The sequence below is a fragment of the Erpetoichthys calabaricus genome, chromosome 8 (genome assembly GCF_900747795.2).
Source record: "Erpetoichthys calabaricus chromosome 8, fErpCal1.3, whole genome shotgun sequence".
Classification (NCBI taxonomy): domain Eukaryota; kingdom Metazoa; phylum Chordata; class Cladistia; order Polypteriformes; family Polypteridae; genus Erpetoichthys; species Erpetoichthys calabaricus.
In genome coordinates, this window is record NC_041401.2 from 834,883 (window position 1) to 886,924 (window position 52,042).

Sequence of the window (52,042 nt, forward strand, 5' to 3'; positions counted from 1 at the left end):
AGCGCCCATCCCACCGCGGCCCCCCCAAAGACAGCTGTAGGTTGAGGGGGAGCCTTTGGGACCCTGAAGCTGCCCGTTAATGGTGACGGTGGGCCGTTCTCTGTGTAGTGTGGTGGTCCGTTGGTCACATATGCATTAGCATATGTGGGTGTCGCGGGGGGGCTGGCGTGGCGCATTAACGTGACACTTGTGATGGACAGAGGTGAGTCGTGTGCCAACAGGTGCCTGCCAGTCTTTAGACCCCGCGGGGGGGTATCCTGGTGCCCCCAGGGGTTGTTGGTTTTCTCCCTCACTTTTGAGCCCCTTGTGCCTTCACATGTGACGTTTAGATTCAGAACCCAAAAACTTTGTTGATCCCTTGGCCTTAATGACATTACGACTGTAGAAAGGGATGGTGGCACATGGCGCACTAAGGGCAAACGTCAAAAATGGGCATCTGAAATAAAAGAGAAGTTTTGAAGGTAAAGCCAAACACAGAATGTGGCATGCTGGGCACATTCTGTGAACACAGTCACTGGCATGGGGAGAACAACTGGGTACCTTGGCACCTCCATGTAGCGGAGAATGTTCTGGGATCTCATGAGGGGAGACCAGAGAGGAGTCCTGGCTGCCCAGTTTGTGCCAGTCCAACCAGGGCATGACAGAGTGGGTGACTGGATGCCCTTCTCTGGTCAGCCACAGTTTCCAAGCTGTCCACATCAGGGTGTTTAGCTGCATGATGTCTGCCACCTTCATGTTACGCCACAGCAAATAAAATGGCACAGGCAGGCACTCGCGTGCAGACCCTACAGACCCGAGCCTGCTTACATAGGGCCGCCGAGTCCTTGGACCAGTCCAGCTTACTGCCCACACAGACCCCCAGTCACTGGTGGTCCTTGGTCTTCACCTAACCCCTCCCCCCAAGTGTTAGACTGGCAGTAACTGCAGAGTGCCATCTTCTCAGTTCTTTAGCTGGACTGGTGTGGACCTGCAGCTGATTGAGCCACCACTGGACTGCCCACTACCTCCACTATGCCATCTCATCACCAGGCCTGCCACTCACCACTGCTGTGTCATCGGAAAATTGTAGCTGAAAGGAGAGGTGACAGAAGTGTCCCTTATGGAGCACCAGTGACGCACAGCCCTGTAGCCGCACATACTGTGGCCTTCCCTTCAGCTAGTCTATGATCCCCGCCACTAAGGGAGTGCCCACCTGCAGCGGCAACAGCTTACTGCACAGCCTGAGGGGCTGGATGGCATTAGCGGCACATGAGAAATGGCACAATGTAATCCGCAGAGCTCCTCCTGGCTTGTCTTGGTGGCAGTAGGCACGATGAGCAGGTAGACGGTGCCATCTTCAGATGGGGGCAGAATGTCTCCAAGCCTTTCACGATGAGCCCATTGAGTGGCACTGGCCTGTAGGCAGAGCGGGCACTAGGGGTGCCTTCTGTGGAATTCACAGGAATTTGTGCCCGTACTTTACACTTGTAGCCCTCTTATGTTGTTTCCTGTTAGGCGGGTCGATGCCAGCGCATTAAGTGTGAGGGAGGAGGGGCAGGGACAATGGAGGCCTTCTGACTCTCTGGAAGGGTGACACATGTGACACGGCGTACAGACACTGAGACACACACAAAAAACACTCGACTGAATTAAAATGCCAACGGTGAAGAGTGTGAGCCCACCTGGCAGTGCTCGGGACCACCTGAACTTTGACCTTCTTCAACAAATCCTAAAACTGCTTTGGGGACCTTTTATTTCAACTGAAATCTCAAAAGCCACCTTGGTGCTTAAAGGGGCCGTCATTTGACATTTTGTGTCCTTTTTGTGTCATCGGTGTACTGTAGACTGCGGCACTGGGACCCCCACGTGGAGGTCTTTATTGATCTGAGTCTGTGGGTGGGCAAAGCGGCCAGAGAAGGACAAATGAGCAGGAGAAGAGACGGGCAGGACCACCACAGCCTGGCCGACAGTCTCAAGTGACCTGAAGACCCCTGACGTTTGTCACCTGCGTGTTTTTATGTCCACTCCTGGCCTTTGCCCCCTCGGTCTTATTGTGATTTCGCTGTTTGGGTCGAGTGGCGAGGGCACCTACTGTGCACGACGGCCGAATTCCTATCAGGCTTAGCGGCTGGCCGGTAGTGAGTGGGCACGTGCTGTGGGTGACTGGCATGGGTGCAGGTGAGCCTTCTGGTCTGCTTGTGCCGAGCTGCTGTGGTTCCTGTCCACGTAAGGCGCTATATAAAGCGGCCACATTAAGGCAGACGTCCACAGCAGAAGACGGGGGGACGTCACGGCTGCTCCTGCGCGTTTGTTTCCTTTTTGTGTTTTTTTAAGACCCTCTTCTTTCTTATTTTTTTGTTTTATTTCCGAATGCCAGCCTGAGCACACAGCACTGCACCCTTGTCCCACCATGTCACCACCATGTCACCTCTGCCGTTTTTTTTTTTTTTTTTAATTTGTATTATTTTTTGGTGCCCCATGTTGTTGTGTTTTGAGCAGCAGACACAGCCGGACCCCCATGGCTGATGTCTGTGGTGGGTCCCTTGTAGCACTTTATTCTTTTTTTTTTCCTCACTCCATTTTCTGTCACAAATGAAGACGATTAGAATCCACGCCAAGCAGCGCATTTGGTGACACCACGCGTGTCCACTGCCATCTGTGACTTGGCACCAGACAGTAGGGTGGCCCGGGCAGGCCCAACACCTGCAGGTGGCACATCATGTCCTGACCATTTTTATGTTTAATGCCACTTGCCCCCACCGCTCCTTGTGTCCCTGCCCTTCAGCATTTGTCACCATTGTGACTCCTGGGGGTCTCTAAAAGCCCACCAGCTGCTGCTCCAGTGAGGTTCAGGGGTCATGAATCCCGTCACCCAACTGATTTGTGGAATTCAAAGTCAAAGCAGTTCACAGAAAACAAAGAGGGACAAATGGCACTTGTCACCCGTGCAGAGGGGTCCTCGTCTGTGATGTGGCTTCAGGCTGCCGCCCTCTGTTACGTTGCCTCAGGTTACCAGCTGTGGTCTGTCTGAGCACCTGTGCCAACTGCATGTTCTGAAGTGGTGCATCTTGGTATGGGTGGGCCACCCTCTTGTAGGGTTGTTGGAAACCAGAGGGACACCTCTGTGAATCTGGCCATGCCCAAAGTGCGGACTCAATAAGAATGGCAAGGAGACGTAGGGGCATTAGAGGGGGGGTAACGTGAACGTTTAGAAACATCCCCCCCCCCTCCGCCACGTGAGAGGGTAATGGGGGGCTTGGGACTGAAAACCAGTGAGCCAAGCGGCGCTGCTCCACCTGGCATGGCGCTATATGGGCCCCACCCTCCTCGTTTACCACTGTGACTAATGGAGCCCCCCTGATTTGGGGGCACAGGCCTTTGCCAAATGAGAGGAGGCCATTCGGTGCTCATGGGCTCACCAATGAGCTCAGCTGGCCATCGTCTCATGCCCAGGGTGCATTGAAGGGCCAGGCCCCGGTCCAGTTTGGGTGTGGTGCCAGGACAGGTGCCCATTGAACTGCCCACTTGAAGGAGCAAACTGATTTGCTGTTGAATTTTAATGGGCCTGCATTAGTGAACAATGACATCTATGCCGCTGGTGGGCTGAGCTGGCATGCTGTACTTGCCCAGCCAGCTCAGAGCACATGTGGAGGATTGGCAGCTCATCTTTGGGCACAGCGTGTGCCATAGCACAAGTTCAGTGTGTTCTGCACAAAGTGCCACAATAGTCCTAGGATGACGACAATGAAACTGAAAACCTTGCAGAGGTGACGTCACGTTTACCAGAATTGCTGGGCTGGACAGAAAGACACAGACAGACACAGTGGGCCCTGGTGCCAGGCGGGCAGACCCCTCCAGGCCGTCCTGCTGTCGCTGGCAGCCCAGTCTGTGCTTTGGGGACACCTGAAGGTCCCAAATGCTGAAATGTTTGGACAGGAAGGACAAGGTGACCTGCTTGCCATGGTGCCCGTCAGGACGCTGCCTTTGAGTAATGGGTGCCATGATGGTGTGAGCAGTAGAATGAGGAGCCCCTTGGAGGCATTTGGGGGTCCTATCATGGCAGGTTTGAGCTGCCCTGTGGTGTTCTGTGGCACACAGTAAAGGCGCTATATAACAGACAGTTGGTTATGTTTTGTGAATCGCTGGCACCTCCTTGGGCACCTGGGGTACTTTGTGTCGACTTTAAGCAAATGGAGATTAAGAGGTGGCAGGACTGAAGTGGTTAAAGTTATTCGAGTCCCACGGACCCCCACTGGCACTTGAAAACAAGCTTGACAAGAATGTGGGGACAAAAGGTGGGAACTTTAAGGGACATCTTAGACAAATGGTGGGACCAGTGTCCCCATACCCAACATCGTAGTGGACCACGTCATGTGGGCACAAAGAGGGGCCGATGCTCAGGTCCATGAGCCCCCAGGTGGGCTGAATGGCAGCTCGGCACGTTTTGGCTTCACGTTTCTCCTCGGTGGGCTCAGCTGGCCATCCGAGTTGCCATTAATGGTGGCACAGTGGTGATGGACATCAAGATGGACAGCAAAGGCGATGAGGTGCCCGCCAGTGGAATTCCACTCTGACTCGAGTCCTGATGCCAACGAGGACACACCAGAGGCGAGGTGCCCAAATGAAATCTGTGGGTTCAAACATATAAAATGGCCAGTCGGGGGGCCGGAGAGCAGGTCTGCACAGTGGGGCACCGGTGCCATTTAAGACATACAGTAGGTAAGTGGTCTCTGATCAGATCTGGAGGACCCCCCCCCCCCGTGACACTTCAAAAGGGATCCTGCATGGAAGAAACTGGCGGCATCTTTCTAGGCACACTTCCCATACGGTGGGCACAAAACTGCAGCTGCACCTTGAAACTCTGGGCCAGAGGAGCCTCAGCTGGTGCTGGTGCCACCCCGACAGTGGTGGTCACCGCCTTGGCGTAGATTCCGATTTTACCCTTTGTGACATTACGCATTGTCACTCATCTTTCTATGACATCACATTTAATGCAGCAGGGTAGGCCTGTAGGGGGCTCAGACAGTGGCATGGCTTGGCAACACTTGGGTCCAAATTGAAATCTCGGTTGGGTTTTCCTGAACTGCCGTATTGGTGTTCTACCTGGCCATAGCTTGTGGGGGGGGGGGGTACATGACTGACCCCCCCCAAGTTAGTTTCGTGATTGTAAACACAAACCGAGTGCAGAGCAGCATGGGGTCAGTTCAAAGTGCCAGCACACTCATGTTGGGGACCCTCAAAGCTCACAGGATGGGCCGGACACGGGGGGTGGGGGGGTGGCTGCACATTTGGCCCACACGGTTATCCAGACTCAAAGCCATGACTGGGTGCCACTTGTACAATGGGCCATAAAAGGTACATGGGCACTATTTCAGAGGGTCTCCCCCCCCACCCCAAAGACCCTCAGACAGCAGCAGGCATTTTGTTTTTTTGTAAAACTTTATTAAAAAGAATTTGTCCACAGTAGTAACATTTAGCAATTACAGTATAAAAAGGAGTTTAAAAAAACAAAACCAAAATTTCAAATTCCAAATTCAAGTCGCACCTCATCGTCACCCAAGTGAAGTGCAACACGGACAGACGCCACAGACAGACAGACGCGGGCGCAGACACACGCACACACAGACGGCACGACACCGGGGAGCGGGCCAGGCCAGGGTCCCAGTGCCAGTGCCAGCCCACTTCATCACACGTCCTCACGATCCTCTGCTGCCTGGACGGGCCAGCTGGCGAGCCCCCCTGCTCCGAGACGCTCGGGTACCCAGAGCCCCTGCCCAACACTGAGAAGGTAGCGCAGACACGCTGCAGGACAACTTGACACCATCCGCCGCTTCAAATAAAGTTAAAAATCAAATAAAAACCAAAAGGACAACAACGACGACAACGACAAGACAATGGCGCTCCGAAGAGCCGAGCCTGGCAGGAGAAGCAGCCGAAGAGAAAGGCACAGAGGTGTGAGCGAGCGAGCGAGCGAGTGAGCGAGCAGAGCTTCAGGTGAAGGGCAGCGGGCACCGCTCAGTTATGGGAACTGTGGGCTTCTGCATCAGCGAGGAGGTCGGGCCGTAGGCACTCGAGGGGGGCAGCTGAGACGCTGGAGGAGAAGAAGAAGGGTCCGTTAAACGGGCACGACCACCGCCACCCTCCCATGCCCGCGTGGACACGGGCAGCCCACTCACCAGCTTCTGCAGCGTGTTATCCTTGTAGACGTCCAGCGAATGCCCGGAGGGCTGGGAGGTCTCGGCGTGGACGTTCGGCCTGCGACAGTTCTCACAACGCCAGCCCTGCGGGGAGGACATGGAGAGAGGAAGTGAGCCCCCTGGCCCTGAGATGCCCATTTCTAGAGCTGGGCATTTCTACCCGAGTGCCGTTACCTGTTGGCCTCCAAAGCAGGTGCAGGTGCAGATGGCCCCCAGGTACTCTTTCTGCCACTGCTGGCCCACCCTGTACATCTTTCCGTCATCGTAGCAGGTGGCTTCATCTGAAAGGAGCGAGCAGATGGTTAGCGGCGGCGTGGCAGTACGCTGAGCCCCCGAGTCGCGCCGGCGGGCACCACTTACGTGGTTCACATTTGAATTCTCCTTTGCCGTTTCCCAAACACGTGCAGCTCATCATGTGTCCACTCTCCGTGCGGCGGTCCCATTTCTCTCCGATGCGGTAGTTATTGCCATTGTCGTGGCACCACTCTGCCCAGGAGAGATACATCTATAACATCTGACAGTTAAGTGGTCCCGGCCCCCCGACCATCACTGGGCACCGCGTTACTCACTGGACGAGTCGCACCGGAAGTGTCCGCTGCCGAATCCCAGGCAGGTGCACCAGAGTTTGAAGCCCGTCTCGGACATTCGCTCCCACTCGTCTCCGATCTCGTGCACGGTGCGCGTGGAGGAGTCGTAACACATGTCCTTGTGCGCCTCCGCTGGAACTGCACGGGCACAAAGCCGGGCAGAGGTCAGTGTGGCTGTAGCATGGGCAAAGGGCGACGGCGAGGAACAGAGCAGCGACTCACCGGAATCCCCGATCGTCAAGACTTCGTCGTACACCTTGTGCCGTGCGCTTCCTTTCACCGCTTCCACGATGATGTTGTAGGATGCCCCCGAGGTCAGGCCCGTCAGAGTTGCCATGGTGGAGGTGCCCGGTACGGAGAACTAGAACAAAAAAATGCAGCGTTAACTCTCAGTTGGGCAGGGGGTACAGCTCGGACCCCTCGCCACAGGATTGGCCAGCGGTGCTTACCTGCAGGGGGGTCTCGTTTGGATTCATGGGGTGGCAGGAGATGACGTATTCCGACGTCTGGATCTGGGGTTTCCAGGTGATGACCGTCTGGGACTGGGCCTCTTGGTTCAAGTCTGTGCCGTTGCCTGGAATAGCAAAGGGTTGAACCCGCACAGACGCTTCGTTAACCTGCACTAGTGTGTGACCGGGGTGCGGACCACCCACGTTTGTGACCCCAACACCAGGCACATAGGGGCGCTGCTCTACGCTATGCGGGAGACGCTGGTTCTGATACTCGGTGTAGATGTGCTGGCCTTGTTGCCCCGGATTAGTCTGACCGTTGGTTCCGGTGATTCGGACGCCGTTATCGTTAAAGGTGTGGCGCGGGAAGGGATTGGGCTCGATGGGCTCAGGTACGTCCAGGAAGGATGGGGACGGGCGCTCAGGCAGATCTCCTAGCGAAGGCAGCTGGGGCTCCAACTCTAGCAAAGGGAAAAGGTTAAGGAGCAAGCGGTTAGAGGCTCTAGCGGGCAACTAGCGAGGCAGCTAGGCAAGCAGGAGCGCGGGCGGGTGGGCGAAGACCCCAAAGGATGAATCGGACTTACGGGTTACGATGATGCCAGATAATGGCGGACTCCTCAGGCTGTTCTCCAGAGCAATGATCTTGATGACGTACCTCGTTCCTGGTTTCAGATCTGCAAGGGCACACGACAGGCGTTTCGTTACGCAGCCCCACTCTCGGCCACCCCCTCCCAGACTGGCACCATGCCGTAGTGGTGCGCTCTACCTTGAATGGTGGCCTTGTTGATGCCAGCGTGCGGCCGTGGCAGGAGCTCCTTTGGCTGCTGGTTGTCTTCCTGGTACGTGATAAAGTAGCCGGTGATGCGTGAGTGAGGCGGCTCCCACCTGAACGACACCGAGGTGGAGGTGACAGAAGTAAACTGCAGGTTGGTTGGGGACTCTACTGCTGGCTTAGCTGGGAGGACACAAGAATGCAATTACAACCCAAGGCCTCCAGGGGGAGCCCAATCATTCAGTGCAGGTGGCACACTGTACCTGTCACAGCAGACACCGTGTACGGGGCACTGCGGGCGTTTCCATTCAGTGTGTAGATGTTAATGGTATACTCCGTGCCAGGCCGCAGACCTGGAAGAAAAGCGTCAAATACGAGTTACGTCACAAGCAGGTGGCCTGAGCGACCCCCCCAACCCCAAGTTCTTGTGACGTGCGCTTACCGGTGACTGTGAAGGTGCGAGTGTCCTGACCCACGGTCTTCTGAATGGGAGTTTCGGAGCCAGCTGGGGTGGCTTCAATGAGGAAGCCAGTGATGGTCTCTGGTTTGGGGCGCCACGACAGCATGATGGCGGACTCCGTTACCTCAGTGATGCGCACTCGACGAGGAGGGCTGATGTCTGTAGGGAAACCACAAAGGAGCATTCAGAGAACGAACGTTCACAAGAGACACAAGCAGGACAAGCACCTTTGAACCCCAGCAAACTCACTGTCCAGTGTGGTGACCTCCCCAGTCAGTGGACGGCTGGTCAGAAAGTTCTGCAGCGAATAGACGGACACTTCGTACCGCGTCACGACCTACAATCGAGATGGCAGGCAGCCCTTTAGTGACTCTCTCTGCATTCGAGGGTTCCATTCAGGGCTCCGATCGGCTTGGCCAGCTAACCAGAGGCACACGAAAGGACGGCTGCTTACCATGAGTCCGGACACAACAGTGCTGGTGCTGTCCGGGGCGACGTTCATTTCCTTGATCGGACCGCTCTTATCCTTGGGATTGACTACAATACGGTAGCCTGTGAGCCGGCTGTTGGGAGCATCCCATTGGATCGTTAAGCTGGATGGGGCTACCTGAGTGAACTGCAGGTTAGTAGGCGATGGGACACCTGAAGGAAAGGCAAAGCACAACATCAGATGGCACTGTGGCGGCAGTCAGGACCCTAAAGACATCTACACTATGAAAAGAAACGGGCGCTAGCTTTGTGTCATTCAACAGGACGGGGACTGGAGTGACGTCACCAGTTCACGCCTTTCTGAAACTACTGCTAGGTTTCATACTGCAAACGCGCCCACATCACAAGACAGACAAATGAGACTGTGCCCCTTGGAGGTGTGCAGTCTGGGCTGCCAGACCACCCAACATTTCCTTACACCACGCAAGGCCTGCAGAGCCCAAGTGTTGAGGTTTGAAGCTTCAGAGGAGTGCAGCAAACCTCCAGGGGTCCCAGAGGCAGAATAGGAAGCTGCCCAGTAAGTTCATGTGGCAGGCAGCAAAATTTCCAGACACTCAGAATGGATGGCCAGACTACAGAAATCACCCTGCGATACCCACCTGTGGACTGGGTGCCAGTGAGTGGCTGACTTTCCAGGTCATCATGCACAGCAATCACTTTGATGGTGTAATCGCTGCCAGGGCGGAGGCCGGTGAGCTCAGCAGTGTCATCATCTCCACTGGGGGCGGGCGCAAGTTCCCTTTCTCCATCTTCTGGGCTGGAGTAGACGATCCTGTAGGAGGTCACAGTGCCATCTGGGATTTCCCACCCAAGTTTCATCGAAGTGGTACCAACCTCCGTGAAAGTGAGGGCTTTAGGACTGTCGGGGTCTGTCAAGAGATACGGCAGAAATGAGGAAGTCCCCCTGCAATCCGCAATACACGGGCATATGAGCCAATAAGCCCACCTGCAGTGAGAGCTGGCAAAGGCACTATATACTCTCACTGCCAGGCTCACCGATGCAGAGGTTTTTAGAGTGACGTCTGGAGAGATTAAAGCATGTCACCCGCATATGGTAGCTTCAAAGTGCCCCTCCCGGTCTAGCCTGACCACCCTGGCATGGGGCTGGAGATTGAACCCTTTTAAAAATCCACATACAACTACGCTCTATTCAATTTGTGACGCCATGCCATTTAATAATTCGAGGAGATGTGCTTGGTGGTGTCCGAGGGTCACATTTCTCCTGCGTCTGTGTGTCAGCTGTGTCTCCTGGGCACCGTACCAAAGATTAATTTAGCAATCTCCACTTCTGGGCCGAGACCCTGAAGCAGACAGGAAGAGGACTTGACCAGCTTCCTTATCTTCCAAAACAGCTCAACATTTCTGTCTGTGGTTCAAGTGAGGAGACCACCAGCTGGCCTTAGTCATCAGCAAACGGCCAGTTGCCAAGACATCAGTCGTACAGGAGCGTCTGTTCTTTTCAAACGTGCCGACTGCTTGCAGTTTATGAATGGCCTACTGGACTGGACTTTCACCATTTGGTGGTCTATTTAGACAGGAAGAGAAATGAAGGAAATTCTTATTCTAAGCCAATTTAGTGCAAAACACAGCTTGCCCAAGACGTGCAGAGGGATTGACTACGAGAAGTGACAACAGTGCATGAGCTGGCACAGGCCTACTCGTCCACCAAAGGGGAAGAGAATGGAGGCTCAGTGTGAGAGGAACAAAGTGAACCCAGGCCAAATCTCCATCGGCATTTAGTTAGGAATTCACTAACTGAACCTACTTGTGATAGCCGTCTCCACCAGAGGGGCACTCTCCCCACTCTGACCCAGGGTGTAAACACTGAGCACATACTCGACAGATGGCATCAGCCCAGAGATGGTGATTTCATTCTGATCTGAAATGAGATGATGTGTGGCACAGTTAGAGCACGTAGTACAACCACAAAGGTTTGGCCTCTTTAACAAAAAGCAGCTTACCCGCTGGGACCAGCTCAGACACAGTGGGCCCATGGCCACTCTTGGGAACTCCTGTAACTTTGTAGCCAGTTACTGAACCCGAAGAAGGAGACCACCGGACTTTGATCGTCCGGTCCTTGACGTCTGTTACCTCCATTTTTGTTGGTGTTCCTATCTCTGTGGATCACACACACACGTTAATAATGTCCCAGACAGAATCCCTCCCTGTCAACCGGACAACAGGTACCTGTTCGGTGACGGACTGTGATCGGGGTACTGGAGGCAGGGCTGTCTCCTCGTCCAGTCACGGCATACACAGTGATTGTGTAGTCTGTGCCAGGCTGAAGATTCTCAATCACCGTGGAAGACAGGGACCCAGGCACTGTGAAGTCCTTGATAGGGGAGTGGCCTCCTGTGAGGAAGACACAAAGCCTTATGTAGCCCACTTGAAGAAGAGCACACAGCTGGGTGGCCAGGGGCCTGCGAATAGTGCACTGTACCTGTCGTCCCATACGTGATCCTGTAGTAGCGCACGGTGACTGGAGGAGCCTCCCAGGAGATGGTCAGACTTGTAGGAGTGGAAGACGTTACCTCCAGGTCTGTTGGCATGTCAGAGACTAATGGCGAAAACACGAGAGACACATGTTATTACTGCCAAGGTTAGCAAATTGTGTGATCGGCCACAGCCGCACATGCTGTATACCCAGGATGCTTACTTGTAGACTGCCTGCCAGTCAGGGGCAGACTCTCCTCAGTGCCGCTGACGGCAAAGATGCTGAGGACGTATTCGGTGCCCGGGTTGAGACCAGTCAGTGTGAAGGAGGTGCGGGATGGAGGGAGTCGGTCATCCTTGAAACGGCCTCCACTGGCCATCTGATGTCGGACACGGTAACCAGTGATGACCGCTCGAGGGGCGAGCCAGTGCACAGTGATGGAGTTCGGGAAGACATCCGAGAAGTCTATGCCAGTGGGAGAGTCCAGGGCTGGAAGGCATTGAAAGGAGTGAATTCTCTGCGGGTACACACAGGTTTCCAGTTACTGGCAAGTCTGAATGTTTAAGAACACTTACCCGTTTTCTGAGTTCCAACAAGGGGTTTGCTTTCCTGCTCTTCGTACACACAAGAGACTCGCACGACGTATTGTGTATGAGGCAAGAGGTCTGAAAGACAACAGCAAAAGGTTCAAGAGCAGCCTCCAGCTGGGCGACGAGACTTTGTGACTAAGTCTGCCCCACAGCCTTCTTGTGCTTAGGAAGTGGAGAACGAGCTGAAAGCCAACACTGCCAGTGGGACTCTACCCCCCCAACACCCCCCTGAGCACTTACTAGACAGGGTCATCGAATTGCTGCTTCCTGGGATACGCCGCTCGGTCACATCCTCTTCCTTCTTTGCTGGAGCATAGCGCACAAAAAAGTGGGAAATATCTATGGATTCTGGGGCAGTCCAGGACACTTGCATGGAGTCTGGTCCGACCCCGGTAAACCGGAGGTTGGTTGGCGAGGGAACAGCTGAAAAGGAAGTGTTGCCAGTCATGAGCTTCAGAGATGGATTTCAATTTATTCTTCTATAGCAGTCTTGGCCGAGGACGGGCTCGGAGCACTTCCACATATTTAGAATGAGATGTTCAGTAACACCAAGTTAAACCTTACTATACGGTACGTACACAAACTATGGAGGGGTGAAGAGAAGTGAATTTTAGGGAGCAGCAAACTCATTATGCTGCTGTAAATTCATGTACACATAATAATTGCTGTGGCCAGTTAACCGTAAAGGAGAGGGAAACCAACTTCAGAAAAAAGCCTTCCTGGAGGTGATGTTATTCAGCTGGCCACCCACCCTTTTATCATGGAGTCCCCCCACCGTCCATCTCACTCCAAATACAGTAACGACCGTTGGCCAGCTGTCAACCCCCAATGTATGGATAACAAAGGCACTCAGAAGCTGCTCTTTTAGAACTTCTACAGGGTGTTGCATTCGAGGCCTGCACGTGGAGCACTTCCTGATGAAGTCAACTGAACTCTCAATCAGCCCACACAAGACTCCACTCCACTCCACTTCCAGTGGAGATCCTGCCGACTACACCAAGTGTGTGGAATCGCATCACAATCTGCTGGACTATACAGGACCTCAGAAGACTGATAGGAGAGAACCTACACTCGTGTGCTGGGACTGCCTCTAAAGCAGGGGGTCTCCAACTCCAGTCCTGGAGGGCCGCAGTGGCCCGAACCCTTTTCTTAATTAGTGACCAGATTTTGCTGCGAATGAACTCTTTGCCTTCATTTTAATTGATGCACAACTTAAGACTCGGGCCCCTTAATTATTTTGTTTTCCTTACTTAGCAACCAAACAATATTAAGACACAAAATGAACCAACAGATAAACAACAACAACAACCGCCTGCGTCCATCACACCAGAACTGAAAATACAGAAAGGTGAAGGCCACAGAAACGCTGATCTGTTCAGACCCACAAAACATTTTGACAGCCAGCACTCTTAAAAAAGATAAATCAGTTTTGGAAATGTCTGCCATGGGAGAATGAGCGCACGCCATGGAATTAAATAACGGGTTTAATGAGCAACGAGAATTGGGTTCAAATGAAGAAACTGAAGTTGGGGCCTCATACTCCAACCAACTTCAGTTGGTCGTCTGTGGTCTCACTTCACATCAAATTTGTGTTTAGGTGCCGTTTAAGGACAAAAAGAAAGAATTCAGTGGTCAGTCAATGAAAATAAAGGGAAATGTTGAATTATCTGCAAAAACTGGTCACAAATTAAGAAAAGATGAAAGCTTGCAGCCACTGTGGCCCTCCAGGACTGGAGTTGGAGACCCCTGAACTAAAGACAGCATGCAGCCCAGTGTCAGATGGTAAGCCGTTCCGAGTTGGGTGAAAAACAGGCCACTCATGGGACTGAACACAACATATTAATGGCTCTTCCATAGTTATGGTAAAGCAGGACAACTTTTAGGAAGTGTCTCAATGTACATTTCAAGAGGACCACCCATAGGGCAGACTCAAAACAGGTCTCCTCCCCAACCCCCCAGAGATGTTGGCCAGCAAATGGATGTAGCAGATGGACGTAGCCCTGAACAAAAGTCTCCAGAATCCCAGCTCCTACCTGTCTGCTGAGTTACAGTGGCAGGTTTGCTCTCACCACCGTCCACCAAGGTGATCACGCTGATGTCATAGTCTATGCCAGGCTCCAGACCGTACACTGTGTAGTAATTGGTAGAGGGTTCCACAAAGTCTTCAAAAACCGGAACGCTCTCCCCTGCCGCCAGAACTGTGACGCGATACCCTGTGATGGCGGTGTAGTTAAGTGGTGTCCACCGCAGGCCAATAGTTGTGTCAGTAACATCCACAAAGTCAAGGTCAGAGAGCCGTGGCACTTCTGAACAAGGACAAGAAAGCAGACAGACAAATCAGAAAAGCACGCAGGTAAGAAAGGCCTTCATTTTTTACCTCCAAGCTACAACTTACCTTGCATGACGGTGGTGGACACAGGACTACTCTCCATGTCATTCTTCACCGTGTAAACGCTGACATTGTACTCCACGCCTGGCCTCAGGTTCTCCAGAGTACAGGAAGTCTGGCCTGCCTTTACAAACTCCTCAATGGAATTGCCATGCTGACCATCGAGGGGAGTGCAAGTCACTCTGTAGCCTGTGGCATCTAAAATAAAACCCCACGTCTGGAGTTAAACACCGCTCCACACGCCACTGTGAAGAAACCTTCAACTTAAAGATCCTCATATGAGGAGAGGCAGTCCGCTTTTACCTGGCGTTTTGGTGGCATCCCATGACACTACTAGCTCTCCGGTCGATGGATTGGATTTTAGACTCAAGTCACTTGGAGGAGAGAGCGCTAAAAACAAACAAACAAACAAACATCGAGAAATCAAGAATCAGAGCAGAGAGCACCTTTTCCGGCTCCGTGTTTCTGTCCTTAATGCTTGATGTCAGACACCTCCTCTAATCAAATGTTAGATCCTCTGAGCTTGAAAAATACAATCAAGTACTCCGTAATACAACGGCAGCTTACGTGTGACCACATTTTTGGTGATGGGGGTCCCTCGCTCGTGTCCATTCACAATCGGCTGGATACTGTAGGTGTACTCCACTCCGGGAGTCAGCCCAGAAATATAAATGCTGCCTGAATCCGAGATGACCTCCCTTGGTGCTTCACCACCCTGGCTTGGTCGTACTGCCAGCTGGGGGGGGGTTGACAAAAATAAAATAAAAAAAAATCATATTTAATAATTATGTATAAAATGTACAGGAGTGACACAGTGGGGGTCTGCTACAGTCACCTGGTAAACCAGCACAAGTGAACGCTTTAGCCGTACCTTGTAGCTGAACCTTGGAGCTGGTGTCCAGGTGATGATGATCGAGGTGTCGGTCACTTCTGTGCTATAACGTGGGGAGCTTCCAGTTGCCTCCACTGCAGGAGAAGATAACAAATTGTAGTCGTTACACTTGGATAGAGTAAAGCCAACTCCTAGAGTGCCCACTCTCTGGTTAAAAGAGGATGGCGAGAGTCTCATAGGGTTACTTTCTGTCGAGGTGGAATGTAACACCTCCATAGCACATTCTAAGTACGTCTCTTTCAAAGCTTCACTGGCTTCAGTCAGCCTTACTATACAGCGTCTGAGAGCGCGAGCGTGAGCGTCGACGAGGACTTACGGGTGTTGAATATGCCGGCCAAGGCTTCACTCTGCTGGCTGCCCTTCACTGCGATTACAGAGACGGTGTACTCTGTATCCGGGTGCAGGTTCCTCAGAGTGTAATGGACCACTTTCGGAGCGACATTGAAGGACCTCGGTTGTCCTCCAGACGTGCTAAGTCGGAGCCTGTAGCCAGCTATTTTAGCTCGAGGGGCAGTCCAGGCTACCACAGCTGTGCTTTCGGAGATATTGTGGAACTGAATTCCTGTAGGTTTGTCCAGTTCTGTGGAAGGGGAGAAAAAAAAAAAAATCCATGTTATATAGCGCCATTCACAGAAAATAGCAAACCATAACACATGGTAGACATCGGAGGTCTGAACTATTAGACACTCCAGAAGTGAATGAGCATTTAGAGGAGCGCCACTGCTAAATGGCCGCACTGATTGTAGACCGTGTCAGTCAGGCTTCTATCCCAATTCAACACTTGCCATCTCTGATGAATCCCACCGGTCTAGCTCAGCAGGGCTGCTTCCCAAGAAAGCCAACATGAAACAAGTTTAGTAAAGAGGACCAAACCTTCTCTGTACGTACTCGTGGTGACATCGCCAACTAGGGGTGAACTCCTTGTGCTGTGGTAGATCGCATAAACCTGGACACGGTAAGTAGTTCCAGGCTGAAGTCCAGAAATTTCCTCCACGGACCGTCCACTGACTGGCAGCTGCAGGGCATCTTCTGTTCGGCCAGGGGGAGTGATGGGGAGAATGGTCACATGATACTCCGAGATGCCATTTGAAGGAGGAGTCCACGTGATGGTCACCTTGGTGTCAGTAACTTTTACAAACTGCAGGTCTGAAGGAGCAGGAACTACAGCTGGGGAAAAAAAAAAAAAAATGGCAAGAGCAGAAGGTTACGTACTGCCGCTCCCATCAGACACCCCGGACAGGACACAGAGATGATGGAGGAGAGGACAGAGACCGTAACATGGACAAATTGGTATTGGCTTTCCCAAAATTAACTTAATCACCAGCACAAGTACCAACGGGGAGTTGGTATGAAGGCACCCCTAGCTGGAGTCAGACGGTTACAAAGTCCAACCTCTGACGTGTGCCGCTTTCAGCGGAGTTTTAAACGGGAGAATGTGGGCCCCCTTCCTACACAATGTGATTCACTCCAGCTGTGCACACTCCGCTCTCAATAGTGAAGCCCAGCAACGCTGGACGGCTTTCTCCCTATATGGAGATGATTCGCCTTCCCTCCCCCATCTGTTCCTGGCATCACTTTCCAAGTAAACCCCAAGAGACTCCTCTCGGAGTCTTGCTCAACAGGCCTTGCTCCACTGTTGAACTGTTCCACATGGTGTGCTCTTTCCCAAAAATGGCAGACCATAGACATATGTGAGACAAACAAGTGGCAGCAGTAAAGTTCACCACAGCTGGACCTCACTTGTCACTTTGACATTGGCACAGCGTCGACAAGCTTGGCATAGCAACAGGCCTTTGGAGGCACAAAAAAATCAAGTGAAGAAGTATGCCGTCCCATAACCACCTCTGGCCCCCATTCATGTGCTCAGACCAGAGCAATCTGGGAAGAAGTCAGCTATGGCCAGCGCCTACCACACACACCAAAGTTACTGGGTACTAAACCAGGCTCACTAGCATGGTGCTCAGCACAGACTGGCTGGACAACAAGAAAGGCGCTTGTGCCAACCATACAGATGGAGATGTGCCACCCTCACCAAGTAAGGCCTCACCGCATCTTAAATCAGACAAGATGAGAAAAATCTCAGGCCAAGACAATTGTGATCTGTGGCCCATGGCGCTGCACTGGCTTTAAACAAATAAATTGCACCCCAAGTGGGTATGCAGGTGTGTATGTTAGTGGAAGATCGGGCTGGCTGGGCCGCATACACGTGAAGGGGCGGGTGGGTCAGTCAGGTGCCTCAATGACACCGTGGAGGGAGAGGCTCCTTGAACCTGCATCCAGTTAAGGCAGCAGGTTTAAAAATGGCCTGCATGAGTCAAGTAGAGGAAGACGAACAGGGCAGAAGTTAAAAAGACAAGAGAAGAAGCAGGCAGGCAAGAAAGAAAGCTGGTGAAGATAACGTGAGCAGGAGCTTGTGGCCATCGCTCAGGAGGGGGCTATGGGTCGACTCTGGAGCAGGAGGTGCTCTCGCTGGGTGGAGCCAGGATGGCAGCGGTTTGGGTGGAGCAGGGCTCGGTGGTTGCCCGCGGATTGGTGGCAGGGAGGTGGGTGTCTGTACCGGTTAGTTGGCATCTCTCTCTGGGCTACAAGATCTGAATAGAATAAGCCGGAAAGGCGTCAATTTTAAAGGAAGGCAGCAGGGCTTGTGGATCTTAAAGGAGTTTCCTGGACTGTGCGTTTTATTGATTACTTGACATTTTGAGCACTGCACCTGTGATTTTTGAAGTGCTTTTAATAAGTGCACAAGCGCACTTTGCGCCTATCCATTGCTTTTTGTACGTTTGTCCTCATCTGCCAAGCTCACCCAGTTATGTGATTGACGGCGTTTGGTTCCAGAGCTGCTGGTGGGACCTGGTAGTGTGTGGCCAATCCGCACCATCACATGATCATATAATAAAACTGGGCTGCCAACTCCTGCTGCAATCAGACAAGAGTGTAGCACATCTCATTAGCAGAAACTTGCTATGCCGTCAGCTGGACAAATGATCAAGTGTCTTCTGGGGCTGCTCACCATATCACATGCCACTCTGACACAAGCAGTGCTCTTTATGGCCGTACTTACTCTGTGTCCCCAACGCAGTGAAGAGGACCACCAGCTGCCACTACTCGACCTGCTGTGCTTCTCCCAATTCTGCCATCTCTAGGGCTTGTCAGAACAGTGAATCCTCCAGACAGCCCTCCTTCAAGGCAACAAGCACAGACGATTACCCACCTGGCTGTGGTTCCCCAGCAGTCGTCTGCTGGATGACTATAGGCTCGCTCTCCTGGTTCTCCTCCACAGCATAGATGCTAATGTTGTACTGCACTCCAGGTAACAGGTCACCCAGGGTCACAGAGGTGGCGGTATCAGGCAGGTTAATTTCGGTGCGGCTTCCTTCAACGGATGGCGTGTAAACCACTCGGTATCCTGGCCAAACAAAAAGAAAGAAAGCAAATCCAGTCAGACTCCACAAGTCTTTGACTAAAAGGCTTTAAAGGATCCTAACAGTTTAAAATTTTAGTGCTAAGGAACATCCAAGATGTAAATGTAGGGTGCATGAGCCTCTGTAATGGCTTCCTCAAGACAAGATCTAGACGTAACAGTACTGCACGGCCTTCTCGCTGTGACACACCTGTGATTGGAGCCTGAGGTTTCGACCAGCGAACAACAATGGAGGTTTCTCCTACTTCATCAATGGAGTGATCCTTTGGTGTATCAGGGGCTGAAAAAACAAAGCAAGCAGTTCACAAAACAGATGGGGTTGGGGGGGCAGATGATCCAGGCCTGAAGATAAGGGTTGAGCCTACCTGTGGTCTGAGTGGTGGTAAGAATGAGATTCTTCTCGCCTTCCTCTGTGATTTCAAAAACGTTTACGACGTACTTGCGTCCTGGAAGCAGGTCAGGGATGTTGACAGAAGTGGCTGATCCAGGGAGTTCTGAAATACAAAAGCCATAATTGGATTATAAAAAAAAACATTTTGCTCTGAACGCACGCGCCAAGTGCAGGAAAGCCAAGTCTACTCACCAAAGACCTCCGTCTTGGACCCCTCCTCACTAAGCTCATATTCAACCCGGAAGCCAGAAACCGTGTCAGAAGCAGAAACCCAGGAAATCACAAAGCTGCTGGAAGTGATCTCTGATATGGACTCGGACATGGTGACCACTGGAGGTGGCTGGGTTGTCTCTCCTTCAGAGGACTGCCCTGTAAGGTTAAAGAAAAGTGGGAAAATAAATAAATATAAAAACTGTCTGTCTATTAGTGTCTCATTCTTCTTCCTTCTTGTTTTGAAGGACTTGAGCCCCCAAACTGCTTGAGCCACCGTTTTCAGAATGGCAGCAATTAGGGTTAACATGCCCAGCTGCCTTCAGGCCTCCAGCAGAGGTTCAAGTCCAGTAAGGCTGAACAAAAGCATTACTTACTTGTGCCAAAGGTTGTAGTGAACTCAAAGTGAGTGACTTCTCTCTGTCCAAAGCGCAAAATGCTGATCAGCTGGCCCTCATAGGTGATTCCTGGCCGGAGGCCCTTGATTGTGTAAGAGTTAAGATGTCCAGGGACAGTCACCTCCTGCCACTGAATTCGGCTGTTTTTCTTTAAAATAAATAAATAAATTGTTAAATACACAAAGAAAGACCTCCTGTTTCCCCAGTCCATCTGTCACTCTGTTAAACCGCCCACCCCCATTAAAGTAAAGATCAAAAAGGACACCAGGCAGACCCGTCCACCTCACAGGCCATTAGACAAACATTCTGTTTACACGGAAAGAGACCTGAACAGAGTTCAACGAGCCTCGGCCCCCCGGAGAGTCAAACAACAGCACTGAACATCCTGTCCCATCACAGAGGGCAGGGCCTGCTTACCGGTCTCCACTTCAGGGTGTACTGGGCAATGTGGGCAGACTGAGGCGCATTCCACTGAATTGGGTGAGAGTCCGGCTGATTGCCAGTTTCTGTAATGAGGACCTCCACTGGCCTGCGGCCTGCAAACATTGAGGTGAAAAGAAAATGGTAAATAAACTCAAGACTCCAATCACAGAGAGGACTGTGGCAAAGTTGAGGACAAAAGGCAAAGCAACTGAAAATAAAAGGAGGAATAAAGGAACTTGACCACAGGAGTGATGCTGCAAAAGACCATTTTGTACTTTACGAGAGCTTTGGCTCACAGAGAATATCAAAATGCTTGCCTTGCTTTCTCTGCAGGGTTCAAAAGGCCAACTCTTGGCTGAGGTGTCAGAAAAAAAAAAAAAAAACCCTAAAGGCCACACTTTTTCTAAGATGTAGCACCTCAAAGGCAACAGGGCTAATTATCACCATTACTGGATGAGATGCAAGGCACCCAGCAGAGAGGAAGTAACAGCCAGCCGTTACACAGGAGTGACGAGAGAGGAGGTGTAATGATCCAAGAGAAGGACTTTACCTGGGTAGGTTTGAGTCGGCTCACAACTCAGCTCTCCAATTCCATTTCCATAACATACACAGCGATAGTGAACTCCATGGATAGCTTTGTCCCAAGTCTCACCAATCTGGTAAAACACCCGAGTCTCTGGCTCCTGGCACTGGTCTGTGGGGAAAATAAAAAAGGTGTCTCTCTCTCTCTCCTCACAAGCACAGCCTCGGCAGGACTATGAGCACTGAACTCTCAGAACGATATGCAGTGTGGCTCTCATGGATGAATGTTTCAGGAATGTATGGCACTCCACACCACCCTTGGAGAAATTGAAACCCTTATGAAGAAGAAGAGCGGGCATCCACTGACAGCAAGGCTAGAATTCAGTCCTGAAGACTCTTCAGGCCGAGTCCCAAATATATGGCTACAGGTGACAAGACTCATTTGGCCACCACAAGAAAAAACACATTTCTCTACGCATTCCAAACCCAGTTTGTTGGTTTAAAGGTAAATTACAAAATAATTTAAGGTTGTATTCACCTGCTCTGGGTTTTCTTGCAAGGGCCCAATTCATAGTCAGGCTGACGGCTAAATGCTAAAGGTGTGCCATGAAACGCATCAAAAGCTTAGAATGTACAAAGCTCCTCTCTTTTTAAAAAACGAGCCACAAGCTTGCAGGCCTGAACTTCTGTTCCTGCAGTTCTTTCATACTGGTGAAAGCAAAGAGGAGGTCTGCAGAAATGAGCAAGTGTTGTAGTCTTGGTGTTTCTGCCATCCCATTTAATCGTCACTCTTCTGCACAAGAAGCTTTCTAAAGTGAATGGAGTGTGCGGAGTGTACATCAATCCCATTGGAACTGGCCACAAGGCTATTACCAAGTCTGGTACCAGTCCAGCAAACCCCACCCCGGTTATTTTTTGAGCTCCACCTTAAGAGCCACAGCATGATGGCAACACTTTACTAAAAGCACCTTTTTTACTCCCCATAAACCCGGAACTCTGTGCACACTCCTGTGTATTTACAGATAAAGATGGGAGCATTTAAGGATAAGCCGAGCTAACGTTTGCATGCATTTTACATGGCGGCATGTCCGTCAGTTTTAGGGGTCCAAATGCCCGTCCAGCCACTGCCCGAGCAGAGTTTGTTCTGCTAGTGCATACATAGGTTATGAAACTGAGGGTTATGGCGACTCACCATTGTATAGAGGTTTACATTATACAAAAGTTAGTCAGTTTATACCTGCATTGTTATCACTCTAATTTAATATTGTTCTTTATCAGTATGCTGCTGCTGGAGTAGGAATTTCCCCTTGGGATTAATAAAGTATCTATCTAGAATGGCAAAAGGGCCGTGTACAGCTTTGTGACGTGTCCCGCTACGGGTAGCACTGGGCAGTTTCACACTGCTCCGCTACGACGCGATTCTCCATGATGATGAGGATGATGCATCACCGGCAAATCTCCAAGAGGGTCTGCTCCAAACCCTTACGAATGCACAGAGGGAATGCTGCACTGCGGCTCATGTTGGTTTTAAATGAATGGAGAGATTCCTCGTTTTAGTATAGATTTGACATTTTAACCTCTCACTTGATTTTATTCTGGATTATTTATGTATTGAAGAACTGGAATTCTTCACTGCCCTTTGGGACAGTTTTTTTGTAAATATCAAAGCACTATGCACTTGTACCAACCCTTGCAGACTGTGTGTGTGTGTGTGTGTGTGTGTGTGTGTATGTATGTGTGTGTGTGTCCTCTCTTGTCGTGGCTCATCCTCGGGTATCTTATCAGTATTAATGGTTACAGGGGCTCCATGGAGGGTCACAGTATTTCACTGGGTACTCCATTAAGCTCCTATATATTGTATGGGTACCAGATGTACTAGACCACAGAACGAACTTGGCTTGGAACGAGTTAGTGTGGACGGCCTCTTGATGGGTGGATTAACCACAGCTGGCACCTATCTTGTATTCAACAAAAAGGATGCTTGAATGAAGCAGGGGTGGCACAGTGGTAGCGCTGCTGCCTCGCAGGAAGGAGACCCGTCTGGGTTTGTTTCCTGGGTTCTCCCTGTGTGGAGTTTGCATGTTCTCCCCGTGTCTGTGTGAGTTTCCTCCCACAGTCCAAAGACATGCAGGTTAGGTGAATTGGTGATCCTAAATTGTCCCTGGTGTGTGTGTGCCCTGCCCGGGGATTTGTTCCTGCCTTGCGCCCTGTGTTGGCTGGGATTGGCTCCAGCAGACAGAACCATCATACCCCCCACCCCCCACCCCCGTGACCATGTGTTGGGATATAGGGGGTTGGGTAATGACTGACTGAAGCAGTACGTCACACAGCAAAATTACCAAGAACTGGTCAGATGGCAAGGACTATTTAATCTCTTAATTCGACACAGGCCTCAAATAAAGAATACCAAATGAGTATATATATTTTAAAATGTTCTGAACACTAACAGATGTTAAGAAAAGACGCCGTGTGGTTTGCCCTTTCCCCATTCCCAGAAGCACTCACTTCAGCTGAAAATGTAGGAAGCAGGAGAAGAAGAAGAAGTCAAGCTCTAGATCAATTTCCAAATAAAGAGACCCAGGTGAGTGCCTTTGGCTTGAGGCACCGTGTAGTGCATGCCAGGTTACCTCTCACCCCACCCAAACCCACCTACCTATAGCATCACATTTCCACCGGCCACGCCCCTGGCCATAGCAGGTACAATTCATCATGTAACCCTCATCATGACGCTTGGTGAAGGTCTGGTTCACTTCATACGTTAGTCCGTCAACGATGCACTGATCTGAAGGCAAAGGTGACAGCCGCGTCACTACAAAAAGGACTACCCACAAGAAACAACGGCAGGCTGCTCGCCAAGCCAAGGATACCCACCTTTCAGCTGAGAGTATGCAATGCAGTTCCACTCGCCACGCCCGTTCCCGACACAAGTACATCTCATCATGTGGCCCAGCACGTCATGCCGCTTGTCCCACTGGTCACCCACGTGGTACATGACACCTTCGCTTGTGGTGCACACTTCTTCATGAGCTGCAGACAGAAGCACACGACATGAACAAGAGCAGTTGCAGCTGTATGGACACTGACCTGACCGGTCATCAAGCTTAGAAAAGGACCAAGTTCAGCGTGTTCAGGACGATTCTTAACCTTGGGAGTTTTACACCCTAAAACTGATCACATGCTGTACTTTTAAATTCGAAGGAAAAAAAAAAGCCACAAACTAAACTTTGTGCACTCTGGATGGATGACACTACAAACCTGGAATGTACAGTATGTAACGGCTACCACTTATTTGCTTTCCTTTTTAATACACAAGGCCAACACAAACTGCTTTGGATCAAAAACAGCAGACAGCTCTTTGTGTGCGTCAAAGTCTGGAGTTGTGCTTACCAGCCATTGGACAGAACCCAAATTTCTGGTCCCCATCAAAGTTCAGAGTTGTTCCACACCATTTCATTCCATCACGGCGGCCGTCAGCTGTGCATTCTGTGTAATTGCGCCCACTGTACACAAAGGGGAAGTGGCAGAGGGCTCCATTAGAGTTGCCTCCTCGAGTAGAAATGTGTACTAAGATGGTGGGGGGGGAACAAAAAACAAACCTTGAGATATTCAGAACACGTCTGAGAAAAGAACATCCTAGAAACAGACTTCACTTTCACATACAGTAGTCAACTGGAACACTCCTCTTTCCTGCCTGTCTGGCTCCATATCCGAAACATAACCACCGCCACCCAGCAAAATAAACCATCAAGTAGACGGACTGGGCAGTTAATCCACATGACAGACACTCACCATTTTCAGTCACGCAGAAGGAGTACTTGTGGTCTTCTTCAAAGTTTGACGTGGTGCTGCACCATAACTGACCATCACTTCGTCCTGCCGAGGTGCAGGAATAGTAAGACTTGCCCATAAATGTGAATGGGAAGACGCATGGTTGTCCTTCGGAGGTGCCTCCATAGACCTGGGAAGAAACTGAACAGAAACGGATGAGGAGTTAAAAATCCCATCACCAGTTTTGTGCAAACAAGACCGTGTAGTGTGAACTCCAAGCGAAAGCACAAAACTCGGCTTCATGCCATATGCAGAACACAGCACTTGATTCTTAATGGGAAAGTGATAAGCTGCCCAAGAGACGGGTGGTGAGACAAGAACACCGATCATCTGACCACAGACAAACCGGTACTGGAGCCCTGAATACGAGGACCTAAACAATACAACAGAAGAGTAATCACTAGAACATTAATTCCGGATTCTTCTACATTTAGTGGAGATTTAAAATCCTGCTTGTGTGAAGAGCTACACTCAGATTTTAGGTTTACCTCACAGGGGTTGCTAGAAGACGGTATTTAACTGGTGTCTTGTGTTATTGGTAGAACTTCTACCGGCACGTTCCTCAACCTTTGCTATAAATCAAGTATGAAGGCTTGCTACCCAACCCAGCCCAACTGTTAGGGCTTGTTCTCAATTATTATTTAAGTGTGTTAAAATGCAGTTGTCTGTAGAACACAGACCTGCCCACCCACACACACAACCCGCAAAGAACCCAAACTTCACGTCGATTAGCTCGACTCCTTATTCGGAGGCCTGTTTTATGTTCACCTTCTCCAGTTCTCAAAGGCAGTTTTAATTACCACAAGTAGCAGCCACCCTTCAAACTAAAAACCTACTAAAAAGGAGGTCCCTGAACTCCAGCAGCTATCGGGTGGTTTAGTGCAACCTCAGAATTTCATGCAGTGTGGCAATGGAGAACTCAATTGTCAGGCAGTTTTTCCTATAAGGACTACTGGGCTCCAAAAGTAGATCTTCTCCAAATATGAGAGTGAACTTCAATTCTCCTTTCTCTGTTATTTTACCCTCAAACATGTCGTTAGAAGGTATTCTTGGGTTTCGCTACTCAGTCTTTTCAAAAGGGTCTTATAATGTGAAGACGTTGAATACTCCGTTCATGTAAAATAAAAATCCTTTAGGTCTCTGCACTGGCTGGCCTAAAGGTTACACTTACAGGATGGACGGACTTACCCATCTCCTCACAGCTGACCCCGTTGCCTAGGCAAGTGCACAACATCTGCTTGGTGCCCTGGGTCTTCACCCATCGCATGCCCTCAAAGTAGGAAACACCAGAGTCGGTTATGCAGGTTCCTTCAGTGGGTGGAGGAGGCTGTGGTTGTGGGATGTGTATAGCTGGATGAATGCTAGTGACCACCTGGGATCCAGAGCCTTAGTGAAGAGAGGGGCATAAAAAAAAGAAATGACCGTCGAGTCAGCTGAACAAACTGCTTTGTAGCAGAACGTAGGCAGTGTCGCCAAATCACCCACATCCAAGACTGAAAAGACAGACCACATGGCAGTTCATGATCTCATAATCTAATCGAGGTACAAGTTACCGCCATTGCCTTTTCCTTGAACAGGTCAACATCATCTCACTCTTGAAGGGGAGTATTAAAACAAATCGCTCACCATGACCCGTTGTCAGCAGAGAGCCATGTCGCTCACACTTCCACTCCCCACGTCCATTGCCCGTGCAGATACACTGCAGGTGGTGCCCGCGGTTATCGGTCTTGGTCCAGGTGTCTCCAATTCTATAAGATGTCCTGGTATCCTGATCATTACACCGATCTGAAAGAAGAAGAAACTTCATTCAGCAAGAAAGGGTTAAACGTAGCGCACGCACAGGAGAGGGCAGCACTGTTCCAACTCAATCCCCATCGTCAGTGCTGATGAATTTCTTGACCTTCCAACCTACAAACCCTCATTGCTTTCCTCAGCCAGTCCACACAAAGTGAAAAGGCTCAGTGCACCATCAGCAAAACGATTCATACAGGCAGACACAACAATTACGATGAAGACAGCAGAACAAACTTCTATTATGCAGTTGATTGTGGGACCAGGAGATTTAAAATGCACACACACACACACACACACACACACCCCACCCCAACCAAAGGAAGGACCCCACCGACTCCAGAGATCATGGGTCACTTACTACGAGATGTGCATGTGATGCGGCCGCTGCCCTCGCCCAGACAAGTGCAATCAACCATCATCCAAACCTGGTAAGATTTCTCCCAGGTCTCTCCAATCACGTAGGAGGTGCCAGCATTATTATCATAACACCTCTCCGCTGTGCCAAGAAAGAAAAAGAAAACAGTTATTGCCGAGCAGGAGACTCTTTGACTTCTGCTCTCTGGAGGCAGCCAAGCGATTCTTACCTACTGGTTTACACGTCCACTCCCCTTTGCCATTGCCCAGACACACACACTCCAACATGTAGCTTCCAGTCTCATGAGGACGTCGCCAGATGTCACCAATCTTGTAAGACTGACCAGACTCATGACAGCGGTCTGTGGAAGAGAAGGAAGGAGCTTACTAAACATCATCAGACTCTTTGTAAGATGCCTCTGGACTCTCGGAATTCCAACCGTCAACAGGGGGGGGGGTGGGTTGGGTGGCTATGCAATTGGAATCGTCCCCAACACAAAGTATGCTGCTGAAATTGTCTTGGGAAGGTTCCATGTGAATTCCCAAACCTTAGCTGTACATGTTTCAATAAATAATATACAAGACAAATTGATAGCACTGTTCCCTTGTCTAGACATCTGTGGGGTAAAGGGGCACACGGTGCGCCACACTAGCAGAACAAGTAGGCTTCATACATACTGTATAAATAAAATGGAGGCTACAACTCGACAACCTTGAAAAGGAGAAAAAGACGGGTCAATAAAATAAAAAGGTATGAATGGAGATAAATGATGCTGAACTTCAGGAGGTTCCTGTCCTTTCAAGTCTGCACTGTAATCCCCTTTAGCTCCCACAGTTCAGCCTCTCAATGCATGAATGGCAATAAATGACAGGGGAAGAAAAAAAAAATAAAACCCTAAATATACAGAAAGAGCTAACAAGTCCCACCTGCCCGTCACAATCTGTGATCAAACTCCTCATGTTTGAGTTTAAAGAACAAGTTCTACACTTAAAGCCCAGCCACGGTTGGTGTGATGTGTGCTGAGGTTCATCTTCTCCACCCAACACGCGCCATTTTTCTTACTTGTAATTGTGCAGCTGATCTTTCCTCTGCCATTCCCAAGGCAGGTACAGTCCCAGATCATTCCTTCCTTTGGCCGCTCATAGGTCTCCCCTACACGGTAGGAGCGAACATTGTACTTGTCAAAGCAGGTCTCTTCCGCTAATTAGAAACAAAATAAATACGAACATGAGATACAGAGAGAAGCACAAACATAAACTTTATTAATAGATGAAGGCTCTTCTAATCTAAACCTTATTCAAATACATACACTAAGTGCAAAGACCTCTTCCATTCATCATTTTCCTCACATTCTACCATCAGCAGGTCTCTGCCAGGTAATGTGTTCTGGAATTTTATCATCACAAGGAGATTTACAGAAAAAGACGAACCTCCTATGACCGTCAGTATGTAGAATGATTGGTTCAATGATTAAAACCAGCAGCTGATCAAGAACATTAACCACCCACTCATCCATCCATCCATCCATCTCCTAAACCAGGGTTGCAGGCAGACAAGACCTGGCACCGGTCTAAACCGGTCCTAGCAGATTACTAGGGGACTCTGCACAATACGATTGCCAGCTTACCTTCTTGCTTGCTTTCACAGTTTACTCCACTGTCTCCATAGCAGGTACAGATCAGGGTTTTACCAAGATAGTGCCTTTCCCACTGCTCATTAAATTTATAAAGTCGATTCCCATAATAGCAGCCATCTAGGGGGGGAAAAAAAAGGGGGGGGGGGGGGGAAATATGGCAGAACAACTGGTTCAGAACATCATTGTACAGGAAATTAGGAGACAGCAGCACTAAAGCCCAAAGCCCCCTTCTAGCCGAGGTGTAATCTACAGATATCAAACTGCAGACCACTTAGCCCACGCATACAAAGCCAAAGACCCACACCCAGCTTGTCACACCAACACAATTGACCTAAGCTGCGAATTGGACATGTGATGAAGCGAGGAGTTTCTCCACATGTGGTCCACTTTTAGCACACACTTGGGAATGAAGAAACGCTGCGGTTTCCTTTGTAATAAGTTGTGTTATCTTAGAACTTTCCTCATCATAAAATTCACAGGCATCAACAACTCCTCATCGTCTGGACTAACCAGTCCTTCGTTGAAGGTACATCAGTGGGCTTGTAGAGTAATTTGTTGGAGGATCTCGAAGTCATCATGAAACTCTCTGGCAAAGCCCACAAACGACTGCCATGTCTGCAGTGCAAATACTGTATCTTAACACACTGCTGTTGTCTTTCCCATTTTAAAGACGTTTATTTTCTAATGTGGCCTTTTGTAGTGGTGGTCTTGCTATCAAGCTGCCCCCTGTGTATGTTCCTTTTAATTTTGTGTCTAGACATCTGAAGCCTCCTTTCCTTGTTGTCAGGTAGTCGAGATCTCTCTTATTTTGCCTACAATCCTTTTTGAATTCGTGTGTGTGTGTTTTGCAAGGTGTGTTGCGATGGTGCGCTTAGCAGAAAGGCGCTATATGACGCTTTATGCACAAGCCCTACGCACAATAGCAATGGAGCCCAATGCGACGTGAAGGAAGTCCCGAGCGCCAATTGTAAGGCGGCTATGGAAAGTGGCTGCCCCCAATCCCCTCCTTCCCGACGGGGGTCCTGAAAAGCTCTGGAAAACACCCTCCCACGGGCCATTTTCATTGTGTGACTTCCCTCATCTTCACCTCTCGACCGCTTTATGCACGTCTGTCCAATTTTTACGTGAGCCCCCGCGGCTTCGTTTACGATGGCTGCCCTTTAATTATTTCCCCGGGGTTCGCTACGAAGCCTTCCGGACGCCTGCTACTTCTGTTACGCCCAACCTAAGATGACCTGTGCGAGTTGTTCGTGCGGGCTGCTCGCTCCTAAACTTTTCACCGTCGGGGTCTTTAACGCACGCGCCCGCGTTTTCCTTTCATTGCCTTGCAGTTTTCGTACCTGCGGGGCTGCTCCCCGCCCGGGGGTACTTATTCTCGGTTTAGGCTCTCTATGATCTTTATCCTGATAACCCATGGAGTTTAACGTCCTCCACCGCCCCCCCCATTTACTGGGACACTTCCTCCCACGCAGATCACTTGTGTTCTCACTTACCCGGATTGCGTTGAGGGGTCGAGATGGAAACCTGCCTTTTATTCCTCGGCAAGCAGCGGACTGTGCCAATTAGGCACAGAACCGCGAGCAAGACCACCAAGGGGCTGCGGGTCATCGTTCCCTGTTCCAGTGTCTGTCGCGAGCGGATCCTGCAGTGGTGCGCACTCGGTCTCGGGAGTGCCGTAAATCCTCTTGGCCGTCACTTCGCTGCCTGGCCACCCGTCTATCCAGTCCACCTCCCCTCTGGACGGAGGAGCGGGGAGAGCGCCTTAAATACGAGAGGAGGGTCTGCGTGACGTCAGGCTACAGCTATTCATCTCATTGTGTCCCGAAAAAATTCAGGGCGGACCGAGCAAGCGACCCTCCGCCCGGCCGACTACTTCTCTTTCGGGCTTTTGTCAGACTGGCAGGCACTTTTAGGGGCTCGGGAACTCCCCTGTGGTAAAACATGTCGCGCCGCCGCGCATTCCTGCGGCACACCTGGGGCACTTTAGTCAGCCTTCATTCCCGCACGGGGCGGGGATAGGCGGTCGGAGCCCCCGTCACTTGACGGTAGCCGCGAGCTGCGGGCCACGGACCACTTCCATCTAAGCTACGTGCGAAATATAACGGTGTATTGAAAAGTCGAGCCAAAACAGTAACTTAAAAGAGAAAAAGAAACGACCACCACATTACTCACAGGAAAAAGAAAAAGGGGGATGAATAAGGAAATGTCAAGACATGCGAGGTGGTGGGGAATCTAAATACGGGCACTGCCGTTGAGCTAAAGAGTTAAATCCCATAGCCCTCCCAAAAAACAGGAAGCATCTGCTCCTCCGGTTCCCTTACAATTGTGTAGATGCCGGGCAGGGTAAGTGAGGAGGCCACTGGATATTTGCCAGGCAGTGAGCCAAAAGATTATGCCAAGAGGTGTCCCGAGAGCCACAATAGAGTGGGCCTAAAGGCAGGGCAGACCCCTTCTAATTCAATGAGGTCGCGAGTGTCCAGATTTCTCCCAAAAGTTAATGTACACCACCCGACCCTTGAATCTATTATTACGACTCGAGGGTCAGGCTCTCCTCTAGCCAGATATTCTGCGACGGAGTTCTGCGCTCAAGTCCTGCCAGCATTGCTAAGGCACTGTGTCTGCGTGTGGGCCGCTGCCAGGCACTGCATGCACTCAGCAGATAAACTACAAATGCCCTGAACTGAAGCACTAGAGCCCATCATCTGCTCACCTAAAATGACACTCGCAATCACCGACTCCGGGCTAATCCCCCTGATGTCAGCTGTGCATGTACTGCACTTCCAACTGCATGGTCACTGAGCTGATCCTCTTCCTCATTTTTAAGTGATATTGACTCCTTATAACTGAGGCTGGATGTAAGCGGCTTAACTGCACATTGACTGGATAGCTCCCAGTTAAATGAACACTTGAAGCGTATTTAAGCACATGTGCTTTACCCGAATGCAGCACAGGCCTTTAATGGTCACTTGAGCACATGAAGAGTTCACTGCAGTTTCCTGCAGATATTTTATTTGTCGCATGTACAGTATTAATATAAACACAGAAAATACCTGAAGTATGTGGACTAGGAAACTTTAACGAGATTTCCTAACCACTAAGCCCTTCCAGTCATCCAGAATCAGAATTGGAATCTGAATTCCTTTTATTCCCTGGTACTTAGTGTACAGGAATTGAACTCGGTAGCTTTGGAGCTAACAGAACCCAACATCACCTACTGTATCATAAGCTACAGAACATACAGTATAGGCAGCTGCAGACAAAAGTGTGTGTGTGTGTGCACCTGTGGACACATACCTGCATTTATACACCTTCAAGTATACAGTACAGTGGAAGCTCGAGATAAGAACAGCTCTGTGTACGTGAAATTCAAGATACGAGGAAAGTATGAGCGAAAAAGTCAGATCTAAATACGAGCATTGGCTCACGTAACGAGCCACGAGCCAGGCTGTGGGTATGCGTGACACGTTTCCCGATCCGCCTCGAATAAGATCAATAAGATGCTGCAGATGTTCTATCAGACGGTTGTGGCGAGTGCCCTCTTCTACGCGGTGGTGAGCTGGGGAGGCAGCATTAAGAAGAAAGATGCCACACGCCTGGACAAACTGGTGAGGAAGGCAGGCTCTATTGTTGGCATGGAGCTGTATGAACAGCGGAGACCCTCACTGTCTTCAAACGTCGTCTGAAGACACACTTCTTTAAACAGCACTTGGGGGACTAAAGTCCCCATACTTTTTTTTTCTACCCTTTATCTCAAAAAAAAAAAAAAAAAAATTTTTGTACTAACAACTTACTATTTTCTTCTAGCATGGTTTTGTGTACAACTTGGTCAGCGGTAACTTGTTTAATGACAGTAGATTTAATCCTAGCCTTAAAGACTGAAGAACAGTCGTAGACTACTAAGCACTGTTGTAAGTCGCTCTGGATAAGAGCGTCTGCTAAATGATGTAAATGTAAATGTAAATGGACAGTTTAACATCTGAGGCAGAGCGACGGGCGACAGCAGGCTCCTCTCAATTATGGAGAATCCACTGCATCCACTAAATAGGATCATCTCCAGACAGAAGCGTGAGGATCTACGCGTTTGTGATTTCATTGTTTTTTTTGCATTTAATGTGAAAATAATTATTCCACAGTAACCCGTTTCCTCCTCCCCACCTCCCCATCGTCTCCCTCAAGCCAGCCAGGACTCTTCATAAAAATTAACTACAGTTATATTATTTACCAGTGTTATTTATTAAAGGTAGACTACAGTATATATTATTTATCAGTGTTATTTGTTAGGAAAATTGATTTTATGTTAATATTTTTGGGGCGCGGAACGGATTAACTGGATTTCCATTATTTTCAATGGGGAAGTTTGTTCTAGATACGAGAAATTCACTATAAGAGCTCAGTGCTGGAATGAATTAAACTCGTATTTCGAGGTTCCACTGTATATCCAAATGTTAACCATCAGATAAACTGTCACTGGGCCGGGCTCCTAACCAGTGAGTGAAGTTGGCCTTCAAGTCAAATGCTCCGTCATACACGGCTGCCTTTAATTTTGATTTGCAGTAGTCTTTTCCAGAGGTGGTTTCCTTGGCCATGTTTTTGGTGGAGATACATAATAATAATTTGCATTTCTATAGCGCTTTTCTCACTACTCAAAGCGCTCAGCAATTGCAGGTTAAGGGCCTTGCTGAAGGGCCCAACAGAGCAGAGTCCCTTTTGGCATTTACGGGATTCGAACCGGCAACCTTCCGATTGCCAGTGCAGATCTCTAACCTCAGAGCCACCACTCCATCATGTGCTTGGGACGTTGTGAACATGCGACTGGATGGCTTGATGTGTGAACTGTGGGGCACGAGTGGTATGAGATTACTTTCATGGACATGTTGATGCTGTTTGCTGTTGTCCAGAGTTGGTTACCATGAAAATGTATTCTATAGGAAACGTCTGTGATCTCCGCTCTGCGTGAGAAGACGGGATTTTTCCTGTTTATTGTTTCTTATTGTAAATCAGAACCTGGAGTTTATAACCGTGGTCCACCTCATTCTATCGACCTGACACAATGTATTGGACTTGTCCATCACACACCTACCTGCACATTACACTTGATACTTCTATTCTGGTTTTGTACTTTATGCTGTCTCTGCTACTTATTATTTTTGTTTATCTTTATATGTTGGTTTTGTCATTTGGTGTGGACAGCAAAGAAAGAATTTCACTGTACAGAGAAACGTGTTTCCTTACTGTGCAAGTGACAATGAACTTTGAACTTTCATGTATTTATATATTATTTAGTGTTTAATGTTTTATATTAGTTTACATTCTATTTATTAATACCATCTTTGCTTTCATTTCTATGAATATCTGTGAAGTGCTTTAAGCATGTGAAAGGTATTACATAAATAAACTATTATTATTATTACTACCAGTGGATGCAACCTAAAGATATTCTCAGGTGACTCCTTCATCATAGGCTGCATTAATAATGGAGACGAGTCAAGGGTACAGGAAGCTTGCGGAGGACTTCATCTTTTGGTGCAGGGAGAACCTCCTGCAACTCGACATTAACAAGACAAAAGAGCTGATGGTGGACATCTGGTGTGCCAAAGAGCCTCTGAGGCCAGCCACCATTCAGGGGGAGGACGTGGAAGCGGCACAGAGCTACAAGTACCAAAAACCTGGACCCTAACCCTAACCCCAGCCAGACTGGACTTCGTAAGGATTCTCAGGTCTTTTTGATGAGAGCAGCAAACTGTTGGAGATGTTCTACCAGCCCATAGTAGCCAGTGTGTTGTTCTACATTGTGGTCTCCTGGGGAAGCAAGTTGAGCTCAAAACACACACAATGCCTGGACAAGCTTATCGGGAAAGGCTGTGCCATCACACTGCAAACTCTGGACACACTGGAAGTTTTTCTGGAAAAGAGGATGGTGGCATAATTGGATGCCATCATGAAAAACCCCCACCAGGGGGCGCTGTCTAGAAGAACATTTAGCCACAGGCTCATTCCAACACGATGTGCTAAGAGGAGCCTCTTGGGGTCTCTTCTGCCCTTAGCTATCAGGCATTTCAATTCTTCCTCCCAATATCCTAAACTAAATTCTGATATTCTTTAAATTAATGTTGCAGTTTCAGCACAAGGTGCATTTCTTATTATTGATCGATTGGCTTGATCATTTGTCCGGTGAGTCGGTTTCTTTGTTTTTATGTTTCTGCTGCTGTATGCATCTGAAGTTCCCCTTTGGATTAATAAAGTTTATCTACGACTGGAAAGCGGAGGCTACTGCTCAGGGGACAAACCTGCTCCAGGGGTCTGCTGGTTTTGATTTGAATCGACCTAAAACGGAGTCTTTGGAACAAGAGCTGACCTGGTGAGATGAGTCTCTGGTGAGCTTCTCGACGTGCTTTACGTCACTAAACGCATTCAGGTCGGCACTAACCGTACATCAAGGTATAAAAACAATCTGTGCGGTTTATCTGAACTCCAATCCTGTACCTGCTTTTAATTTTTATTGGCTGCCAGTCGTGCTGGGACAAACAGATTGGGGTGGGGGGTGTTTGGCGGGTCTCGGACAAATGGACCCCTGCACCTAACTGGTGGCCTCCAGTCTTTCCGTTCTCGGGCACGCAGTCACGCAGAGGAGTTGGACTCCTCTTTTGGATCCTCTGCCCTCATCAGAAACACTTTTTTATTTTATTTAACGCGGTGCCTTTCCTTCATTTTCTAACCGCATTTCTCATGACGCTCACCCCATCCTCCGCAGCAATCCCCCCGACTCGGCTTCATGTCCCTGTCTGTCCCCGGGCCTCGTCTTTGTCTCGGGCGCCGTTCCTGGTGCACACCCTGTGGGAGGGGCCGGGTGCTCAACCCAGCTACTTGCCCATTTACCTGCTGCCTTGACGTGCTTTTAATTCTCCGCCCCTTCGTCTGTCACTGGGGGGCTCCGCGTTCGCGAGGCCCCTCTCATCCCCTGTGTGAAGTCTCTCCGTTCAGCACGAACACCCAGACGTTTTCGGGGGCCGCCGGCGTGTCGGCTTCTTGCTTCGCGCGCGCTTTGATTTCGAGGCACGTGATTTCTCCAACACGAGCGCCAAAACAGCAGCGGCAGCGCGGATTGGTGCATTGCCATGTCAATCGACCGCTGCTGGCCCGCGTCCTTTGAGTTGTAGACGCCCCTCGTGTTGCCTGCTGGTTCTCCGGAGTTGGCTGCGTGTTGGGTTATGAGATACAAACGCTACGAATGTGGAGGAGCGGCTTAGCCTTTCATGGCTCCGCAAAGTTTATCAACGATACAGCCCGGTGGACAATCGCGTGTGACCGTAGACGCAATCGAAGCGTCCCGCAGAAGTAATGTGCTGAAACAGACTCCGATTTAATTCTTAGTGTAGCATGGAAGCTGCTGAGGACCAGAAGGTATCTGAACGAACCTAAAGAGCCCCAGACATCTCGTGACGGGGACAGGCAATGAGGCACTGGAGTCCCCAAGTGTAAGGTGACCATCCGTCCCCGTTTTCCGGGGACAGACCCCTTTTTAGGACAACTGTCCCCACTCAGAAACATGTCCCCGTTTTGTCCCGGGTTTCAGCTGGTTCACTTTTTTGAATGTACTGTATCTCATCACCACGCTAATTTGAACTCGGCGCGCATGCGCTGTGTTTTGACGTCGGTTATGCTTTACCGCATCCTGCAACTTTGGCGAGAAATCACGTGATAAGCGTTCGCTTTGTAGTCTACGCTCCTCTATGCATCCATGTCCCCGGATTGGCCCAGAAAATTCAGGTCACCTTACCAAGTGCCACAGGTCAGTCACAGTGACAGAGGACATCCGTTGGGCCCAGCAGTGTGATTGGTGCATTCAGCACATCATTCATTTCTTAATTCTTTCAGGGCTGAATATTTTTTCCAAAAAATGATGCTTTCACACAGAAACCAACATAAAACGTCTGTCGCTGCATCCCGTGGCTGCCAGTTTGCCCCTGGGATTAATAAAGTATCTATCTATCTATCTATCTATCTATCTATCTATCTATCTATCTATCTATCTATCTATCTATCTATCTATCTATCTAATCCTGTCAACTACACTATCTATCTATCTAATCCTGCCAACTACGCTATCTATCTATCTATCTATCTATCTATCTATCTATCTATCTATCTATCTGTCTATCTATCTATCTATCTAAGAATGAGCCGCAGGCTTGCTGCCAGACTGTCTTCACGTGGCTGGGACAGCAGTGGCGGTCACAGCTGCAGTGCATTACAATCTGGTTTCTACCTCTTATCATTGTTAAGTGGGAGTCCTCCCTGGTGAACATTGTCAGTACCACAACAAGCTGGGGACCAATCAGTTGAAGCTGATTGTATCAAAATGTGAGTCCAACAAGCCACAGCCCAGTTCAGACGTTGTCCTCGGCATATTTTGCTTTTCGTATTCGCTTTGATCTCTCGCCAGATGTCGGTGCCATTTTTGCCATTGTGTGCTCCTTGCTACTCACGTGAGCGCAGGGAATCTCGGTCAATGAATCTGACTTTCCTTCTAGCAACAAGAGTCCAACGTAACAGTTGGTATTGTCACAGTTTACAGCTGATTACCAGTCAACACAGGACAGATAATGTTTTATTATGAACTTTATCTAAGTAATCGTAAACTAGTCCTAATATCTCTCTATTATCAAAGTAAATCCTGGGCCAGACGAGACTTGGGCCATGAGACTTCATCAAGCCCCGCCCACAGTCCTCTCACTGCTCATTGGTGTAAATCCTTTTGACAGACACACACACTTCCTGTGCTCTTAGCTCTTAGAAATGTTTACATTTTCCTCACTTTGAGTTCCCAATAAAAGAAGACGCATCATGTCCAAATCTTATTGAAGGATTGTTCCGGAGAGACACAGTACCAAAGGAGTCCAGTCTTCGTTGGTTTGACTTTGTGTTGCTCGTGGAGTCCCGAATGAGGCACATGACCTGCACTGTCACTACGGCCATGTGGCGCGCTCCCCTGAGGGTGATCCGGCTCATTAGATCCTCATTGTTGGGGACCCGAGTGGCTGGACCAGGCTAAGGGGTCAACCACGTAACACTTGGCTGCGGCAGATAGAGGGTCATTTCCAGAGGGTGGCACTGGACCGCGTGTCTGCCTGGGGGGTTGCAAACTGGGATCCCGAGTTGTTTCGTTGTGTAGTGGGTGCTGCAATGTGCTGTACCAGTGCAGGCTCACCAACTTGACTTGACTTGTTGAAGAATTTCATCCCAAAGGGTTATCAACAGAAAAAAATGAATACCCGGGCAATCCTAGCAGCGAGAAACGAGGAAGTCAAACGAATTTACACAAAAAATGTCGATTGGTTACACGTCAAATTGGTGAAATAGACTCTGCTGAAAGAGTTGGTGGTGATGGTGAGGAAGATGACAACATCAACTTACAATATCATGAAGAATATCGACAACCGTTAACACCGTCAGGTCTCCCACCGGCCCAATCACTGCAGACAGAAGGACGTATCGTAATGTTATTACGTAATTTATGTCTGAGTGATGGGCTGTGCAATAGGACAGGATTAGTTGTATTGAAAACTGGACAAACAATTGTGACATGTCGTATTTGAACAGGTGACAAGAAAGGTCATGAAGTCCACCTAACATGAGACACCAAAGGAGATCTTGATGCGCCATTCGTATTAAAGTGTTGACAGTTTCCCGTTAGAAGAACTTTTGCTATAAGAATTAACAAATCACAGGGACGACATTTGAAAAAGTCAGTTTATTTATTAGAGAGAAAGAAATGAAATTCACTCACGGCCAGTTATACGTTGAGTTGTCACGATGAAAGTCCAAACACGGAATCAAAATTGAAAGCGATAGACGAAGAGTTAATTCCAAGTATTGTTTTTAGTGAAGTTTTACAGTAAAGGTGAAAGTTTAAAAAGTCTTTGTGCGTTCATTTCAAAGTCAGACAGAACAAAAACATATAATGCCACGAATACGTCTAACGCAACGTGAAACATCATTTTCTTTCAATGTATTACATTTACTATTTTTTGGTTAGTTACTCGCTGTAATGTACAATAGTTAGTTCTGTTATGCATGTGTAACAATTCCTATGAAAATAACAATCTGTTTAAATTGAACATCCGCTTCCCCATACGCCAGCGGCAGAGCTGTGATGTGGCCAGTGCATAGCGCCCACCTAGGGGTTGGCAAGCGAAGTGAGCAGCGGGCAGAGCCCCCGAGTCTGCACACATAAAATGCAGAGTCTTGTTTAATAAACTGTAAAAAGCCCAATGAGTTTCTTCACGGGGTGGCATGGTGGCGCAGTGGGTAGTGCTGCTGCCTCACAGTTAGGAGACCCATCTGGGTTCACTTCCCGGGTCCTCACCACATGGAGTTTGCATGTTCTCCCCATGTCTGTGTGGGTTTCCTCCCACAGTCTAAAGAGATACAGGTTAGGTGCGTTGGCCATCCTAAATTGTCTCGTGTGTGTGTGCGCCCTGTGGTGGGCTGGCGCCCTGCCCGAGGTTTGTTTCCTGCCTTGCGCCCTGTGTTGGCTGGGATTGGCTCCAGCAGACCCCCGTGACCCTGTAGTTAGGATATAGCGGGTTGGATGATGGATGGATGGATGGAGTTTCTTCACCTCAATACGGATGGATTCATTTGGACCACTTGGCAGACTTTTCACTCCGACATTAAAGGGTGTGGGATACGGCCGGCCAATACCCCCAGGCCGCCAGGTGGAGCCCTTCTTGCAACATAGAGGTGCCCCGAGTTCCAGCAGGGCATCATGGACAGTGGAGTTTTACATCACAGCCCTGCTGGATACCATGGGGGCCTCCAGGGGACGCTGCAGGAAGGAGCAAGGACTTCTAATTCCCCTATAACCCGGAAGTACGTCTTAGTCACAGCGACAGAGGAAATGACGTACTTCTGAGATGAAAAAGAAGAGTTTTGATCTGACCCGGAAGTGCTAGGGACTCACATGGACTGAGGCTTCAGAAGCACTTCGGGGTCAAGGACTATAAGAGACTGTGAGCGATCCGAGACGGGCGAGCTGAGTCGGGAGGAAGGGTGGCAACGCGTCTGGGAGTGGAGGATTGATTATTGATTCCTGTAGTGTCTTTATTTATGAGCATAGGGGAGTGGAGGGTGCTTTGTGCACTGTATTGTCCTAATAAAATAATAATTTGGACTTTTATCTGGTGTCTGGTGTCTGATCCAAGGGTTCAAGGGAGCGATAGCGCCCCCTATCAGTCACAAGTGAAGTGAAGTCATTCGTAGTTCAATGTGGCATAACAATAAAACGAGAAAAACTACAAGGGCTAAAATTGTCCCGGCAGAGCTGTACACCTCTGACGTCACAAACAGGTCTTCTATGAAGGAGTCGCCAGGCCCCCAGTAGTTCAGGGTCACACAGTACAATGGAATTCCTACTCGCATGTCCCCTCAAAGACCTCCTGGGTCCTCCCTGTGCCCATGTGGGTTTCACCCCGCTGTCCAGTGGCATGCTGATGCTACATCGGCCCCCAATATGGGTGTGTGTGTGTGACTGGCAAGCGGAGCACAGCTGGAGTCTTGTAAACACTAAAATTTGCACAGACATTAGGAAGAGAACCACAGACATATGGAATGAGCGGCCAAGTAGTGTGGTGGCCAGCAGGCCTTCAGGGACCTTCATAAGTCGACTTGATGTTATTTTGGACGAGTTAAGTGGACCGGACTGGCAGACTTTGGTGGGCTGAGTGGCCTCATCTCCTCTAAATGTTCTAATATTCAGATAACCAGTGCTTGCTAAGATTGACCCAACTCTAGATAAGAAGTGTAGGAAATGCATGGACTGCGGTGGGCTGGCACCCTGCCCGGGGTTTGTTTCCTGCCTTGTGTTGGTGGGATTGGCTCCAGCAGACCCCCGTGACCCTGTAGTTAGGATATAGCGGGTTGGGTAATGGATGGATGGAATGGATGGATGCCTGATGAAGCAGTTGGCAGTAATTCAATACCAATATTACACAGTACATCCATTCAAAGATGAAACAAACCTTTGAGGAAAACATCTGGAAAGAAGGGAGAAACTGGGCGAAGAGATAAATCTGCACCGAGTAGAGAAGAGGGGGTGGAGGGTTCAGTTCACCCCAAATCCTTTAATGGAAGCCGATTCACTTGCTCAGAAATGCCATTTGTTGGAGTGCATCCCTGCGCCGTGAGCAGCCTATCAAAGCCCTTCAAGGTGCCCTCATTGCACTGGTGGCAGATGGGGGGGCCGCCTTCCGAGTTTGCAGATCTGCTGACAATTGACTCACTTTGCCTCTGCAAGTTGCTCTTGTGGGATATGCGAGTCTGCCACAAAATACAAATTGGAAGGAGAAGTGCAACTAATCCAGCAAGACTTGTAACATTTGAAAGGGCGCTATAGATAAAGAGTGACTCATCACCGACAGAGCAATGGAAACAGAAACATTAAAGATGAGGAACCCGACACAGACGGGCAGGCGGTCATGAGCGGGCCAAGCAGATCCAGAGATAAGGAAGATGACAGCTATGCTGGGAGTGGTGGATGGCGTTGCTCACAAGTGGACGTTGGTCTTCTGTTACAGAGAACAGCTAGCCATCCAGTGTGTGCAGTTTATTGTCCAGTAAGTTGTGCTTCATTAAGGACCTGTGAGGGAGTCACATAACATTTACAACGCTCATTCTTTTCATTTTTCTGCATGAAATGTCTGGTCAAAATGAGCGTCAAAGTCTTTGTTCAGACAGTGAAATCACAGGACCTTTCATGTTGCCAATTTGCTTGAGGTGAAGCAATTTCAGAGAGTCATTTGTGATGATTCACGGCTTGTGAAGGAATATCTCACAGCTGAGGGCTCTTAGAGATCATCTAATACTTCCCTCAATACTCCTTTAAATTATTTTGACTTAACAGCACATCCTCAAACCCGCTTTCTCTCCAATTCATTTCATACGAAGGCTCACTTGGGCTGACAGCCACCATGGACACTTCAGAACATTAGAGCAACATGGGCAAGGACGGGCCACTCAGCCCAACAACGCCCGCTAGTCCTGTCCACCTGGAGGGCCCAAAATAACATCAAGTCAAGTTCTGGAAGGTCCCTCAAGTCCTCCTGTCCACCACACTACCTGGTCACTTATTCCACGTGTCTGTGGTTCGCTCCCTCATGTTGGTGTGGAATTTCCCCTTCACAGGTTTCCAGCTGTGTCCCTGGTGACCTTGATGAACTCATTTTAAAGTCGCCATCTTGACCCACTGGACTGATCCCATTCACTTATTTAAAACACTTCAGTCAGTCAGGTCTCCTCTTCATCACCTGTAAGGGCTCAGCTCTTTTAATCCTTCCTCATCACTCAACCCCTGTAGCCCCCCGTAATCAGCCGAGTCGCTCTTCTCTGGACCTTCTCTAATGCTGCTGTGTCTTTATGGAGACCCAAACTGAACCCAGGGCTCTGGATGAGGCCTCACCAGTGGGATATAACAACACAGCAGACCCTCAGTGGACACGTCAAGGACACTCTGTGAGCCTCCTTAGTGATGGCTATAGATGTGATCAACTATTAGTGACTGCTATCTATCTATCTATCTATCTATCTATCTATCTATCTATCTATCTATCTATCTATCTATCTATCTATCTATCTATCTATCTATCTATCTATCTATCTATCTATCTATCTATTATATAGTGAGGCCTCACCAGTGTGTTATAAAGCCTGAGCAGACCCTCCTTGGTTTTGTGCCCCTCACATCAAGGCGCTATATAACCTGATGTACCTTCTTCATGGCCTCTGCACTCTGTCTGGACGTTGATGTCCTCTACGACTCCTAAGTCCTCCCCATCAGGTGGTCTTTCTATTTTCAGACCCCCCCCATTGTGTATTCAGACCTCACAGTTTGCCTTCTCACGTGTAACACTTCACATGTACTGACATTCTTTTTTACCTGTTTGTCAGTTGAAGTGGTCCGAGTGTGTAAACTCCACACAGCAGATCTGTGAGGCACATCACTAACCACTGGTGTTGCGCCACTTCTTTTGATTATCATATGTTTGTTTACTCATATACATTTGGATTTTTATCATTTTTTAAAATGTTTGAAGAAACAGTGAGGGATGGGGGGGACACTGGGTGGCTGGGGGTCCAGTCTAGTTTGTCATTGTTAAGTCTTCATGTTTGTGATTTATGAAGCACAAATAAGGAGTTCAATAGCAGAGGGCAGATCTGAAAATGCATGTCAGTTGTGTTCCACAATTGTAGCTGCCAGTGGATGGAAACTGATCATGGTGGGGGGGGGGGCATTTATTTATTTATTTATGTGCCAAGGGTTAAGTCAGATTTAGTTTGAGTGAAATATGCCAAACGCTTGGCGACACTCAATAACACCAAGGGAGTGTGACTGAGACAAATGCCCGCTGTGCCTCCTGGTGCCCCGCTGCTCCTTCTCATGCTCGCTTCATTTAGATTATTATTATTATTTATTTATTTATTTATTTTCTCAAGTGAGTTCTGTTTGCTGTTGAGCCAATGCTGCAAGCAAACCAAGACCCCCCCCCCTCCCCCCCGCCCATGTACTCCCCTCTTCTGAGGTTTTTGTTTTTTTTTCAATTGTATGAAATTGCGAACTTCTTACAGGCAGTGGCGTCACGCTGCTTGGCAGGCAGTCTGGTATCTTCAGCTGCAGTGTGACGGCTCTTCACTGTGAATGTTTGAGGAAGAGAACCGAGTTCCAAAAATGTGAGCCAGCAAACTGTAAGCGAGTCCTCTTTAATCTCCGACTTGCTTACTGTATTGCAGAAGGAGCCGAGCCGAGAGCAGCGCAGCGTCCTTCTGTCCTTTCATGTTTGGACCTCACAGCTGAGCTCCCTAAACAGAGTTTGTGTGAAAAAGACCCTCGATGGCGATAAGGTGCCAACATGCACAAACCGACAACGACATACAGGCAGTGAGGACACTGCAGGGCCGATGTGCCCAGCGCCTCTACAAGTCATCACGTGGCACTCGGGAGAGCAACGGCTCAAGGAGCACAAGATGAGGGCTGTGACTAACACTAGTGAAGACGACTGCTGGGTTTGTGCCCCCCTGGTTCTTAATGCACAAGGAGCTCGGAGTTCAGACAATGAGAGTGCAGGCCAAATATCTGCATGGTGGCAGAGGCTTTAGATGAAGTAGCACCTCGACAAATAAAGGGGCCTGAAATGTGACATTTAAAAAATGAACAACGTTAAGAGGGGACAACGATTGTGTAAATTTCAGAGCGAGAAGAGCAAAGAGTGGAGAGCAGCCGTCCACACGGTGACAGCAAACACAACTCACTCCTGCTGCTGAGTGATGAAGACCACCTGTCAGTCTCCTCTTCCCTCATTCACTCTGCGGACTCACTTGAGCCCCTTCCTCTCTCATGGACATGGACCATCAGCTCTTAATACTCGTCTCTGTCTCTGAGAAATCCCCCTGGAGTGGAGGTGTCACCGTTAAAGGTGGGCCCGGACTTCATGGTGCCCTGCTGTCATTGTGTTACTGCACTGGGAGGACACTTGGAGTCCCTTGGATGCTCCATCTAACCGCCTTGTGCTTGTGGTCGGGCGTGAGGGGGGCAAGTCCTACAACATTAGGATGAAGCATGATGCCAGTCCTGGAGAGGGCACCGGTGCACTGCCGGACACACACACACACACACACACACACACACACACACACACACACACACAGGACACTAATACGGGCCATCACGCCTTTGACACCTGAAGTATCCGTGGAGATGCCCACGCGGATATGGGGGGAGTGTGTGCACCGCACACAGACTGCACTCGGGGCAGGGGGTCGAGCCTCGCACCCTGGAGATGGAAGGCAGTCAGGGAGTTAAGTGAGTTCTAGAAAAAGTCAATATGTGTGCGTACTGTGGAGGTGCACTATATAGTAATAATAATAATGATTATAATAATAATAATGCTTCAGGGAGCGTGGAGCCACATCAAGCACCACTAATGTGCAGCACCCACCTGGATGGTGTGACGCAGCCATTTGTGTGCCAGTGGGCTCCCCACACAGGAGCTGTTGGGTGCTCAAGTGGTGAGAGGCAGTTAGAGACAGGGGATGATTAGGGGGTGGGCCGGAATGACCAGGCTGAGGTGGGCAAGTTACCCCTAGGGATCCTTTATGAGCGCAGAGAGTCAGGACCTCCACTTCACTGCCCTGGGATCACCTCAGAGGACAAGCGTCCCCGATGGCCTCAGCGTCACCACTTCCTGCAGCAACCCAAGCCTTTCCTGGATGGTCTTGTGGAAGAATAATTTTAGGGTAACATGGCATTCACCTTAAAGAAATAGCAAATAAGTGCCACGGTATGGTGGCGAGTCTCTCTATCTTTGTTTTTATGTTTCTGCTGCCGTATGCATCTCATGTTCTACTTTAGATGAACTGACTTTAACTAATCTCATCTAAAATCCACAGACCACCGAAGGCTGACCGGCATCACCTGCAGCTTCTGCTCTTCTCTTGTGCTGCCACCTCACTTGAAGAACTTCATACAGCTGGAGAAACCGAATCGCTCCTGGAGCTTCACTGCTGCCATCTTTGCTGTGTGCTGACGGCTCGGCCTGTGTAGTCCTGAAGGGTCTTCTGCCGAGAGGGGTCTGGTGTGAAAACAGACACAGCTGTACATACAGTAGAAATTGATCAGCCCCCCAAGGAGGAATTTGGCTTTTTACAGAAGAAATAAACACACACAGCAGTGTGACTAACGAGGAAGACATTTAAAATGAAATCAAAACGTCTGACTTGGCGACCCCCAAACTGTAAGAGGAGTAGAAAGATAGAGAAAGTGTTTAGAAGTGATAGTCTAGTAAAGAGATATGAAAGGCGCTATATAATAGATAGAGAGATATGAAAGGCGCTATATAATAGATAGAAGTGAAAGGTGCTATATAATATAGATATGAAAGGCACTATATAATAGATAGATAGAAGTGAAAGACACTATATTATAGATAGATAGATAGATAGATAAATAGATAGATAGATAGATAGATAGATAGATAGATAGATAGATAGATAGATAGATAGATAGAAGTGAAAGGCACTATATTATAGATAGATAGATAGATAGATAGATAGATAGATAGATAGATAGAAGTGAAAGACACTATATGATAGATTGATTGATAGATAGATAGAAGTGAAAGGCACTATATTATAGATAGATAGATAGATAGATAGATAGATAGATAGATAGATAGATAGATAGAAGTGAAAGGCACTATATTATAGATAGATAGATAGAAGTGAAAGACACTATATGATAGATTGATTGATAGATAGATAGAAGTGAAAGGCACTATATAATAGATAGAAGTGAAAGGCACTATATAATAGATAGAGATATGAAAGGCACTATATAATAGATAGATAGAAGTGAAAGGCACTATATAATAGAGATATGAAAGGCACTATATAATAGATAGATAGATAGATAGATAGATAGATAGATAGATAGATAGATAGATAGAAGTGAAAGACACTATATGATAGATAGATAGATAGATAGATAGATAGATAGATAGATAGATAGATAGATAGATAGATGTGAAAGGCACTATATAATAGATAGAGATATGAAAGGCACTATATAATAGATAGATAGATAGAAGTGAAAGGCACTATATAATAGAGATATGAAAGGCACTATATAATAGATAGATAGATAGATAGATAGATAGATAGATAGATAGATAGATAGATAGATAGATAGATAGATAGATAGAAGTGAAAGACACTATATGATAGATAGATAGATAGATAGAAGTGTATTTGTCCCCAGGGTGGATGTGGCTTTTCACAGGAGCCCAGTACATTAGTAACTATTCACACACACACACACACACATACCAGAAGGACTTAAAGGGAAGAAGTTTAAAAAGAAATCAAGACGTTTGCCTTGCCAGCCGCAGTCCCAGTGAGGAGCTGAATGTATTGCTGTTGGTATGAAGGACCCCCAGTCCCGTTTCTGGACGCATGTCTGCTGTATATTTTGTTATCTGGAAGTCCTCAGTGTGTCACAGAGGGGATGTGCAGCATTGTCCATAATGGTGCTCAGTTTGGTCTTCCTTCTTCTCTATGACTGCCAGGGGGTCCGATTACTGTATCTGTCCTTTTAATTAGCTTGCTGATTGGGTGGTCCCAGCACCCCACAGCGGGCATCCCAGAGTTGTGCAGGATGGCACTGCCCTCATTAAAGGAGGCTCTGCTCTGCTCTTTCCTCTGCAGTTCCTTGGTGGTCTCCTAGGTCTGTGCAGGAGTGGCCGGCCCACCTCCTCCTGCACTCCCTGACTGGGTGTAGAGGCAGGTCTTCAGTCTTAGAGGTGATTCCATACTGGTGACCCAAAGTCCGTACAGCAGACGTGTTGGCTGCTGAACAGAGTGGAGGAGTTTAAATATGGAGGATCAGTGGTAGGCCAAGATGGGCAATCAGATGGAGAGATGAACCACAGGGTGCAGCGTGGAGGGAACAACTGGAAGAAGGAATCAGGAGTGTTATGTGATTGAAGAATTAAGATGAAGGTTATAAAGAGATGAATTGGTTCACTTCCAGTTGAGCGAATGCTGGTGTGACAGGTCGCCGCTGCTCGCCAGTAACTGTTTAACTTTTTTACGATTAACTTCCAGTCTAATGGACTAAGCAGCTGTTTTCATTTCGGGCAGATTTATTCGTTGAGTTTTATTTTTCAGTCATTTAAAGCTTGACTGATTTCTAGCTGGACTTCTGACTTGGCGGTGTGTGGACTTTTCTTAGGCCTGTCCCTGCCTTCAGACTTATCTGGCTCTGTTCTCCTGAGTTGTCTGCGTCTTCGCCTAACATGTGGACCAGTAGGATATTCATTTGGTTCGTGTTTCTTTGGTCCCTCTTGTCACTCGCTATCCTACCTGTGACAGGCCTGCTTCAGTACTCAGCTGCTGAGCTCCTCCGACTCCGCTTCCCGCTGACGGGCCTGTATCTCCAGCCAGACATCAGATTCCTCCCCTGTCGGAGATTCATCCACCGTGGGTCCCGCCGGAGTATCCAAGCTGACAGTTTGAACATAATAATAAACTCCATCTGGTCCAGTTCTCGATGTCCTCCACGTAACTTAGGCAGAGTCGCTGACCACAGTGTGTTAGCCAGCCTGGCCCGGTCAGCTAACACCGTTGTTAAATGTGATAACGCCGCTGTCAACTTTGGTCTTCTGAACATCTGCTTACTCACAAGCGAGGGGCCTCTCATCACGACCTCCTCACTGATCGTAACTGAGACATGACAACAACCCCATGACTTCTCCCAACTTAATGAATTCACTCCTCCGCAGTCTGTTTACATCTGTGAACCCCGTGGCTCTGGCCGAGGTGGAGGACTCGCGTTAATGTGACGTGAGAAGTGGAAAGTCCTGGACGTATTCCTACTGTCATTGCAACTGTTTACCAGCCCCCTAAACCAAATAACGACTTTCTGAAGGACTTTGCTGTTTCCCTCACACACTTATCTACTGTTTCATCAAACACAGCACTTCTGGGGGATTTCAATATACAGATGAATAACATCAATGTCCATCTTACTAGAGACTTTGAGAGTTTGGGATTCCAGCAGCACACAGATGTTCCCACTCATTCCTAAGGAGATATCTTGGACTTGATTTGCTCTTCTGGAGTCGCCTGCTTGATTGGACTGCGGATGGACTCCCCAGAACTGACCACTTTTTTATTTCATTCAGTTCTAAACTTGCTCTTTCCAACACCAAGCTTTCCCGTCTCATATTAAGAATATTAACTTGGACTCTCTTTCCTCCAGTATTGATTCCCTTATGGACATGAAGAACTGGTCTCACACTAGAACACTGGACTTAATGGGATTCTTAACTCTGTCACTCCATTAAAAACTCGATCTGTTTCTTTCTCCTTTTCTGCTCCCTGGTTCACACCTGAACTTCTACTCTTGAAAGCCAAAGGCCGGCAACTTGAACAGTTGTAGAAAAACACTGGAGATGTACAACAAGCATAGACTTCATTACAAGGACAGTGTTGGCCAAACTAAATCTAACTATTATACTCACATGATCAAGTCATTGTCTTCACTACTTCATAATATCACACAACTCCTGGATTCTTTACCTTCTCACCTTTACTCAACTGATTTTTGCAATTCCCTTATGTCCTTATTTAATGAAAAAATCCAGAAGTTTCCTCAGTCTCCCTGTTTGGATTCCTCCAGCACTTCATTTGAATCTCACCACCAACTCACTCATTGTCCTCTTTTCAGCTTTCTCAGAAATCTCAGATCTCATCTGTAAGTCTAAGCCACCCCCCTGTCAGCTGGAGACCCCCCCTCTCTGGACCCCCCCCCTGTCTGGTCCCCCTTATCTCTTCTCTCACCACTGGTGCTGTTCCTTCATCTTTTAAAACTGCCACAATAACCCAACACTGAAACAACCTGCTGCTGATCCAACTCATTTCAGTGATTTCCATCCAATTTCTATTCTGCCCTTCATTTCCAAAATTCTTCAAAATAAATAAATAAATAAATAAATAAATGTCTTTTCAACTTCACTCTCACTTATCTCATAATAATCTGTCTGAACAGTTCCAGTCTGGTTTCGTCCCCTCCACAGTACAGAAACAGCACTTATTAAAATGACTAAGGACCTCCTGATGGCAGCTGTTTCTGCTTTAATTCCTATTGTCATCCTCCTTGATCCGAGTGCGCCCTTTGTCACTATCTGTCACACGACTCTTCTCAGTAGAGTATCTTCCATTGGCATTACCCACAATCCACCAGACTGGTTCAGATCCCACCTCTCAGGCCGCACTCAATTTGTTCAGCTTAGAACTTTCACATGCCAACCCACCACTGTTACTTCAGGTGGGCTCTGTCCTGGGACCCCTCTGCTCCTTAGGGACAAGCTGGCAGAGATGGGAATAGATTCATACCTGGTGGCATGGATCGTGGACTATCTTACAGACAGACCTCAGTATGTGCGTCTCGAGAACTGCAGGTCTGACTTTCTCCGGTCCTGTTCAGCCTATATACATCGGACTTCCAACACAACTCGGAGTCCTGCCACGTGCAAAAGTTCGCTGATGGCACTGCTATCATGGGCTGCATCAGGAGTGGGCAGAAGGAGGAGTATAGGGACCTAATCAAGGACTTTGTTAAATGGTGCAACTCAAACCACCTACACCTGAACACCAGCAAAACCAAGGCGCTGGTGGTGGATTTTAGGAGGCCCAGACCCCTCATGGACCCCGTGATCATCAGAGGTGATTGTGAGCAGAGGGTGCAGACCTGTAAATACCTGGGAGTGCAGCTGGATGATAAATTAGACTGGACTGCCAATACTGATGCGCTGTGCAAGAAAGGACAGAGCCAGTTATACTTCCTTAGAATGCTGGCGTCCTTCAACATCTGCAATAAGATGCTGCAGATGTTCTATCAGACGGTTGTGGTGAGCGCCCTCTTGTACGCGGTGGTGTGCTGGGGAGGCAGCATAAAGAAGAAAGACGCCTCACGCCTGGACAAACTGGTGAGGAAGGCAAGCTCTATTGTTGGCATGGAGCTGGACAGCTTGACATCTGTGGCAGAGCGACGGGCGCTGAGCAGACTCCTATCAATCATGGAGAATCCACTGGCGCCACTAAACAGGATCATCTCCAGACAGAGGAGCAGCTTCAGCGACAGACTGCTGTCACCGTCCTGCTCCACTGACAGACTGAGGAGATCGTTCCTCCATCACACTATGCGACTCTTCAATTCCACCGGGGGGGTAAACGTTAACATTATAAAGTTATTGTCTGTTATACCTGCATTGTTATCACTCTTTAATTTAATATTGTCTTTATCAGTATGCTGCTGCTGGAGTATGGGAATTTCCCCTTGGGATTAATAAAGTATCTATCTATCTATCTATCTATCTATCTATCTATCTATCTATCTATCTATCTATCTATCTATCTATCTATCTATCTATCTATCTATCTATCTATTATATAGTGCCTTTCATATCTATCTATCTATCTATCTATCTATCTATCTATCTATCTATCTATCTATCTATCTATCTATTATATAGTGCCTTTCAAATCTATCTATCTATCTATCTATCTATCTATCTATCTATCTATCTATCTATCTATCTATCTATCTATCTATCTATCTATCTATCTATCTATCTATCTATTTTTTATTTCCTTTCATATCTATCTATCTATCTATCTATCTATCTATCTATCTATCTATCTATCTATCTATCTATCTATCTATCTATCTATCTATTATATAGTGCCTTTCAAATCTATCTATCTATCTATCTATCTATCTATCTATCTATCTATCTATCTATCTATCTATCTATCTATCTATCTATCTTTTCATCATTGACCTCCTTCCCCTGTCGTATGTATGACGTTATCTTCCACTGTTATGCTGATGACCCCCAGCTCTATCTCACTAGCAGACCTGCTGTTTCCTTTCCACCCTCCTCACTTATGGATTGCATAGCAGAACTCAAATCCTGGTTTTCTTCCAATTTTCTTAAATTAAATAACAAAGTGACACAACTGAAGTTCTCCTCATTGGTACAAACTCCACATTATCTAAAACTGATCACTTGTCATTTGTTATTGATAATTCTTCTGTCTCCCCGTCCCCACAGGTGTCATCCCTGACAGTATTTTATCCTTTCAGTCCCACATCAGTAACATCTCCCGGTCTGCGTATTTCCACTTGTGTCACGTTAATCGTATTCGCCCCCCCTCACTCCCCACACCACTGCTCTCCTCGTTCATATCCTTCTCACTTCTCGTCTTCATTATTACAATTCCCTTTTCTTTGGTCTTTCTCATAATTCTCTTTATAAGCTTCAACTGGTCCAGAATTCAGACTTCAGCTGCCCACCCTCATCATTACTAGGACCCCCCTCTACTCAGCATGTTACGCCCATCCTGCAGGCCGCTTCATTGGCTGCCAGTTCAGTTCCAAATTCAATTCAACTTCTTGTGTTAACTTGTAAGGCTCTCCACACCCTCGCCCTCCTCCATGTTGCCATTCCCCCCCACACCCTCCTCTTCCTCCATCCACTTGACTGCCCCCTTCGCCCGTCTTACCACCAGCTCTGGAACTCACTGCCATCTGAGCTTAGAAATATCAAATCATTTTCACTTTTCAAATCCAAACTCATCTGCTTCAGACGACTTCTTCTCTTTGATTACAGTTGTTTTGTCTGATTTTAACTTTTGTATTTTACTTTTGTTTATAATTTTTATTTTTTTCTATTGTTTGGTGTCCTTGAGTGTTTAGAAAGGCGCCTACAAATAAACAAAACGTATTATTAATAATTCTTTACATTTATATAGCGCCTTTCTCACTACTCAGGGAGGCTCTCCACACAGAGAAGACCCGGGAAGCAAACCCACAACCTCCTTACTGCAAAGCAGCAGCAGCAGCAGCAGCAGCAGCACTGGCACTGTGTGGTAAGATCAGCGGTGAGACATGGGCAGTCGAGGGGGCACAGCAGGAGAAGAAGATGGATGTGGCAGAAACGAGACTGTGGAGATCCAAGAGGGGACAGAATAAGAAATGAGACCATCAGACGTCCAACAGAGTGAGAGAGAAGGTAGAGGAAGGCAGGTTGACCCGTGGTATGGACATGTGACCAGAGAGTGATGGGAGTGGAAGTCCAGGGGAGGATAAAGTGAGGGATTTGGGTACAAATTCATACGCATGGTGACGCCGTGACTTGAGTTCTTCATTTGTTCTGCGCCTTCATGTCATGAAACTTTAAGACATTAAACTGCAAGCATTGTCACAAAAACTGA

At 48.4% G+C, this 52,042-nt stretch overlaps 1 protein-coding gene across 2 annotated transcripts; it reads right to left on the reverse strand.

Moving 5' to 3' along the window:
* Positions 1-5,399: 5,399 nt before the first annotated feature.
* LOC114655249 (fibronectin-like) lies at positions 5,400-29,964 on the reverse strand. 2 transcript variants are annotated; one of them, XM_028806092.2, is made up of 46 exons: positions 29,710-29,964; positions 28,208-28,333; positions 27,643-27,780; positions 26,810-26,941; positions 26,584-26,721; positions 26,058-26,216; positions 25,620-25,817; positions 24,393-24,572; positions 23,991-24,167; positions 23,475-23,630; positions 23,257-23,385; positions 20,632-20,775; positions 20,076-20,194; positions 19,638-19,806; positions 19,243-19,419; positions 19,025-19,153; positions 18,850-18,939; positions 18,450-18,644; positions 16,127-16,405; positions 15,555-15,818; positions 15,218-15,312; positions 14,914-15,082; positions 14,650-14,736; positions 14,353-14,544; positions 13,991-14,263; positions 12,198-12,380; positions 11,943-12,032; positions 11,590-11,856; positions 11,374-11,490; positions 11,121-11,285; positions 10,895-11,050; positions 10,699-10,812; positions 9,533-9,802; positions 8,899-9,086; positions 8,694-8,781; positions 8,427-8,603; positions 8,248-8,337; positions 7,979-8,167; positions 7,797-7,886; positions 7,213-7,337; positions 6,986-7,124; positions 6,746-6,901; positions 6,537-6,662; positions 6,351-6,457; positions 6,156-6,260; positions 5,400-6,070 (listed from the first exon to the last, which is right to left on the reverse strand). In XM_028806092.2, exons 1-46 carry the CDS (start codon positions 29,822-29,824, stop codon positions 6,023-6,025), a joined length of 7,020 nt encoding a protein of 2,339 aa, XP_028661925.2. In that variant the 5' UTR covers positions 29,825-29,964; the 3' UTR covers positions 5,400-6,022. The 2 variants fall into 2 exon arrangements, with proteins under 2 accessions (XP_028661925.2, XP_028661924.2); XM_028806091.2 differs by having other exon boundaries at positions 7,213-7,673; positions 29,710-29,963.
* Between the last annotated feature and the right edge of the window lie 22,078 nt (positions 29,965-52,042).

Bases quoted from the DNA above. Each gene is read 5' to 3' on its own strand.
- LOC114655249 (XM_028806091.2), bottom strand. From the start codon at position 29,824: ATGACCCGCAGCCCCTTGGTGGTCTTGCTCGCGGTTCTGTGCCTAATT. The intron at 19,420-19,637 runs GTAAGTAATGCT...TTAACCTTACAG, and splicing joins CACTACAACCTTTGGCACAA to GGCAGTCCTCTGAAGGAGAG. The intron at 6,261-6,350 runs GTAACGGCACTC...TCCTCCCCGCAG, and splicing joins CCTGCTTTGGAGGCCAACAG to GGCTGGCGTTGTGAGAACTG.